Source organism: Peromyscus eremicus, chromosome 16_21 (assembly GCF_949786415.1).
Source record: "Peromyscus eremicus chromosome 16_21, PerEre_H2_v1, whole genome shotgun sequence".
NCBI classification, from domain to species: Eukaryota; Metazoa; Chordata; class Mammalia; order Rodentia; family Cricetidae; genus Peromyscus; species Peromyscus eremicus.
In genome coordinates this window covers 2,764,760-2,825,707 of record NC_081432.1, presented here as the reverse complement: position 1 = coordinate 2,825,707, position 60,948 = coordinate 2,764,760, and the positions used below count along the sequence as shown (strand labels likewise).

Genomic DNA, 60,948 nt, shown 5'->3' with positions numbered 1-60,948 from the left:
TGTTTTGACGATATTAATTCTTCTAAACAACGAACGTAGAAAGTGTTTTCATTTCTGTATCTTCTTTGGTTTCTTTTTCTTTTCATTTAATTTATTTTGCTTTTAATACTAGGGATTAAATTTGGGGCCTCATCTCATGCCATGGAGGTGCTCCTCCAGCAAACTATAACCCCAGCATGAAGTCGTAGTATATATACTGCTAAGACAGGGTCTCGGCTAGCTGGCCTAGGACTTGCTCTGCACCCCTGGTCAACTTTGAACTTACAGTTTTCATCATGCTGAAGCAGGGTTACAGGATGTCGGCAAGCCTGGCTTCTTCAGTTTTTCTCTCAGTATTTTTTCTAAGTTTGCAGAGAACTGTGACGATTGAGGTTGAACGCCTTTCACAAGTTCTTTTTAGAAAATCTGTTGCTGATGTGGTTTTGTCTGTTGGTTTTGGGTCTGACCACATTACTGAACTGATCAGTTATGGGGGTCTTTAGGTGGAATCATCAGGCTTTCCTATTTGCATTTTGAAATTAGACCCAGATGGGGTTTGTTAAATCCACGAGTATTCATGAAACTTAACAGCTGCAATTGTTTCCCATTCCAGTGGTACGAACTAAGTAAGGGGATTACAGCCTCTAGAGACGTAATTTTCATTTCTCCCTGTTGACTACTAAGTTTTCTATGTATTTACAAGTAACTTTCACCCTAATACTGAAAATAGAGCATCCCTAATACTTCAACCTCCTTCCCTTACAGCCCTAAGTGAACTATGAGCCACCCCAGTCTTCCAGCCCAGCGCAGTCCTTTCTGACGATGCTCTTGACTCCTCCAAAGCCTTTGAACTGCTGGAGTACTCATGCCTGAGTTAACTCTTAGAATTTCAGTTGACTCTGAGAGAAGTGGTGATCATTTTTGAGGTGCCAGGCAAGGAAACACGGCAGCAACTTTGAAGCTGATAAAGCAACCTCACTCCAGCTCCATCTTCCCCACCCCCCAACAAAGCTTTGGTCCTGGAACGCCTTTGGGGTCCTTAGGAGACCTGACCATAGTTGGTGACAGCAGCTCATTACTTTTACTCCCGCCCTCATTCCCCAGGCCCTGAATTGAGTCTGCTATGAAATCACACACACACACACACACACACACACACACACACACACACACACACACACACACACACACACACACTTAGATACAATGATGGGTTGAAAGCATTTGTGAGTCTTCCGGGCACAGCTCTTCAGACCTTAGCCAAACTATGCGGGTCTCTTTGGCCACCTTGAAAGACTAGCATCTTGTCTTGGACAAATCCGCCACCTACTGGTCACAAGTGGAACTGTCATCATTGGGGCGCAATTCACGGAGTTGGAGCCGTGAAGCCACATGAATCAAGACAGCAACCAAGGGAAAGGAACCAAAAAGAATGGGGTGGGTTTCGGGGGTGCAAATGCTAGAGTGCTAGTATCCAATAAGCTTTACTTTCAATTTTTTTCTCAACTAGGATGCTCCTCTTATCGCCAGTGTGACATGAGCCTGAGTGTCCGAAATGTTGAAGGCCACACTTGTCCAGCTGTTCCTCTGGAAAGCATCTCCTCCAGACAGAGCAGCCTTGAGCCAACTGTGAGAGAGGGCGAGAGGGGGCCGGCTGACTCATTAGACAATATTTCACCCTGAAGCTCTAGGTTCAGGCTGGACGTTCCAGGGTCGGTGAGGGGAGCTGTGAACCCAAGAGGGACAAATGGCCTGACTGAGCCTAACCAGGCAAGTGAAGAGCTCTGAGCTCCTGGAGGCTCTTACCTCGCAGGGTGGCGTGCGCCAAAGTGGCCAGTGGACGGGCACGCCCATAGTTGTAGGAACAGGAGTTAAGCATCCGGCTGGGGTCTGGGTCTCTGTGGTCCTGCGGAGTTTAAAGGATTGGGGAGCACTCCGTGGTCCTCCCAGTCCCCCACAGGCACCTTGCTTGTTTCAGCAGCAAAATCAATTTTGTCATTTTCAGAAAACAATAATTGGTGAGTTGAAAACAATAATTTCATACTTGTAAAATCTCTTAAAGTCAACTTGAAAGTAAGTTAAAATTTTAAGTGGAAAATTAAACATTCAGAGGAACTGGTTTGTCAGAACATTTTTGGATTTTCAGGCCCTGATGGACCCAACAGTGCAAAGAGCTCTGCAGCTGACAAGTGAGGGATGCCAGGGCTGAGACCTAAATGCCTGGGCGTCAAGTACCACTTACCTCCTCCCTCCCTGTGTTCCTCTCTCCCTTCCCTCTCTCTTTCCCTCCCTCTCTCCTTCCCTCTCTCTTTCCCTCTCTCTCCTTCCTTCCCTTGCTCTTGCCCCACTCCGACCCCTGCTTTCTTTAGTTTCTTCATTCTCTTTAGTTCTGCAGGACTTCAAGTGGTAAATCTCTTCTGAAAGGTTTTCCTAAGAAAGCCAGATTGGCTGCAGATCCCTGTGATGTCATGGCTGTTCTGCTCCTGTGATGTCATAGATGCTCTGCTCCTGTGATGTCATGGCTGTTCTGCTCCTGTGATGTCATAGATGCTCTGCTCCGGTGATGTCACAGCTGCTCTGCTCCTGTGATGTCAATAGATGCTTCTGCTCCTGTGATGTCACGGCTGCTCTGCTCCTGTGATGTCATAGATGCTCTGCTCCTGTGATGTCATGGCTGCTCTGTTCCTGTGATGTCATGAATGCTTCTGCTCCTGTGATGTCATAGATGCTCTGCTCCTGTGATGTCATGGCTGTTCTGCTCCTGTGATGTCATAGATGCTCTGCTCCTGTGATGTCACAGCTGTTCTGCTCCTGTGATGTCATGAGTGCTTCTGCTCCTGTGATGTCATAGATGCTCTGCTCCTGTGATGTCATGGCTGTTCTGCTCCTGTGATGTCATAGATGCTCTGCTCCTGTGATGTCACAGCTGCTCTGCTCCTGTGATGTCATGAATGCTCTGCTCCTGTGATGTCATAGATGCTCTGCTCCTGTGATGTCACGGCTGCTCTGCTCCTGTGATGTCACAGCTTCTCTGCTCCTGTGATGTCATAGATGCTTCTGCTCCTGTGATATCACGGCTGCTCTGCTCTTGTGATGTCATAGATGTTCTGCTCCTGTGATGTCATGAATGCTTCTGCTCCTGTGATGTCATGGATGCTCTGCTCCTGGATGTCATGGCTGCTCTGCTCCTGTGATGTCATAGATGCTCTGCTCCTGGATGTCATGGCTGCTCTGCTCCTGTCATGTCATAGATGCTCTGCTCCTGGATGTCATGGATGCTCTGCTCCTGTGATGTCATGGATGCTCTGCCCCTGTGATGTCATGGATGCTCTGCTCCTGTGATGTCACGGCTGCTCTGCTCCTGTGATATCATAGATGCTCTGCTCCTGGATGTCATGGATGCTCTGGTCCTGTGATGTCATGGATGCTCTGCCCCTGTGATGTCATGGATGCTCTGGTCCTGTGATGTCACAGCTGTTCTGCTCTTGTAAATGTCTGCTCAGCTTACCTTGCCTCTTCACTCTCGTGCAGCTTAGGATTCAGTCCATGAAAGGGTGCCTTCAGCATTCAGGGCTGAGTCTTTCCACCTCTACTAACCCGACTAAGATATTCCCTCACAGACTCGCCCACAGACCAACCCCATTGATGCAATCCTTCATGGAGAGTCCCTTCACGGGAGAGTCTACATTGGATCAGCTGACAATTAAAACTAACCACTGCAAAGTCAGGCAGTGGTGACGCACACCTTTAATCCCAGCACTTGGGAGGCAGAGACAGGCAGATCTCTGAGTTCCAGGCCAGGCTGGTCTACAGAATGAGTTTTGGGACATCCAAGACTGTACAGAGAAACCCTGTATAAAAAAAGAACACACACAAAACTTTTTTTTCCAGAAAAAGAAAGGAAGGAAGGAAGGAAGGAAGGAAGAAATAAAGAGAGAGAGAGAGAGAGAGAGAGAGAGAGAGAGAGAGAGAGAGAGAAAGAAAGAAAGAAAGAAAGAAAGAAAGAAAGAAAGAAAGAAAGAAAGAAAGAAAAAAGCAAAGATAAATTGGCTCACAGGACACCTTGGCCTGATGCTCTGGTCTCAGGGAAGGAACATCCCTGCCTTAGTTTTCTCCTCAGCAGAGTTAAGATCAGGTATAGATAGACAGTCATGCTCCCAACTCTGCAGGACCACAGACTCCATGTTCTGAGGTGAGCTTGGTCCTACATGGGGAATTATAGATGTTCAGCAAGCTGGCGGGCAGGACAAAGGTAGCCATGACGTGGGGTGCTATCAGATGGTAGGTCCTGCCTGCTGAACAGGATGTGGAGCAGGGTCCAGCCTGAGTGCTGGCGTTCTGACGAGGTTAAGTGTCAATTTAATAGCTGTGCCTAGAAGTCTAGCGAAATCAGAGCGGAGCCCAGTCAAAGTCCACCCGTCCTTTGGGTTTCACTTTTGAGCGAGCGCAATGGGCCAGAGGTGAGTGTGCTGTTCTGACTGGAGTCTCGTTTTAGAGTGAACCTCGGGGACCTGGCTCTGCCTCCAGGCTGGCAACATTCAAATCTCCCTTCACCCAACCCAAAGATGCCTCCACTTCCCCCGACGGCTCCACAGCTGCCTCTCCAGCCAGCGTGTCCTGGGCTCAGCCGTCTTTAGACACCTGCTGTGTGGATGAGGGACACACCTGTAGTTGAGTGAGACAACACAACTCAACAGCCTCGATTTCACCCCAAAAGAGAGAGAAACAGGTGAGTGGCTTGGAGAGTCTCTAGTAAAGGATGGACATGGGACTTGGGGGAAGTCTACTAACATGACAGCCAGCATCCTGTCAGGAAATGGCCACCGGGGACAGTAGCTCTCACTTCCTGTTGATCTCCACTGCACATTTCTAGAGAGTGGTGTTCTGAGGCAGGCTCTCACTCTATAGCCCATGCTGACTTCCAACTCATGGCAATCCTCCTGCCTCAGCCTTCTGAGTACTGGGCTTTTAGTGAGCCACCAGGCTGAGTCTCTTTTTATTGTTACTGTCTCCTTAGCTCAGGACTGCTCTTCATTCCAATCAGAAAATTTCCTTCAGCTCAGGTTGGCCTCAAATTAGACATCCTCCTGCCTCATCCTCTTCAGTGTTTGCCTCCCGGTGTATGGAATTTCAAACTCAGCACTCACAAGAGGTAGAGGGAGGAGTTCAAGTTCGTCCTTGGCTACACAGCAAGGTAGAAGCCAGCCTGGGCTATGTGAGGTGTGAGAGGGGTGGAGCCTAAGGAGTAACTTCCTGTGGAACCCCATCGGGAGAGGTCAGCTGTGAGGCAGGGAGTCAGCTGTGATCAGTAACTACAAAGAACAAAGACAGACCGTGGCGGTGAGGGTTTGGTGATGTTTATTAAGACGGCACAGCCATCGGACACTATCCTGGCTTGCTTTTTATTACGGAGACAAACGTCAAGACCAAAATCAACCTGGGGAGGGAAGGGTTAATTTCGTCTTACAGCTTACCATCTACTCTGAAGGGAGTCAGGGCAGGGACTCAAGCAGGAACTGGAGGCAGGCACTGAAGCAGAGACCACAGGGCAACACTGCCTACTGGCTTGCCCCCTGTGGCTTGCTCGGCTGGCATTCTTATATCGTGCAGGCCCACCTGTCCAGGGGTGGCACCGCCCACAGTGGGCTGGACCCTCCTCCATCAATCATTAATCAAGAAAACGCTTTGTAGACTTGCCCACCGGCCAATCTGATGGAGGCAGTTCCTCCACTGAGGGTCCCTCTTCTAGCTCAGCATTCCTCAACCTGTGGGTGGTGACTCCTTTGAGGGTCAAATGAACCTTTCACAGGAGCTGCCTAAGACCATTGGAAAACACAGATATTTACATTATGATTTATAACAGTAACAAAATTACAGTTACGAAGTAGCAACTGGAAAAATAGTTTTATGGTTGGGGGTCACCACAACATGAGGAACTGTATTTAAGGGTCACAGCATTAGAAAGGTTGAGAACCAGTGCTCTGGCTTGTGTCAAGCTGACACACACACACGCACACACACACACACACGCACACACACACATACACACACGCACACACACGCGCGCATGCACACACACACGCACACACACACACACACACACACACACACACCAAACAGGGCAGAAGCTGCAGGGCGTACTGGGTATGTCACAGCGGCACTTCCTCCTGTGTTTGCTCCAGGGAGGATGGTGGATTGTCCAGGGTACAGTCTGTCTGGTGTGGCTGCCTCCTTGCTCTTCATCCTGTTGACTGTGAAGCACCCAGGTAGGCTCCCTTCCGCCCTTGCTGGAATGCCCTGAGGATCTAAGATGCACATCCCAACCAGCAGTGCAATAACCCAGGGTGTCGAGGTCCAGGGCTCACGCTGGGCTTCACACCCCCAGCTTCAGAAAGCTCTTGCCTTAGTTGCTCATCTCTTGGACGTGAGTAACAACTTCAGGCAGCAATGAAAGTCACCTGGAAAGCATGATTGAGTCTGTAGCTGGAGCATGCGCAGTTTTTACTCAATACTCAACACTGTGGGTAAGGCGTGACACGTAAATCCCACCAACGGAAGACACAAGATCTCTGTTTAGGTTCTGGAGAGAATTTTTGAGCAGTATCATTTTATTTCATCTTAAATCTGAATTAAATAAATTTATTCTTATGACTACTTTATTGTATTAGCTTTTAACATTACGTGGGGTGGGGGTGGGGCTCATGTGCATGCCGAGGCTCGTGTGTGGAAGTCAGAAGACAACTTGCCAGAGCTGGTTCTATTCTTCCACCACGTGGACCCTGGGACTTGAACTCAGTTCTTCATGCTTGGCTGCAAGTGTCTGCTAAACTTCCGAGTCCCTCCCTCTCCCTGGACAGGGTTTCACGAAGCCCAGGCTGGCCTCTAACTCACATGGTAGCCTAGATGACCTTGAACTCCTGGTCCTTTCTGCTGAAACTGCGGAGGAAGACCATAGTATACATGCTTGAAATTCTTAGGCATAGCAACAGTTTGGCTGGTTTTGTGCGTCAAGCTGACACAAGCTAGAGTCATCAGAGGAAGGAGCCTCAGTTGAGGAAATGCCTCAGTGAGATCCAGGTGTAAGGCATTTTCTCACTTAGTGATAAATGGACAAGGGCCCAGTTCATGGTGAGTGGTGTCATCCCTGGGTTGGTGGTCCTGGGTTCTGTAAGAAAACAGGCTGAGCAAGCCATGAGGATCGAGCCAGTAAGCAGCGCCCCTCCATGGCCTCTGCATCAGCTCCTGCCTCCAGGTTCCTGCCCTGTTTGAGTTCCTGTCCTGACCTCCTTTGGTGATGCACAGCAATGCTGAAGTGTAAACCTAATAAACCCTTTCCTCCCCAACTCGCTCTTTGGTCATAATGTTTCATTACAGCAATAGAAACCCTAAGACAGCAACAAACGGGATTATCAGACATCTCTCTGATTTTCAGACATCAAGGGAGATGACTTAAAATTTGACCAGAAGACTCAAACTTTCTAAGCAAGCCATGCCTCTAGCCCTCGGTGAGGCCCGCATTTGCCACCTCCTGGACTTCTCCAGAAGGAAGGAGAAAACCAAGTCAGCTCCCTCGATGGCATGAGTGACCCCGGAAGGCTGCAGCACCTAGTGGCATTGTTGATTTGTCTAAACTCAAAATGGCTATAGAACCAAGATAAAGTTCCCCATGGAAACATCAACTCACACATTAATTTATTCGGGAATGAAACCCTGAGGTGTTGTCACTGTTAGTGTCTTCGAGATGGGCGTTCAAGAGTGCAAATCTCAGGGCAGAAGCGGTGGCTCCGTTGTTGAGAGTGCTGAATGTTCCTCCCGAGGCCTGAGTTCAGTCCCCAGCACCTACGGCAGATGGCTCACAACTACTTGTAACCCCAGCTCCCAGGGAACCGACGTTCTCATCTGGTCTGCACACACATGTGTGTACCCACACAAAGGTGCAAAATTAAAAATAAAATGCTTTAAAAAAATCCCCGATCTCAAAGGCTCCTTAACCGTGGAATTGCCTCCCAGTCACAAGGCTGGTGACACAGTCACACTCAAATCTTTAAACTTTAGGATGCATACAGTTTCTTTTTTAACCAGAAAATGTACAGATTTCCATGCTTGAATTCTCTGAATTGTTGACACTGAATCCCTCCTGCCTGCTGGTACCACATTCCAGCACCTTGGCTACTGGAAACAAGCATCTGGGTCCGTCAGCTTGTTTCCCTTTTCACTGTTTTGTAGATGAATTCAGGGTCGTCGGTCCTGCTCACCCTGTCCTCGCCAGAGTCGGGGAAGATGCCCTGCTGACATGTCAGCTCCTCCCCAAGAGGACAACGGCGCACATGGAGGTGAGGTGGTACCGCTCCGACCCCGACACACCTGTGATTGTGCACCGGGATGGAGCCGAGGTGTCGGGGCTACAGATGGAGGGGTACAGAGGCCGGGCAGAGTGGACAGAGGACAGTACTGACGAGGGGAGTGTGGCTCTGAAGATTCGCCAGGTCCAGCCGGGTGATGATGGGCAATACTGGTGCCGCTTCCAGGAGGGGGACTACTGGAGGGAGGCAAGCGTGCTGCTCCAAGTGGCAGGTATGTGCACAGGGGCCCAGGGGGCACCAGGGGCATCCACTCACCTGTGGCAACCTTAGTGCCTTAAAAAAATCCTCTTTCAACCACATATATAAATATATATATATGTGGTTTTACTCATTTTTTACTCATTCTTTAAAAAAGAACTATTTGTTTTTATTTTACGTGTAAGGGTGTTTTGCCTATGTGTGTCTGTGTACCCTGTGTGTACTCAGTGCCCATGGAGGCCAGAAGAAGGTCAGATCCCCCAGAACTGGAGTTACAGATGGTTGTGAGCCACTATGTGGGTGCTGGGAATCAAACCCAGGTCCTTCTGAAGAGCAGCCGGTGCTCTTAACTACTGAGCCATCTCCCCAGCCCCTCTTCTGCATTTTTATTAATTCTTTGAGAACTTCATACAATGTATTTTGACCACATTCTTCCCCTCCCCAACTCCTCCCAGATTCCACCCCCTTCCCTACCCATACGACTGTGTCTCCTCCTCTGTGTGCTGTCAATACATTCGAGTGTGTGGCCATCTACTGATCTTGGGCAGCCTGCCAGGAGCAGCACCCCTGAAGGAAAACTGGCCCTCCTCCCAGCAGCTATCAGTTGCCGACAGCTTCTCCGCTAGTGATGGGATTCGTGCCCATCTCCCCCTCTATGCTTGGGTTTTGTCTGGTTTGAGCTTACACAGGTCATCTGCACACTGTCATAACCACCGCACATGCTGAAGGGGAAGGCAGGCAAACCCAGCTGCTTCACCAGGGAAAGGACTCTCTGGAGACACTGGCCTCTCAGGCCAGTACAGCTCTTTCTTTGCTACTACCACCATTAAAAAATCCATTGGCATGTATTTCTTGTGCAAAGTGATGGGTCTCATGATGCTTTCATTCAAGTGTATCATGGACTTTGACCATATTTACCCATTGCCGTCTCCTGTCTCCTGCCCCCCCACATCCCACAATCACCTTCTGCTTAATATGACGGTCTCCAGTGTTATCCATTTCCCACAAATGACTTAGTTTAATCCATTTTGAGTGAATAAACAGCATTGTGGGAGCTGGAGCGACTGCTCAGCCTTTAGGAGTGTTTGTTGCTCTTCCAAGGACCCAGCTTAATTCCCGGCACCCATAGAGCAGCACACAACCTCCTGTAACTCCAGTTCCAGGGCATCCAATACCTCCTCTGGTCTCCACAGGCACCAGGCACACATGTGGTGCACAGATGCACGTGCAGGCAAAACACCCATATGCATAAACTAAAATTTAAGAAAACACCATTGTGCATTCACACCCTGTTTTCTTTGTCCACTCATTTGTGGACGGACATCCAGGCTGACCTTACAATTGGGCTTTGGCTGGACTTTGGGAAGGGTTCTGCCATGAATGAGGGTGGGCTTAAACTCCCTCGGGTGTCTTCTCAGAAGTGGGACAGTGGGGTTACACATCAGTTCTGCTTTTGGGATTTTTGTTGTTGTGTTGTTTGGTTTTTTGAGACACTTCCACACTTGCCAATTTTTTTCCTTGACTCTCACAGCCGATTCCCAATGTTCCATTGATTTGAAATGGATGTGAGAATCTGTATGTTTTGGAGATGCAAACAGAGCTGGACACTGACTATTGCCACACTCAGGGACATTTAGAATTAAGTCAGGGGTTTTCTCTGGGTGTGAGCAAAAGGCTCACTCATTCATTCTCTCAGCCCGTGATATAAACAGCTGTGATGTTAAAGAAAGCACTTCGGGGTTTATACAAATTAGTTAGATTTCCCCCACTGAAAAAATGTTAAGGTACAGTAATTTCTCATGCATTTTACTGTGTGCCAAAACTGCAACTGCCCACTGAAGAAATGAAAATAGCCCATGAGCGTGATGTCTGAGTTTAATAATAAATGTCTCATTTAAATTAGAGTCCAGATATCATCCAAAATGGCAGACAAGGCAGCTAGCACAGAGAACATTGAGAGAGGAAAAAGCAAAGCTGGGAGCACAGAAGCTGTCGTGAATGAGTCACACCACATCTTCACACCACATCTTCTCACCACATCTTCACACCACATCTTCTCAACACATCATCTTCTCACATGTTCACACCACATCTTCACACCACATCTTCACACCACATTTTCACACCACATCCTCACATCACATCCCCACACCACATCCTCACACCACATCCCCACACCACATCCTCACACCACATCTTCACACCACATCCTCACATCACATCCCCACACCACATCCTCACACCACATCTTCACACCACATCCTCACATCACATCCCCACACCACATCCTCACACCACATCTTCACACCACATCCTCACACCACATCCTCACACCACATCCCCACACCACATCCTCACACCACATCTTCACACCACATCCTCATACCACATCCTCACACCACATCCCCAGACCACATCCTCACACCACATCTTCACACCACATCCTCACACCACATCCCCACACCACATCCTCACACCACATCTTCACACCACATCTTCACACCATATCTTCTCACCACATCTTCACACCACATCTTCACACCACATCCTCACACCACATCCCCACACCACATCCTCACACCACATCTTCTCAACACCACATCTTCACACCACATCCTCACACCACATCCTCACACCACATCTTCACACCACATCCTCACACCACATCCTCTCACCACATCTTCACACCACATCCTCACACCATATCTTCACACCACATCTTCTCACCACATCTTCACACCACATTCTCACACCACATCCTCTCACCACATCTTCACACCACATCTTCTCACCACATCTTTACACCACATCCTCACACCACATCTTCACACCACAGCTTCACACCACATCTTCATACCTCATTTTCACACCATTCTTCTCACCATATCTTCACACCACATCTTCTCACCACATCTTCACACATCTTCACATCACAGCTTCACACCACATCTTCTCACCACATCTTCACACCACATCTCACCACATCATCTTCACAGCACCTGAGACACAAAACAAATTCTGTCAAGTTTCCCTCCTCTCCCTCTTCACCATCTGAGTCCGAAGAAAAATGTGGTCAGATGCTAAAGTTTAAAGACACAGACTGAGGAACAAACAAAAAACCAGAACTCAGTGGGAAGAAATCCTAGTAACGCTGCCTGCTTCCAGGCCCTGGGCTCCCACCTCCTCCCTGTGAAGGGCTTGGGGGCTCGGCTCCCTCTGTGGTCTCTGAGCTTCAAGGATGTTCTCTCTCTCTCCAGCTCTAGGATCTTCCCCAAACATCCACATGAAGGGACCTAGAGATGGAGGAGTCCAGCTTGTGTGCACATCCCAGGGCTGGTTCCCTGCGCCTGAGGTCTACTGGGAGGGCACCTGGGAAGAAAAGCTGTTGAGTTTCTCTGAGAATCACGTGCTGGGTGAAGATGGGCTGTTCTACGTGGAAGACACACTGGTGGTCAGGAATGACACTTCAGAGACCATTTCCTGCCTCATCTACAACCATGGCCTCAAGGAGGCCAAGGAGGCCACCATTGCCCTGCCAGGTCAGGCACCCTGAAAGGTTGGGGGGGCTGCTCAGCAGTAACTCATGTTTTATTTGATTGTATTTAAATAATATGCTAAAATTCATAAACATTTATGTGAGAAAAGCATATAGTGAGTGCATTTTAATTCATTGTTGATTTTTCCTCACGGATGTTTAATACATTGGAAATATAATAAAAATATTCCTCCAGCTGAGACATTCATTGTCCTGTGCTATGCCGGTTACCTCCAGGAACCAATCACGTGCTTAGTCAGAATGGGATGGTTCCTTTGACAGCTTCTTAATTATAAATAGTAACAAAATAGTCAATAAATAGTAACAAAAACAATAATCAAAACACACAACACAGTAGGGATGAGGTATGTTTCGTGTGTTGTTAGAAGTTAGAGCTGGGATGGAGAGAAGCCCTGAATGATTTTGAGAGCCCAGAAAATCCTCATACTCAATGATAAAGATCTACTTACCATCTAGCATCATCTATCACCTATCTATCTTATCTACCTATTAATCTATCAATAATCTATCATATATCCATCTGCCAACTATTTATTAATTAGCCATCATTTATCTATCATTCATATATCTAATCCACCACCTAGATATCACATGTCTACCAATCACCATCATCTATTAATCATCATTGACCTATCATCTATCTATAATATCATCATCTATCAATCACCTATCTTTCTAAATATCATCTACCTGTCTGTCATCTATCTATCTATCTATCTATCTATCTATCTATCTATCTATCTATCTATCTATCTATCATCTATCTGTCTGTCTATTTCTATCTGAAATAGGCATTAGTTTTTCTTTTGAGACAGTCTCACTCTGTACTCCAGGCTGGCTTCAAACCCCACAGCAATCCTCTTGGCCGAGCCTCCCAGGGGTTGTTACTATGTTACTATAGGCATGAGCTGACTGCCAACCTAGACACTGCTATTACATGATGAGTATCGTCTGTAAATACCTTAAATTGAAGTGAGATTTTAGGACACTCTGTTTGGACGTGTTGCTGATGTAAGCCCAGTAAATGTGGTGTCAATCAGTGTCATATAGTCCCAGTGTGGAATTCTAAGTGATACTTGTTTGTGACCATATATTTCATACTTAGCACTCATTTATAAAAATAATATGTATTTTTTACTAGCACTTAATATCAGCCGAAGCAAACTGAATTGATGGTGATAGAATTGACAGCTTTTTGTTGTGAAAAAAGTAAAATCTGTATTACCAGATGATCCGTGGGGAAGAATTATTTTTCTGCTTTTCGTATTTTTCAAGTAAATTGAGTTCTTAAATAAAATGTAAAGCTTACCTTTATTTCTGGAGATAGTTTCTTTCCTTTCCTTTAGACTAAATTTTTTAAAGTGTTTTTCTTTTTCTTTCTCCAGAGAAACTCCAGACAGAGCTGGGTGAGTGAGATTCTCATGCATACCCCTCCCTGGAGGAGGCAGATCATGGAAAACAGCGGGGGGACACCTCATGATCCCCAGGAAAAGGGGAGACAGGGCTCTCCCCGGTGCTGGTTAAGTTAGCGTGGGAAGGGAATGGCAGGGCACAGAACTCCACAGCCTCCTTCAGATACTGGTATAGGGAAGGGCTTCTTCGATTTCTGTTGCTACACACCCTCCTGGCACTCACTTTTAGCCGCTGACCAGAGGGTGGTGTGGGCTCCTGCACCCTTACATCTCCAAATCTAACCTCTGCTGTCACTGCATGGTCACCAAAGAGCCTCTGTTTAGTCCCACAACTATCTTAGGATTTGAGTAGCAGTAGGTATATTTTACAGTTTAAAACTCTGAGACATGGACTGATTCAGTATGTAAAGTCAGCCAGATTTGAAGTGACCGAATATTCATCTTATTCTGAGAGTTTTAGCAGTAAAATCGTTCCATTAGTGGTGTGTAGCCTGGGCTTTAGCTAGTGTTCTCTTCAGACTAGCAAGGCTCTTCCTTAAACAAGGACCACTGGCATCCTAAGACCATGAGTCCCACCCTCCTTCAAGAGTGACCCTGAGCCTCATACCTCCCCTGGGGTATTTGCAGGTTCTGAACCTCACATAAGAAGTTCGTGTTGGTAGAGTTACTTCTCCATGTTGGTTCATTTCTTATTCTCTGTCTGGTATATTTAACAGCTTCCTCAAGGGTGATTGGACCTTCCCAGCCCATCCTTGTCCAAGTCGGGGAAAACATAGAATTAACTTGTCACCTGTCACCTCAAACTGATGCTCAGAGCATGGAGGTGAGGTGGATCCGATCCCACTATTACCCCGCAGTCTACGTGTATGTGGACGGGGCCCACTCGGCTGAGGAGCAGATGATGGGATACAGAGGGAGAACCATGGTGATGAGTGACGCCATCCATGAGGGAAATCTGACCCTGAGGATACACAATGCCAGACCTTCAGATGATGGGCAGTACCGGTGCCTTTTTGGAAAAGATGGTGTCTACCAGGAGGCCCGTGCGGATGTACAGGTGATGGGTAAGAATTCCAGGTTAACACTGTGATGTATGCTGGTTCCTGGGAGATTTCTTTGGCTCCCAAAGTATTCCCTGTGCTCATTCATTTTCAGTTTATGTTGAACTTTTAGTGCAGCAACCACCACAGATTCTTCAAGATCACAACTTGAAGTTTTCAAATAAATATTTTTACTAGTTCTCTGAGATTTTCAAACCATGTGTGTTGGTCATATTCACCCTCCAACATCCCCCCCACACTTAACTCTTCCAAGATCTACCCTCCCTTCTCTACCCCCCAACTTCCTATCCTCTTTTTTTTTTTTTAAATTTAATAACCCATCGACTCCAGTTTGTGCTCATGGGTGTGGAACCATCCACTAGAGCATGGTGAGCCTACCAGGAGCCACACCCTTTAAGAGAACCGATTCTCCCCTTCCCTGAAGCTATCAACTGTCCACAGCACCTCAGCTCGGGGTGCGGCTCATGATCCCCTCACTTCCCTCCTGAAATGCTGACTGGCTTGATCTTATGAGGTCTGGCATAGGCAACCATGGCACAGCTATGAATTCCTGAATACAGTGGTCCTGTCAGGTTCAGTCACTGTTTCAGTACTGTGTCCACCTCGAACCTCTGACCCTCACAATCCTTCTGCTTCACTCTTCTGTGATGGCCGCTCAGCCATGGGGGGTGGGGGGATACAGATATCCCATTTGTGGATATCTGAGCACCCCCTGACACTTCCCTGCACTTTGACAGTTGTGAGTTTCTGTCTTAACCACCATCCACTGCACAAAGACGCTTCTCTGATGAGGTCTGAGAGCTGTGCTAATCTATGGGGTCAGAGATCAAGAATCTGGAAGGCGGTTTGACACTATTTAACAAAATGATAGCAGGAGGGTCTCCTTTGGGGCTACAAGCTTCGCCACTGTGAGTTCTTGGCCAGTCTGGAGTACCAGGCATTTCCTGTGGCTTAAAATTTTAAGTATAGAACAATCAGGAAAGTAGAACTCTCAAGCACCTCTATAAAGTGGCCATAGGTTCTGGACAATCTGAGACTATTCCCCATAATTTTATGTAAGACTCATTATTTCCCAGTGCTGCTGAGATTCTGGGAACTATGTAGTTTCCAGGAAGTGTAGTAGTTTGAAGACTCAGCTGGATCTGCCACGTGCACAGAATTTGTGAAGACTGGCAGTTTGGGTGCACTCAGAGGACGGCACACAGAAATCACCCCTAGAACAGCTCTCCAAGGTCAGCAAATGTCGTCAAGGACACAGGCCCAAACCATGGCTATCCTTCATATTTCTCTCTCCAAGTCCCAGTCTAAATTAATGAGCAGGTGCGTGAAATGCATGCAGGATTTCTACATCGCTTTCTGCCTCTGCTTTGAGAAACTTCTACCCAGTTTCTTCCACGCTGTCCATGTGTCTCATGTCTGATCAAAGCAACTTTGTTGTCAGGGCCGGAGGAAAGAGATAGGGAGTCAAGGTTAAAAAAAAAACAAACCCTCCTAATCTGTCTCAGAAGACTTTGGAATAGAAAATAGCAAAACAGAACAAGAAACCCTGTAGCCAGCCCCAGTTCCCAGAGGAGGCCTCGGCTGCGAGCTCTGCTGTCCTCCCCAAGCCGCTCTTACCTCCCCCTCCCCCGGGGAAGTTGCTGAACACACACACACACACACACACACACACACACACACACACACACACGTGCGAAGGCTTCATCTCTGCTTCCTTGGTCTCTGTCCCCAGCGGTGGGTTCCACCCCACGGATCACCCAGGAGATCCTGAAGGATGGAGGCATGCAGCTGAGGTGCGCATCGGATGGGTGGTTCCCACGGCCCCACGTGCAGTGGAGGGGCAGAGACGGAAAGGCAATAGCATCGTTTTCCGAGGCCTTTCATCAAGAGAGCGAGGGGCTGTTCCAGGTGGAGACGCTCCTGCTGGTCACAAACAGCTCCGTGGTGAATGTGACCTGCTCCATCAGCCTCACTGGGGGCGAGGAGAAAGCTGCACGGTTTCCTCTCTCAGGTTGGTGACTGCATGCTTTCCTCTGGCGTGGGAAATAAGAGACTGATTCACAGGGACCTGCGGTTTTTCTTGGAGAGGTTTCATGTGCTCAGGCTGGCCTGGGACTTCTGATCCTCCTGCCTCCACATCACAAGTGCTGGGATTACGGGTGCGAACCCGACACTCAGCCCGCTACTGCTGCTGCTCATCCTCCTCCTCCCCCTTCTCCTCTTTTCTTCTTCTTTTCTTCTTCTCCTCCTACTTTATTTTTTTCTCTCTGGTGGGGTATTTTTTTTTCAAATAAATCTTTAAAAAATAAATCTATGTCACTTGCAAAGTTTGTCCTCAGGTCACTTAAGAACAACATTCCTCTGTCTCTCTGTCTCTCTCTGTCTCTCTCTGTCTCTCTCTGTCTCTCTGTCTCTCTCTGTCTCTCTGTCTCTCTCTCTGTCTCTCTGTCTCTCTCTCTTTCAAATAAATTCAACAATAGTGAATTTATTTCACCACTAGAAATTAATTTTCCTCAAAACCCTGGTGGTTATAGCCTGGGAGACTTTTACCACAACTGTCGCTCCAGTGACTCTGTGACGCAGTGATGTAACTGGAAAGAGAAGGAAAATGGGGGGGGGGGGCACCAAAGCCAAACTTGCCTGCTTCCCTTGGCTTCTGTGCAGCAGGCACTGAACCAGCAGGTTCCTGGAGGGACCCGGTCCTCAGGCTGCTCCTGGGAATCTAGATATTTTCCTAGTCTCATGACTTACTGGGGTTTGCGTTTCAGACTCCAAGATAGCTTTGCTGTGGATGACCCTGCCTGTTCTGGTGCTGCCTCTTGCCATGGCTGTTGACCTGCTCAAGGTGAAGCGCCATAGGAAAGGTACGTGGGTGAACAGGACTGGACAGGCACTGGGTCACTCTTCAGCAACCGATGAGTCAAGAGAGTCCTGGCTCACGTTCCTGCCGTCAAGGCTCAGCGATGAGTGAGCTTGGAATTCACAGATACAACAGCAATGGGGTTGGACACAACAATTTGGGGGCTGAGCTTGGCTCAGGGCTCGAAACCCGAGGATCCGTTGGATCTGGGTTTGCATCCCTACTCTGGTACTTGGATCATGGTGACTGAACTCTCTCAGCCTCAGCTGGCCTCATGATGACAATGATGTCATGATACCTCAGCATAGGGGGAGAAGAGGAACCAGAAAGAGGTTAGGAGAGAGCTAACGAGATGGCTAGGAGTTAGGAACACCTGCTGCTCTTGCAGAGGACCTAAGTTCAGTTCCCAGGACCCACATGGCAGCTCACAACCATCTGTAACTCCAGTTTCAGGGGATTAACACTTTCTTCTGGCTTCTGCAAGCACCAGACATGACATGGTTCACAGACATACATGCAGGCAAATAGTTATAGACAGAAAAAATAAAAATAAATATTTTTTTTTTTTTTTTTGGTTTTTCGAGACAGGGTTTCTCTGTGTAGCTTTTGCGCCTTTCCTGGGACTCACTTGGTAGCCCAGGCTGGCCTCGAACTCACAGAGATCCGCCTGGCTCTGCCTCCCGAGTGCTGGGATTAAAGGTGTGCGCCACCACTGCCCGGCAAAATAAATAATTTTTAAAGGAAGTTGGAAGAGGAGACAAAGATGGGCAATGGGAAAAAAGAAAGAATAACAGCAAAGTATAGTGACATCTGTGTAAGAAAATGCCACACTGGAACCTATCGCTGTGTGCTAACTACTTGGGGCTGGAGAGCTGCCCTAGGGGTTAAGAGCTCTGACTGCTCTTGCAGAGGGCCCGGCACCCACTGGGCAGCTCACAGCTGTCTGTAACTCCAATTCCAGGAGAGTTGCTCAGCCTCAGGCTTCTTGTACTGCCTTACCAATGCCCAACCACGATCCCCTGCTCTCACCCATATCCCACCCCACTGCCAAGCAGGAAAGCCCCGATCTGGTAATGCCTTCCGTCAAGTGAACAAAACCCTATCTGACCCCCAACTTCTGGGGCTCCAACTCTCTGTCGGCCTACAAATAACTCAAACCAGTCACATACTTTCTTGGAAACCAGGGGGCATCTCAGCTTCCAGTTACCGCAGAGCCGCCTCCTGAAGCTCTTGTGGGTCCCTGGGCCCCCAAGTGCCACCCTGTGTTCCTGCATGTCCAGCCCTTAGACTCACACCCCAGGCCATGAGTGCAGGTGACTAATAATGTGTCCACTACTGGTGTCAAGCATTTGGTCTTATTTAGCTAGCTTGGATGGAGAACCCCTCTCACCGAAAAATAAACAGGAGGAGATTAAGGCAGAGCCGTGACGACGGTGAGCCCAGCCATGGTGTTAGATAAGAGGGGGGACACCTTGTTGATACAATGTCTTCCTTTGCACTGAAAAGGGAGAAGAGCCTGTAAGACTCCAAGCACAGCATGGGCAAGAATGCCTCTTCCACCATAAGGGCAGAGCGGGGAGAGCTCCCCAGTTCTTTCTCCACTGTTTCTATAGTGGCAAAGCCAGACTTAAAGATCATTTTTCAGGGCAGGAGTCTAGCGTTTATTTCTAGTTTATATTATTTATTATTCACAGATGTGACTTGCCTCTTCTATTACCAAGATCCAGAAATGTATCTTAACTGAAAATTGTTGTTTTCCCACACCCAGTGACTTTTTTTTTTCTCTGCTGATTCCTGCCGTGTGCTTTCCTGTAGAGGTTCTGGGCTCCATTTGGTTGACATTTCATCCCAGTCCTACACACAACCAGAAGACCTCGAACACCGCTCTGTCTGACTCCAGCACGTCCTCTCCATTTTTTCTCTTCACCCTTGACGTTCTGTAATCTCCTTCTCTTCTGTGTTTCCTTCCAGACCAAAAAACACCACAGCAATCAGCAAAATCTCAAGAATGATGAAAGCCACACGAGGGCTTCCCTCTGACAAGAAGCTCTGGTTAAAAATATATATGTGCACGATGCAAGCCCGGTGCACCCCATTCCTGAGTATGCACCATGCAAGCCCTGTGCACCCCACTTCCTGAGTATGTACCGTGCAAGCCCGGTGCACCCCATTCCTGAGTATGCACCTTGCAAGCCCTGTGCACCCCACTTCCTGAGTATGCACCATGCGAGCCCGGTGCACCCCACTTCCTGAGTATGCACCATGCAAGCCCTGTGCACCCCACTTCCTGAGTATGTACCGTGCAAGCCCGGTGCACCCCATTCCTGAGTATGCACCTTGCAAGCCCTGTGCACCCCAATTCCTGAGTATGCACCATGCGAGCCCGGTGCACCCCACTTCCTGAGTATGCACCATGCGAGCCCGGTGCACCCCACTTCCTGAGCACCCCATTCTTCCTTTCATCTTTCCCCTCAATGAGCAGCGCTGCCCTGACATAGGAATGGCCTCACCTGCTGCTGTCCAAAAGGGTTCTTCGTGGGGCAGCACCCATTCCTGTTGTTCACAGTGAGGGACACCTCTACCGGAGGCAGCCCATCGCCCATCATCACCTTGGTGTCACACAGTGATGACATCTTCTCTCCTTCTGCATCTTTCTGCTGTCCCTCAGCCTGGGGACCCTCCCTCGCCTATGCACAGCAGCCTTACCCCACCATCTTCTGGAGCCATCATGAGGATGTAAGAAGGGGAGCCTAGATCTGGAGAGAAGTGTCACTCATCTGAGACCTGCATGGGTTTTTCGAGAAACATCCGATGCAGAAGCTCCAGGGGGATGAAGCACCCCGCCTGTAGGTGGGAGGAGAGGGCTTCTTTTCTTTCTCCACAGAGAAAGGACTAACTGTGAGTCACAGTTCCAGAAGACCCAGCACCTACACTATGAATCAGAGCAGGGGCTGGGGAAGTGGCTCAGCGGTTAAGAGCACTGGCTGTTCTTGCAGAGGACCTGAGTTCTACTCCCGGCACCCACATGGCAGCTCACAACCATCTCTAACTCCAGTGCCAGGGGCTCTGACATCCTCTTCTAACCTCTGAGGGCACCAGGCACACACCTGGTGCACAGGCATACATGCAGGAAAAACATCCAAATAAAATAAAAATAATTTTTTTAAAAAACAAAAGATTAGGCCAAAGCCAGCTTTGTGGTCTCTATCCAAGTGTGTTTGCAGCTGGGTCATGGAAGGGTAACAGAAAGATGACAGGAAAAAATTGTTAATATTCTATTGCTGGGACAAAACACCGTGACCAAGGTAATTTATAAAGGAACGCATTTAATCTAGGGCTCATGGTTCCAGAGGGTTAGAGTCCATGATCATCATGGTGGGAGCATGGTAGCAGGCAGGCTGGCACCGGGGCAGTAGCTGAGAGCTCACGTCTGAGCCACAAGGATGATGAAGAGAGCTAACTAGGAGAGGCATGGACTTTTGACTCCTCAAGGCCCAACCAGGCCAGCGACAGTTGTTCCCACAAGGCCACACCTCCTAATCCTTCCAAACAGTTCCTCCAGCTTGGGACCAAGCACCCAAGCATGCAAGCTGTGGCATTCTCATCCAAAAGGCCACACTCTGTAATTCTTCCCTAAATTCGCTTTTTTAATCCCCTAGTGGAGATTGCGTGAACAATAAAAGCAGCTGTGTGAGTCCACAAGGAGTCCTAGTGGCTTTCATTTTTATCTGCAATCTATTCCTTTTCTCTTCCCATCATGTCTCATCTTCATGTCCTTACAAGTGGGACCCATGTAACCAGCACCCACATAAAAACAGCAATGCTAGAACACAGGAAGGACTCAGTATCCCCAAATGACGGACATGCTCATTTTAAGGGTGCATGTGAGTTTGCCTTTAAATCTCATATAAGCTCTCCTGGGTTCACTCTCCTATTTCTTGGATGGAGGAAACATCATGAAATTTGACTGCATCATTTTTTAACTAAAAAATATAATCCCTCCAGTAATATTTGCCACCACACCATGGCCAGTTAAGGAGGACAAAGTTCTGGCCAGCAGCAAACACTCTGCGGCACAATCGTCTTCCCAGAGTTGTCTGAGGGACACTGCCACACGCTCTTAGGAAAATGGAAACAAGCATGTGTGTGAACTTGGTCCTAAGACCGAGCAGAAGAAGCAAGAACCAGCTCTAAGTAGACTTCAACCTCCTGAAAGAACATAGCCATGGGAGTCCAAAGTAGAAACGAGAAAGCCCGGGCTAGCCATAGAAAAGAACAACAAAGGATGCTCAGGGAGCAGATGGGAGATGCGTGTAAATACATAATTAACCAACCAGGTTAAGTGAGCAGAAGATAAGCACGTTATACAACCAACCAACTGCTTCTAAAGGTCAGACTTGGCCGTGTACTCTGATCTCAATCACCTGATAAAGATAATGGCAAGTGCTGTGATAATCTTGAGATCAGTTCTGAGACTGCGGGAGACCTCTGATCCCTTCCTAAGATGGTATATTCCTTCACCACATGTGAGAAACAAGGGTATCTACAACACAGCCTTTTAGCCAAGTGCTAGCAAGTTCTCTCACAGTGTCTGCTCCAGGCCCATGAATTTATCTGATGCTTTCACACATTGTCACCTCCTGGTCAGTTCTCTCATTCACTAAAACAAAAGACGTGAACGGTTCAACTTTCTGATTCTCATTCACCCAGGCCCTCCATGGACATTGATTAAATCTGCCTCATCCAGTATACACAGCATGGACAGTCCTCAGCTGGGCCCTTCCATCTCACTCCCATGTCGTGAGCAAGGAGAGAAAAGCTTCCTGTCCTTCAAGTGGGTGAATTCCGGAAAAATTAACGTTCCTGCTCAGAATGACAATTGGAGAGATAGCTCAATGGCTAAACGCACACACTACTCAGGGGACCTGAGTTTGATTCCCAGCACCCACGTCAGGAAGCTCACAACTGCCTGTACCTCCAGCTCCATGGGATCTGATGGCCTCTTCTGGACTCCAAAGACACTTGTGCTTATGTGCACAAACACACAATCACACACACACACACACACACACACACACACACACACACACACACTGAGAGAGAGAGAGAGAGAGAGAGAGAGAGAGAGAGATGCACAACACACACACATAATTAAAAAGAAAATAATTCTTTAAAAGAGAAGAAAGAAAACACTAATTTATACCCTTGAAATTCTGGATCTAAGGCTGAACATCCACAAGCAGGTCATAAGAGACTTACAAGATGAAGCAAGTACAGACAGACATTTTCTAACAAAATTTTATGTATCACATGCTAACTTAAAAATGAAAAATAAGCTTTCAGGAGAAACCATTTGAAGAAAATGATTCCCTTTTAAATGGAGATATTCACTAAGACCATGTGATTTCCAGCAGTTGCCAAGGGGTGAAAATGCAAAATTGGGGGGCTGGAGAGATGTCTAGGTAGTTAGGAGCACTGGCTTCTCTTGCAGAGGACCCAGGTCTAGTCACAACTGCCTGTAACGCTGGTGCTGGGCCTCTGACATCCCCTTCTGTCCTCCATGCACTCTGCACACATGTGGTGCACACACATGCATGCGGACAACACACCCATACACACGAAATACATTTTTTAAAATGCAAGTCTATTGAGAGTTGGCAGATCCCTCCGGTCTGCTGTCATTCTGTTTTTGTTTGAGACGTGGTCTTGTTCACGTAACCGAGGCTCTACACACACTGTCAGAAGTCAGTCATGGAGTAGGGGAAGCATGTTCGACTTTGGTCTCTAAATCAATTAACCATGCTAGTGACCCTCAGATCTGAACATCAGACCTGATTGCCTCTCCCTGGTAATGTAGGAGGCAGCTTACGGTGAGAAGTCTCCAAAGTGGTTCACAGGATCATTCTACGGCTCAGCCCAGTGCAAAGTCCCCTGTGCTTTTATTTCCACTCTTGAAGTAACTGAAGGGCTGGAGATGGCTGCGGCTTCCTCCTAGACTCCTCTAGGAGAAACTCCAAAGCCAGAGCCTGGGGAAAACCCTGTGCCCTCCTTGTGAAGAATGTGTCTGAAAATCCGACACCCTGGCCCCAGCAGCCACACCCTTGAGTGCTGATCACAGTAACACAGGCGCAGACGGTCTCCAGGACCAGACTTTAGATCACTCACTGAGGATCCTAGGAGCTTCCGGGGACCCACAGCACTGTCTAGACGGTGAGTGGGGAGTTCGTGCCTGTGAGCGGTCTGTCCAAGGGAGGTGTGGGCCTGAAGAAAGGGGGATTGAAGTCATGAGGATGTAGTGAGAAATGGCCCCTTTATTGGGAAATAAGTAAATGAACAAATAAAAGAATAAATAAATAAATGAAAGAAGTAATGATAGACTGGATGTGGGAGTGGTCTTCTTCCTATGTAACTCCGCTGCCCTACTCTGAACTCAGGGAATTCAGCTCCGAGATCCCCTGTGAGACCATGGACCCACAGAAAGGCAAGAAAGTCCCCCTCCCCCCAGCACAGAAAATGCTTGGCAGTTTCCCATGCCTTCAGAATAAAGAGAGGATGTGAAGGGCCTTGGGAAGGAGTGGGGTTGGTGGGTTTTGTCTTAAGGTTTTTGTGGGAGACACTATTAGAAACCTGTGCATAACGTTAAGCCTTTGAACTGGGGATTTTTCCTGAGAACCTCCACCTGCTGCCTTCCTACAGGTGAACTTGGCCTTGACCTTCCCCTCTGGAGATGAAGGGCTCCCTGGTTCTCCCTCTAGCTCGCTGTCTCCTCCCTCTGCTCCTCCTGGTGTCCACCGGCGTCTCAGGAGGTTAGTGTTCTGCCTCCTGCTCTGTGTTTTATTGTGTTTTTAATGGCTTCTCTCAAGTAAATGCAATCACTCAGCCAAGAAAAAGTCCTTTCAGATCCTTTGGGTAGTTTTTGTAAAACTCAGAACTGTGATATTTACCTAAACCTTCACTAAGTGTGGGTGAGTTTAGCCTGTTAACGCCTCCAGTATCTGTTTGTTGAGATATCGTTCGTGAGGTTTTGTCCTTGCTGGGGCCAGCTACCAGACAAGAAGTAGTTTAAAGGGGAATTGCTTAGCTTGGCTTATGGTTCCAGGGTTTGAGACACTGGCAGGGAAGGCATGCATTAGGGGTTCTGTGTGCATGTGGTTAGTTTGGTTTATGGTTTGAGGGTTTGGGCCACTGTGCGGGGGGGGGGGGGGGGGGGGCGGGGGCAGTGTCTGTGGACATAGGAGAATAAAGAGTTTGGATTCAGAATTCTTGGTTGTGACCTTGAATAAGTCATTTATTCTCTTTGGGACACTGGCCCTTCCTTCATAAAGCAAAAACGAACTCTGGATGAAGTTCCCAGACTCTAGAGAGAACTCAGAGAGATCATGTGGCTGGCATAGTCAGGAATTATCTCCTGAATCTGATGTCAGGTGGTAAATATAAAAATCCAAATGAAGCCCAGGGCACTTTACATCCTAGACAACTGGTCCACCAGAAAACACTAATATCCATAAATGCTGATTCAAAATTCTGTAAATTTTTGTGTAAAAACACTTGTATGTGTGTGTGGGGTCCTGTGTATGTATGGATGTATGTATTCATATGTGCATGCATATGTTTGTATCTGCACAGACGTGTTTGCATGTGTGTGAAGTTTATTGCAGGATTGTTTATAGTAATGAATATCACCCATTCGGAGAAGCTTGACCATAATGGTATGGATTGTTAAAAGTAAATAAATAGGGCACAGCTAACCATGTACTGAACAGCTGGAAGTCCTCCGTTGCCAAAACTGATGCATAATGGTTGCGTTCATGTGAAACCATGATGTCCCACCACACTGTGGCTTCACAGAAATCAGACAGTCTTTCCAAACCGTACATATACGACCTATATGTACACTGACACCCATTGTTAGGTAGGTGAGAACACACACCCTCTGAGGCACAGAGGCACCCCACGTTTGGAAGCAATGTGGAACTGAAAAGAGCCTGGTCCTTGGCTAGCAATGGCCACTGTGATGCTCCTGACACGGAGCATCACTCTGTCTGGGGTGATGACCAGGGCTGCCAACTCGAAGATCACACAGAATTCCCCAGCACAGCTGTCCCTGCCTGACCTCTCCTCAACCCAGAGCCTCCCCTGCACCCCCTCTCTCTCCTGCAGCTTTTGTGATCTTGGCTATGTTGACCTATCTGAAGAATGTCCATTTCCTAAACTGTACAATGAGATAAGGCCGTGTACGTCAGTAGATTATAAATACTGAAGAAGCTGACATTTCTGAACAAGTGTTGGTGTTGTAAAAGTCCCAAGATCACACACGTATACACACATATACACACACACATACACACACATATACATATATACACAGAGACCAAGGTATTTATATGCATTTATATAACTATTAAAATTTTATCTATTAAATTTTAAGACTTTGTTTTTCAAGACAGAGTTTCTCTGTGTAGCCCTGGCTGTCCTGGAACTCACTCTGTAGACCAGGCTGGCCTTGAACTCACAGAAATCCACCTGCCTTTGCCTCTCAAGTGTTGGGATTAAAGGCATGCACCACCACCACCCGGCTTAAAAGTTAATACGTTTTAAAAGTAGTACAAAGAGAAATACATTTAGTTCCCTAACTATGAAAATACGGGATTGAAGTCTCATGTCTCTAACTCGCTTTCACAATCTGTCTCCGGTCCCCAGAAGTGTCTCAGTTTTCTGTGAGGGGGCCAGCTGAGCCCATCATGGTCCTGCTGGGGACTGATGCCACCCTGCCCTGCCAGCTGTCACCTGTACAGAGTGCATCCCGCATGCACGTCCGCTGGTATCGTGCCCAGCTCACCCCGGCTGTGCTGGTGTTCCACGACGGACAGGAGCAAGAGGATGTGCAGATGCCGGAGTACCAAGGCAGGGCCCAGCTGGCGAGAGACGCCATCGCCACAGGAAGTGTGGCTCTGCAGATACAGCAGGTCCAGGCCTCTGACGATGGCCTCTATCACTGTCTAGTCACATATGGCTTCACCTCCCAAGAGGCCACCGTGGAGCTGCATGTCATAGGTATGTGAGCTTGGCACAGGGTGTTGGTTGTGAAGTAAGTCAAAGACCCAACTGCCCGTAACTCTCCTTACGCCCAACCTGGAGCTGGCTGTGATCCTGGATGTGTTGATATATCTGTGATATATCCATTCCCGGTAACATCCAGTGAGAGTGAGACTGTCTACCATCAGAGGTTAACATCACAGGCTTCACATTTCTGAACCAAAGGGGGGGGGGCTGCACATATGTGTATATTTGTGTATGTGGAAGGCAGAGGTCAGCCTCAGGTCACTGTCCACCATGTTTTCTGAGACAAGACTCTCAACTCAGCTAGGCTGGGTGGTCAGGGATCCCCAGGGACCCACCTGTCTCTGGTCCCCAAGCTTGTGCCTCCACGACCAGGTTTTCATGTGGGTTTGGGGAGGTAAACTTGGGTCATCGTTGGTTACACAACAAACACTCTGCTGGCTGATGTACTTGACCAACCTTCTGAGCCTGTTTTGATATCTTAAGAGACCCCAGAAATTATATTCACTAGGAACACGGACACCTCTGACATTAACTTCCAGTAAATCAAGACAGAAAATACAATTAGACCCATTTTCAAGTTTTAACTTTTCCTAGAACGACCCTTAACTTCTCCAAGTCCAAGCACATGCAAAGCCAGTGAGCTAAGACCAAACTGAGTCTCAGGATAGCCTCAGCTGACCTCTGAGTTCCAGGCTGCTCTGCAGTACTGTGAAGGTCAGCTTCCCTCGCGCACTCTGCTCTCCAGGAACCACGGGCCTCAAGGAGGTGTCTTCTCTCCTCAGGGTTAGGCTCTGCCCCTCTTGTTCGAATGACAGGGATTGAGAACAATGGGATCCGAGTGTCCTGTTCCTCAAGTGGCTGGTTCCCAAAACCCACCGTCCAATGGAGAGACCCTTCAGGGAACACCTGGAGAGACCCTTCAGGGAACACCCTACCATCCTTCTCTGAATCACAGGCCCAAGACAGAGACGGCCTCTTCCACGTGGAAACATCTCTTTTGGTCACAGACAGAGCTGTGGGTGACGTGATCTGCTCCATCCAAAATCCCCTCCATGACCAGGAAAAAGCAAAGACCATCTCCCTCCCAGGTCAGTGAGGGCCAAACTCCTGGGCTGGGGAAGGGGAAGGGGGAAGAGGAGAGAAGGGGAGAGCTGAAGGGAGCTGCCGCAGGCCACTTTCTGACCGACTGCATGCACTCCGTCAGAACCCTTCTTCCCCAGGAACTCTCCATGGAGAACAGCTCTGGCTTGCTTCCTCCCCATACTATTGATCCTGCTCAGTGGGACCAGCCTTGCTGGCTGGAAGGAACATCAAGCCAAAAGGCGAGAGGTGGAGAAAAAGTCAGAAGAATTGCACAAAACGGATCAGATGAGGCAGGAAATGAAAACCGCCCTGAAGACAGAGGTAAAAATGGGGAAAGCAGAGTAAGTCGGAGGTTCGCAGAAAGGCTGGGGGATCGAGGGAGCTAGGGAGCAGATAGTCATTGCAGAGGACTAGAGGGCCAAGGGGAGTGGACATCAGGCCTCTGAAGTGTGGGCCTCAACCAGAGCCCGTGCCTTCACACCCTGCTCTTCACAGTCCCACCCTCCCACACCCCACCCCTCCCACGCCCACAGTCTACCCTTCTTCCAGAGGGCGCCACTGTTTCTCTGGTGCCTGGTTCTCTTCCTATGAATCTGCTTGAGAAGGAAGCCCTAAGACACCTCAAACTCCCTTGGCACCTTAGGAGTATACAGTGGCCATGTGCACATGCTCATCTCCTTGATTATGGGGCCCCTAAGGGAAAGCCCACCCTAATTCATTTAGCTACTCTCCAGACTCAGGGGGGCTGAGACCCAGTTTGACGGACCTTACACACACAGTCTTTCCTCTCTTTCAGATGAGCTCCAGGCCGACCTGGGTGAGTGTGGCTTCTCCTCCCCTCGGTAGCATTTGCTTCTCTTTCCCGCCACTCCGGCTGCTCATCGACTGTTGTTTCTTTCAGATCGGCGGAAGGCGCTGTACAAAGAAGGTGAGAGACCAGGCGTCCTGCATCCAGTTGCCCCGATGCCAACTCCCCCTCGTACCCTCTGTGGGTGCACAGGGGGACTAAAAGGTTTAATGGTGACTGGTGTGGAAAACAGAGAGGGAAAGGGGGTCGTGTGAGGCCACAGGTCCAGTACTCAGCTGTCTTGGGTCTGTTCTGTTGCAGATTGGAAGAAAGCCCTGCTGTACCCTGGTAAGTGACGAGTGGGCATTGAATCTTGCCAGCAACTCTAAAACAATGGGCATAATACCAGGAAACTTAAACACACGTGCGCTTACATACTAACACATGCACAGTTTAATGGCTGTCAATTTGCAAATTGAAAAAAAAAAAACAACTTTTTTTGAGGCAGGACCTCGCACAACTGGGGCTGGATCACGTGCTGTGAGCTAAGGTTGGGTTTGAGCTCCTAGGCCTTCCTGCCTCCGCCTCCCAAATGCCAGGATTTCAGGTGTGCAAACGTGCCCCAGCAAGCTGTGGTCATTTGTGCTGGGGTTCAGCTATTTTCTGTAGCTAGGAAAAAGGAGAGAGAACTATTTACTTATTGTGTGTGTTTATGTGATATGTGTATGAGTGTGTGTATATGCATGTGTGTGATGTGTGTGTGAGAATGTGTGATGTGTGTGCATATGTGTGAGTGTGTGTGCACATGAAGTATGTGTGTGTGTATATGTGTGTGTGTGCTGTGTGCATGAGTGTGTATGATGTGTGTGTGACTGTATGTGATATGTGTGTGATGTGTGCATGAGTGTGTGTAAGTGACGATGTATGTGTGTGCATGTATGTGAGTGTGTAATGTGTATGTGAGTGTGGTATGTGTGTGCAAGTATGCATGTGATGTGTGCCTGAGTGTTTACGATGTGTGTATAGACTAAATGTATATGTGATGTGTCGGTGAGTATATGTGTAATGTGTGTGTGTAATGTGACGTTCACAAACACATTAGGTCACTCCTTGATCTCATCTGTGCAATTTCCATACATCCGACATTGTGCCACACGTAGGTGGCGCTGTCATCTCTGACCCTGTGGAGGTTGAAAGTCCCCAAGGAACATAAGCTAGAAACCAAGCTGTTCCAGGCAGCCTGAGTGCCCTGAGGAGGAGAGGAGTGGGCCCTCCAGGGTGACGGACAGCTCAGTAAGCGGTGGGCCCTCCAGAGTGATGGACAGGTGGGCCCTCCAGAGTGACAGACAGGTGGGCCCTCCAGGGTGACAGACAGGTGGGCCCTCCAGAGTGACGCACAGGTGGGCCCTCCAGGGTGACGGACAGGTGGGCCCTCCAGGGTGACGGACAGGTGGGCCCTCCAGGGTGACGGACAGGTAGGCCCTCCAGAGTGACAGACAGGTAGGCCCTCCAGAGTGACGCACAGGTGGGCCCTCCAGGGTGACGGACAGGTGGGCCCTCCAGGGTGACGGACAGGTGGGCCCTCCAGGGTGACGGACAGCTCAGTAAGCGGTGGGCCCTCCAGGGTGACGGACAGGTGGGCCCTCCAGGGTGACGGACAGCTCAGTAAGCAGCTTCTGGTGAGACTTTAATGATTTGCTCTGAAATGTTCCAGCTGGGGCTGGGGAGACGACTCAGTAGCAATGGCTACTCTTACAGCGAACCTGAGTTCGGTTCCCATGGCCCATGTATGGCGGCTCGCAACCATCTGGTCCCAGGGGATCCAAGGCCCTCTTCTGGCCCCTGCCAGCACTGCACTCATGTAGTGCACATACATACATGTAGGCGAACACTCAGACACATAAAATAAAATTAAAAAACAAATCTTTTTTTAAAACTTCTTGTGGTTCTGACGAAGGAAGCTAAACGCTGAGGATGGGGCACAGGAGCTCAGGCAGCCCGGGCTCCGCCATTCTCCTCCACCACAGGACACAGAGGAGGAGCTGCATTTGCAGCTGCTCTTCTTGACGCCTGTCCTCATGGCTCCACACATTAGATGGAGGGAGGTTCAGCGAGAGACCACGGTGCTGTGTCTGTTAAGAAGTGAAAGTCCTTGTCTGTCCTCCTCCCAAGGCTATGCATGTATCTAACTTCTGAATAAAACCTGAGGCCCAACAGCATCTGAGCAAGAGGAACTTAGCACCCACCCCCACCCTCACCCCTACCCCCATCCCATCCCCACCCCCCACCCCCACCCTCACTCCACTCCCCATGCCCAGCACTGAGTCTCTAGGGATCAGTCCCTGAGTCAGCACAGAGAGCCGCCTGCCTGTGGGAGTTTCTGGACACTAGAAAGTCTGAGGGACTCAGTGACCAAGTGAGTGGGAGGAGAATGCACCGGGGACGTGAGTCTCTTATTCATTCCTTGGGTGCGGCTCCCCATCTGTCTGCTCTGCTCTCTTCCAGACTGGAGGAAGGAGCTGTTCCAGCTGGGTGAGTCCATCTGCTCTCATCTGCCTCGAGCCCTGAGGTTGCTCCTGTTGTTTTCAGCTGAGCATGTCAGCCCCCCACTCTCCCCTCTGGTGTCTTGTGTGTTGGTGTTGGTGACTTCCTTGTTGAGACTGAGAGTGAGGAGGGGAGGAAGGGACCCTGCTGTGTGGTTCTGTGCTTCAGGCCACTGCCAGGCTCAACCACACTGGTTCTGTTCCCTTCTCCACACACTGGCCAAGCATTCTTGTCTGTGGGATCCACTGGGCTTGGATGACAGAACCATGGCTCCTTACTGAGGAGGCGCCTAACTGCGCCAAGGGGCAAGAACACTCAGCCTCATTTTGTGGTCGGCTTGTGACCAGCACTTCCACAAGAGAGCAGCAAGGCTCCGATTTACCAAGTCCTGGCTCACTCCACACTCTCCCAAGACCTTACAGTAGCATAGACAAGATAGAATGGGGCGCAGAGCTCAGAATGCACTGTGAGGGCACATGGCCCAACACCTCAGGAGCGTTGTCGCACCAGCTCTCCACACCCAGTTTCCTTAAAACGTCACCTACCCAGTAGCCTCCTACACACAACGCTAACTTTGAACACGTAGTTATTGGTATACAGACATTGCAATTTTGGTTTAGTCTCCTCCTCCACCCCTCCTCCTCCACCCCTCCTCCTCCACCCCTCCTCCACCCCTCCTCCTCCACTCCTCCTCCTCCACCCCTCCTCCACCCCTCCTCCTCCGCCCCTCCTCCTCCACCCCTCCCCCTCCACCCCTCCTCCTCCACCCCTCCCCCTCCGCCCCTCCCCCTCCGCCCCTCCTCCTCCGCCCCTCCTCCTCCGCCCCTCCTCCTCCGCCCCTCCTCCTCCGCCCCTCCTCCTCCGCCCCTCCTCCACCCCTCCTCCTCCACCCCTCCTCCACCCCTCCTCCTCCACCCCTCCTCCTCCACCCCTCCTCCTCCGCCCCTCCTCCTCCACCCCTCCTCCGCCGCCCCTCCTCCTCCACCCCTCCTCCACCCCTCCTCCTCCACCCCTCCTCCGCCCCTCCTTCTCCACCCCTCCTTCTCCGCCCCTCCTCCTCCACTCTCCTCCTTTTCCTCCCAGCTCCTGTGATGATAAATCATGAAGTACCTCACCAGGACAAATCTGGCCCAAAGACAGAAGAGAGCAGCAGAGAGGAGACAGCAGATCCATCCCTCAGCAACCCGCAAGTAGACCACAACATCATCACACTGTACCAGGAAGGCTTCATGTTGGGGAGATACTACTGGGAGGTGGATATTGGGGACACTGAGGAATGGACACTAGGCGTTTATGAGCTGTACACTCAGGATGCACCACCCAGAGACTCAGTGAAGAAATTCAGAGTCTTGGAGAAGAAGGGAGACGAATACAGGGCTCTTACCTTCTGTTCCCAAAACGTTTCTCTGGAAGAGGCTCTGCTGCTGGACACTCGTCCACTGAAGATTGCAATCTTCTTGGATCACGAGGACAATGACCTTTCTTTCTACAACATGACTGATGAGACCCACATCTTCTCCTTCGCCCAGGCCAGTTTCCAGGGATCACTCTATCCTTACTTCAAACGTAATCACATGGACCTCTCTCCATCACACAGTCCCAAGTGATGTGAACAAAGAACTCAATGGGCAGGTACTGCAGCCCAGGACTCTGGTCCTCCTGGGCAGGCACAGGGACCTCTGGCTGGGAGGCCTCTTACCTGAGACTCTGTGAGCCTCTGTGGCCAGTTTCTAGACATCAAGATTCTCAGACTATTGGCAAAGAAGACAGTTTGTGTTGTGCATGGTGTTATGATTGTTAATAGTCTTCCTTTCTTTTTTTGATATAAATCTGTTTAAATATTCCTAAGATAAATTAATCCATGGCTTCTTGAATCTGATGGCACATTTGCTCCCTGCTTATACACCAGTGGCACCACCACCATCATCATCATCATCATCACCATCACCACCACCACCATCACCATCACCACCATCACCATCATCATCATCATCATCACCATCATCACCACCACCACCATCACCATCATCATCATCATCACCACCATGACCACCACCACCACCATCATCATCATCATCACCGCCATCACCATCACCACCATCACCATCATCATCATCATCATCATCATCATCATCATCACCACCACCATTAGCAGCAGCAGCAGCAGCATCACCACCACCACCACCACCATCATCATCACCATCATCACCACCACCACCACCACCACCACCACCACCACCACCACCACCATCATCATTTAGGGCCATTCTCGTGCAAGTGTATAATGTGCTCTGGGCACAGTCCCCCAGTATTATTCTTTGTTTGTATCTGATGTGCTATCGGCCAGCAATGTGCTGGTTAGGTGTTTGTCAATTTGGCTCGGCTAGAGTCGTCTGAAAGGAGGGATCCTCAGTTGAGGAATTCCCTCTGTCTGACTGACCTGTAGGCCAGGCAGTGGGAAATTTTCTTGATTGATGATCAGTGTGGGAAGACCCGGCCCGCTGTAGATGGTTCCACCTTTGGGAAGGTGGTCCTGCAAACCAAGCAAGCCTTGGGGAGCAAGCTGGTAAGCAGCGTTCCTTGGTGGCCTGCCTCCAGGCTCCTGTCCTGAGTTCCAGCCCTGCCTTCCCTTGTTAACAGAGTGAGATCTGGGAGTTGTGAGATGAAGTAATAATCCCTTTCCTTTCCAAAACGCTCTTGGCCATTGTCTTAGTCACTGTCGTGTTGCTGTGAAGAGACACTATGACCAACCAGCTCTTGTAAAAGGAAGCATTTAATTGGGGGCTTGCTTACAGTTTCAGAGGCTTAGTCCATCATCCTCACGGCAGAGAGCATGGCGGCAGGCGTGCCGCTGGAGCAGTGCTGAGCGCTACATCCTGGTCTGCAGGCCTCGAGGGAGACCTTGGGCTTGAAAGCTCAAAACCCACCCCCCACTGACACTGTTCCTCCAACAAGGCCACACCTTTAATCCTTCTAATCCTTTCAAACAATGCCATTCCCTGGTGACATATGAGCCTATGGAGGCCATTCTTATTCCAACCACCACAGTCGTGGTCATCGCCACAGTAACAGAGACCCAAACCAGGACAACCAACTCTCTTAACTGAATTACTATGAAATGACCCCACAAAGGCAAACCTTGCCATTGTAAAATTATAGCAACTATAATATTAGACTTAACATAAGTAAAATTATTCCGTGAACTTGCTCCACACTTTTTTTTAACACTGCACGTGTTTCATAAATAACTGGCAATAAACAACTTCTGAATGGGTGCTATTGAGCACAGCGTTAAAGCAATATTCAAAGGGATTAAAAATCAAACAAACCTCATGATTCTCAAAATGAAAACAGCACATCTGTATTAAAATATCAAGAATGGTCTTTCAAATATTGATAGAGAAACAAACTCTAACTTGATAGCAATCTAAGCTACATCTTAAATGCTGTGGTGATTTGAGCAGAAAATAACTGTCAGTCAAAATTCAGTTCCAATAAACATGGTGACATCAACGCCATGAGCATCTGGGGATCCGAATGAGTGAGAAATATTGAGGTATTTCTCTTGTTGAAGGTGGAGAGAGAAATTTATCGTGTTACCTAAGCTGTTAATAAGGGAAATAGGGGCGGGAGGAAGGGCTTGGTGGCCAAGAGCAAGAGCTGTTCTTGCAGAGGACCTGAGATAATTCCCAGCCCCCAGGCCAGGAGGCTCACAACTGCCTGTAATTCCAGCTCCAGGAGATCTGACACTCTTTTCTGGCCTTCACAGACAACTGCACTCCCATGCATATTCACACACACACACACACACACACACACACACACACACTCTCACACACACACACTCACATACACATGCATAGTCAAAATAATAAAAAAAATAGAGAAATGAATACTTTCAATTCTTGGTAAGTGTGTCAGCAGAGGTAGAGGGCGGCTCATTTTCTTCCAGTCCAGTCAAAGCTGTGGACAACAACGGTAAGAAACACCAGAAGAAACAGTGTCTCAAATGTGCACCGCTGCTATTGGCTAGACCAGAAAACCTTGAGCATTCTTCGGACACTGGGTCCAAAGGCACGGGGACCTTGGATAAAATATCTTAGTTTCACTCCAGAACGAAGTTTAACAAGATAAAATTCATGGTGCCTGATACTAAATAAAAAATGACCAGGCAAAGAGCAGGAAAATATCCCTCTCAGGATGAAGAGATGGTCGACAAGCCACGGTTGGGTAGAACTGTTACGTCGGAATCAGTATCAACCCCGTAGAAGTCATAGTGACTGAATGTTGAATAATGTTTTTGCAGGCATGATTTGCTTTTTCTAAAGATCCAAATTAACATCTATAAATGAAAACCATGGTGAGATGGTGGTCACGTTAGACACTGCTGAGAACCCAGGAGGAGAGACGTTCTCAGCCAGTAGTCACCACTCAGTCCGCTTCTGACACAGAGGGGGTCCCACACCTGGGTGTCCTCCAGTCCAGTTTGGATCTGCCGCCACCTGCCAGTCAGGGGTCTCAGCTGACCTGGCTCGGCTCCACAGGCCTGCCCCTCTGCTTCTGTTTCACTTACGCTCCAAGGGAGCAGCTATAAAGTGGGGCTCCCAGGGGCCCCTTTCAGTTACTTTGCTTGTCACATGGAACCTGGAGATAAGGAGGATCGTTAAAGGTGTTTGAAACTCACACTGCCTGTTCTCATGAATGGAATCAAAGCATGATACATGTTAATAAAAATTCCTGAGGACTCAACAAAAGGAGTCGATTTGAGCACCTGCCAAACATACCGTGAATACACCCCATAAGCTGAGACATAGTTAATATACTTCCTATTCTACTTATCATTTTAAAATTTTTATGTCCTTTTTTTAAAAAAATCTATTTGTTTTATGTGTATGAGTGTTTTGCCTACATGCATGTCTGTGCACCATACGAGTACAGTGTCCACGGAGGCCAGAAGGGGGGGTCAGAGTCCCAGAACCGGAGTTACAGATGGTTGTGCGCTGCTATGTGGGTGCTGGGAATGAACCCTGGTCCTCTGGAAGAGCAGCCAGTGCTCTTAACCGCTGAGCCAGCCCCAAATTTTAGTATCTTATTCTGTAATTTGGAAAAGAATACAGTCTTTGAACCACATAAGCTGCTGCTAAAACAGAACTAGAATAAGATTCAACTGGAACAAACTAATTTGTCTGGTAGACTTTGTGTTGCTTTGGTCTGATTTACTTAGCGGTATACTAAAGCGGCTGCTGGCTACAGTAAGTACTCAGGCAGCAGACTCTGCCCAGCTATTTGTGGGCTGAGGTTTCGTAACAGTGACTGAGTAAGCCCGTGAACCTTGCAACAGAGATTTTTATGACCCGTTTTGTGCAGAGTCCAGAGTGGCCTCTTGTTTGTGGGGTTATTTCCCACTACACGTTGCTACAGCTCTCAGGAGCAAAAGGCTGATTTGTGAGTCTTAAGCTTCCTTCTAGCTCGGTGATAAATGCTGCCCCAGGTGTGGAGACACCCTAGGATTTATGTTGGGAACACAAAGCCGTTTCAGTCTCCTGCCAATACAGAACTTAGCTGGGGATTTCCTGAAACCACCAACGACTCACCCAGGGCAAGATGGGGATGGGAGGGGACGCTGTTCATGAAACAGGAAAGACGCAGAGGTGAGGTGAGGTGAGGCGTTCCTTCCTGGTCCACTGGCTGCAGTCTCATCGGCCCTTTCATTGGTGAACTCTAACTTTTGGACACCACCCCGTTTCTCCTCTTTGCATCCTCCATTTCCCTGGGTAGTATGCTTCCTGCGCATCTGAAGTTTGTTCTTTCCTCTGCTCCCGCTTCACAGTTCCAGAAGGATCTTGCTTCGTCCTTTTCCACGTATCACTAGGTCATATATTAATGGAACTGGAGGGATTGCTCAGCAGTGATGACCACTGGCTCTTCTTCCAGAGGACCCCGGTTCAATTTCCAGTGACTCGCAGCCATCTGCAACTTCTTCCGACATCCTCAGGCATCAAGACGCACATGGTACACAGATGTACAAGCACGTGAAACCCTCATACACATAAAATGTGTTTTTTTTTTAATTTAAAATCATATATTTTAAATAAAAACCCAGGCACTTGAGAAATAGGATATTAACTCTAACGGCAATAAAAATGGCCTTGCAGCACTGAAAACAGACCTTCTCAGGCTGGCTGGGTAGTGTTTGCAGCTAACCCTGATCCCCCAAGTTTGATCCTTGGAGCTCACATTGTGGAAGGTGGGGACAGACTCCTGAAGGTTATCCTCTAACCTCCACAGGCACGTGCAGATTTGTCTTTGTATTTGAGAATCCAGGAAAGATCCAGCAGCAGTTTTACCCATTCATATGAACCCTGGTCCTCTGCAAAAGCAACAAGTGCTCTTGACCGCTGAGCCCTCTCTCCAGCCCCAGCAGCTTTATTCGCTCTGTATTTGTCTGAATAATAACAGTGCTCTGAAAAAGGCCTCTAGAATTTTGAGAAACGTTCTGGGAAGTTAAGCCAAAACTTACATGGCTCCCCAAATTTGAAAACAAGTATTCAGATACATACCGTGCAAGAACTCCAAAATCAACACTATCCACAATAGCTAAGGGGAGGGACCAATGTCTGCCTATAGAGAAACGGCCAAAGTGTGATATCCCCACCCTGTTACAGTGTTGACCCGGATGCCCAAAGGAGGGGCTGTGGACACAGGTTGGCTCTCACACAGATCCCCAAAACTTCACAGAATGGAGGGCTGGTTGGTGGTTGTCAGGGGCTAGGCCAGGGGGACGAGGAAGTATTCTTAATTAACACTGGGTTTCTTCCAAATAGCACTTTCCAAAAGTGCTTTGGGAGTGAGAGCTGTCAACATGCCCATGTGCTAAGGCTGCTTGAGCTGTCCAAAGTGATAATTCAGTGTTTGATGGGTCTTACCTCATTACAAGTAAAAAAAAAAAAAATCAATAGAACCCCCCTAGAAAGGAAAGGACAGAGAACCACATCACTGAGTCCCGTCGGGGGTGAAACTTGACTCAACAAAGCTGAGACATGTGTGGCACTGTGAGAGTCAAGGTCGACACTAACTGCTTTGTATTTGTGAGAAGATAAAACACCTACCCAATGTTGCCTCATAGTCCTTCCATTTCTCTGGAAAAAAGAAATCTGAGGAAACACCCTTGGACAATTTGGAAAAAGAAACAGGAAATATTCTCGAGTATTAAACGGCAGCAGACTGCGTGGAGTGGTGAGGTCCGCGCGGCCTGGGTGCGGGTGTGTTTCTCTCCGTGTCTTAGCTTTTTCAGAACATCACACACAAACCCCGCATCGCCGTCACCACCCCCAACTCCTTCCACATCCTCCTCCCATAGTCAGGGCCTCTTCTTTAATTATCATTGTTTGTGTTTGCATACGTGTGTGTGTGTGTGTGTGTGTGTGTGTGTGTGTGTGTATTTATATATGCACACCTGTATGTACAGCCTACGGCATCTCTTCAGCATTGCTTAATCAGGAAATGTGTTTTGTTTTATTTTTGTTGTTTAAGACAGGGTCTCACTATGTAGTCCTAGCTGTCCTGGAACTTGCTATGTAGACCAGGCTGGCCTCGAACTCACAGAGATCCATCTGCCTCTGTCTCCCGGGAGCTGGGGTTACAGGTGTGGCTACCACACCCAGCAGGTTTTGTTCTTGAGAAGCACTTTCAGGAGAGTAGCAGCTTGGCCAATGCACCAGGCTGAGCTCAGAGCTCAGAGCGTCTTCGTGGCTATCAATTTGCCTCCAGGCCCCAGCCTAACGTATCTCCTGCCAGATGAGCAGAAGCCCAGTGCAGGGACAGTCCGTGACCTGGGGTCAAGGACTCCGACAATGACTCCCAAATCCTCCTCCAGCCCTTGTGCAGAAGGCCAGGCTGACTGTGGGCTGTCGTCCCTGTGGGAGTGCAGCGTACGGGCTGAGATCCTCTGCTTTGTAGCTGTGGGTGGACACCCTTTACTGACTCGAGGGACAAAGCTGTGACCATTTCACATGCACTTCCTGAGCACCCCTGCGCTCACGCTCCATGTAAAAATGTTCCCCACTTTCTCTTAGCTTAGTCCCTTCCCTGTGCTCCCTAACTCCATGTTTCTCTCCTCCCCGGCTCCCTCTGTCTGTCTTTCCTTCCGTCCATCTTTCCATTCCTTCCTCTTTCATCCTCACTTCTCAAGCTGTCTGTATTTCTATCATTCCTTTACTTTCCCTTCCTTCCTTCCTTCCTTCCTTCCTTCCTTCCTTCCTTCCTTGATTTTAGACTGATTTTTCTTTCATCTTTACATTTTTCTGGTCACATATATTCATATTCAGGTTTAGGAAAAGAATGTCCAATCACGTGCACATGAGAGAGACTAGACCTGTCATATAAATATTTAACTGGGGGCTCTGAGAACACCATGGATGAAAAGAGGAAAACACAGTTAAAACAAATTTAATGACATTGCATTGTTTTGACCCTGTGCAGGCTGGAGGAACACATTCTTATACCCTGGTGAGTGATCGTCTTAGGGTTTCTATTGCTGTGACAAAATACTATGACCATAAAACAAGTTGGGGAGGAAAGGGTTTATTTGGCTTACACTTCAGCATTGCTGTTCATTGATGAAGGAGGTCAGGACAGGAACTCAAACAGGGCAGGAACCTGGAGGCAGGAGCTGATGCAGAGGCCATGGAGGGGTGCTACTTACTGGCTTGCTTCCCATGGCTTGCTCAGCCTGCTTTCTTATAGAACCCAGGACAAGCAGCCCAGGGATGGCACCACCCACCATGAGCTGGGCCCTCCCTCATTGATCACTAAATGAGAAAATGCCCTACAGCTGCATCTCATCCAGGCATTTCCTCAGCTGAGGCTCCTTCCTCGGAGGACGCTAGCTTGTGTCAAGTTGACACACAAAACCACCCAGTGCAGTGTTGCTGGCATGGTTACGATTCCCCTTGCACAAAGCTCCTAATTCTGCAAAGCCTTGTACCACTCGCTGCTTGACCACCGAGAAAAATGGCACATAACTTCTGTTCCCTGAGACCTTTAGAAAGTATGACAACTTTCAAAACAGTGTCTTCTTCATCTCGTCGCCTGTGTCAATATACTTTAAAAGTTAATTAGAATGGGTTTTAAAAGATGAAGACTAGCCGGGCATGGGGACATGCACCTGAAGTTCCAGTATTTGAGAGGTGGACACAGTAGATCCGGAGTTCAGGATCATCTTCAGCTACATAGCAGGTTGGAGGCCAGCCTGGGCTACATGAGACCCTGCCTCAGAGAGAAAGTATGAAAGGTAGGGAATGAGGGAGGAAGGGAGGGGGGAGGCATTCGTTCATCATCTCCCTGTTCAGTTTAGTGAATTTGCCTTTTCTGCAAATCCAGTCATTTGTTGTTATGTCCTATTGTTTCATTATTGCTGTTGCCAAATACCTGACCAAAAACAACATGGAGAATAAAGGGTTTACTTCACTTCCTCTTCGTTATTACAGTCTGTCTTACACTGTGGATATCGATTGCTCTGTATGCTGTGAATGTGTTGCTCTGATTTGGTTGATAAATAAAATGCTGATTGGCCAGTAGCCTGGCAGGAAGTATAGGCAGGACAAAGAAAGAGGAGAATTCTGGGAAGTGGGAGGCTGAGTCAGGAGATGCTGCCAGCCACCTCCATGAGAAGCAACATGTAAAGTAACTGGTAAGCCATGAGCCACATGACAAGGTATAGATTTATAGAAATGGGTTAATTTAATATGTAAGATCTAGCTAGCAAGAAGCCTGCCACGGCCATACAGTTTATAAGTAATATAAATCTCTGTGTGTTTACTTGGGTCTGAGGGGGACTGGAGATAACTCCAGCTACAAATGGCGCCCAACGGCAAGAGTTTCCATTTAAAACCCAAGGTCCATATTCCTTCAAACCAAAGCATGGTCAGGCCTATCACAGCAATACCCCAGTCCTTGGTACCAACTTCTGTTTTAGTCAGGGCTTTTATTGCTGTGAAGATACACCATGACCACAGCAACTCTTATAAAGAAAAAACATTTCATTGGGGTGGCCTATATTTTTAGAGGTTTATGTAGCACAAATCTTAAAAGGTCTTATTAATAAAACAAACCCGGAGCCAGGTATTTGGGTGACGCTGAAAGATCAGAGAGACAGAACCAGTCACAGCTGACCTCACCTCACCAACTCCTCAGCTGATCTTGTTTCCTCAAACTGGAAGCCTCTCTGTCCTCATCTGAATGGATCTCAGCTGAACTGCTGCTAAAAGCCTAAAAGCTTAACAATGCTCTAGTTCCTGGTACTCACTCCTTATATACCTTTCTGCTTTCTGCCATCATTTCCTGGGATTAAAGGCGTGTGGCTTTGAACTCACAGAGATCCTTATGGATCTCTGCCTCCAGAATGCTAGGATTAAAGGTGTGAGTGCCACCATTTTCTGGCCTCTATGTCTATCTAGCGGCTGTTCTGTTCTCTGACCCCAGAAAAGTTTATTAGGGTGCACAATATATTGGGGGACACAATATCACCACAGGTTTGGTCTATTATCATGGTGGGACATGGTGGGGTGCAGGCAGATATAGTAATGGAGAAGGAGCTGAAAGTCCTAAATCTTGACCTGCAGGCAACAGAAAGTGAACTGAGTGTGTGGCTTGAGCATATATGAGACCTCAAAGCCCACCTCCACAAAGACACACTTCCTCCAGCAAGGCCATACCTACTCCAACAAGGCCACACCTCCTAGTGGTGCCACTCCCTATGAGCTTGTGGGGACCAATTACATTCAAACTACCACACAGTTCATTATCGAAGGAAGTCAGGACAGGAACTCCTGCAGGGCAGGAACCTGGAAGCAGGAGCTGATGCAGAGGCCATGGAGGAGTGCTGCTTACTGGCCTGCTCCTTATGGCTTGCTCAGCTGGCTTTCTTACAGAATCCAGAACCACCCAACCCTCAACCATCAATCACTAATTAAGAAAATGTCCTACAGGCTTGCCTATAGCTCAGTCTTATAGAGGCATTTTCTCAGTTGAGGTTCCCTCCTCTCTGATGACTATCCAGGACAGCAGGCACTGTGACAGCAGATGGATTCAGATGCACCAGGCAAAGGGCAGGTTGGGGGGGGGGGGCTTCTGTCTTAGGGATTGCCAGGCTGGGGCTAGGGGCTGAACAGGGAGCACAGGTCTGCAGGGTCCAGGGTCAGGAGGAGCCACATTCCTGGGAAAGCACTGCTAATGGAAGAATGCGAACCAGACAGGACACGTTTTCATGCCATGGAGACAGGGAAGCTCCTTCCTCCAGCCTTGTCACCTCTTCTCAGCTCAGGAGTCCTGCAGAGCACAGGGGACAGTGGCCTTTCCAGACCTGACCCTGCAGTGGCTTCTCTCACCACCCCAGGCCTCTCCTGACAGCATGATGTGAGCAGAGGAACTTCTCAAGCCCCAAGTCAACGCTGCTTCAGAGCACAGGCCTTCAGTAAGTGCAGGAACAAGGCTCAGTGCGAACCACCTGGCCGGACCCTGGGATCTACATCTTCCCCAGTGTTTCTGTCTGGGCTCCATCACACCCCAGCCCACACTGTAGGGGAAGCAGATCTGTCTCTGAGGGAAGACTGAAGGGTGTTACCTGTCGGCTGAAGTCCAGACTGTCCTAGAAAAGAGAATAAAATAGACCCGTAAGTGCATGGAGACAGATCTGTCTCCAGACGCATGTCCCCAGACTCTGAGCTGCTACCCGAGATTCCTCTGGCACCACAGCCCACAGCAGCCAGAGCAGAGGGGAGTGTGGACAGAGAGAGGGGCTCAGGGAGCCTCAGTCACACACCAGCCCAGTGGCTCTTCTTCATTTTTGCTCTGCTCCCAGTTCTCAAGTCAGAATCACCCTAACTTCCCCATCTCCATATGTTGTCACTACTTAGGGTTCAATCCAGTAACTACAGACTGTTGTGTTCAGAGTCCACTGAAACCTGAGGTCACAGGGCCAGTGACATCCCGAGAACAGAGCCATGGCTCTTCCCTGAAATGCTGTGGAATCTTGGCCCCCACCAGGCTCCTTACCTTTCTGATTCCTGAAGTAGACGAACAGCCCCAGCCCGAGGAAGAGCAGGCCCAGCACGAAGCCCCCGACTCCACTCAGCATCTTGCTCTGTGCAGATGTAGACTGCGCCCCTGAGAAAGGAAGCCATGTTTAGAGGTTTTCATCCCAAATCCCGTTTCCACTTGGGACCCTGACATTCAGAGCTTTGAGAATGGGGAAGAAGCCTGTTCTAGAAGAGCAGGAATTGAACACTCCTGGTGATGTTTGACAGCAATCAAACATCAGAGGTTCACACCATGAAGAGACTTAATATGGCCACCTGAGCTGACAGGAAGCCTCTGAGCTCTGAGACCCCACAGTCCTGAGGGTGACAGACCTAAGCAAAGGCAGAGCTGAGACTGGACGTCCCTGAAGTCAGCCATGACCCTGGGCTGCTGCTTGTCACCATGAGCAACAGCAGAAACAACCCAGCCAGAGGCAGAGGCTGCAGCCCCGGCCAACCAGGTCCCTGGACCTGTGAAGTCACTGGAAGGCTCAGAAGAGTGTGTGGTGGGGTAAGTGCTTCCCAGGGGGCAAAGGTGCTTGTAGAAGCATCACACACCTGCCCCTGTGAGCTGTGCTTAAGGAGAGAACAGCACAGAACCAGTGGAAATAGTGTGTGGGCAGAGAAAGCAGACAGGCAGGGTAAGCCACACTCCCTTCCTGGTGGGCGGGGATTCTCAGGGTCAGAGGGCTGACAGGCTTGGGTAAGCCAGGACACCCAACTCCTGTGGGCAGGATTCACAAGTCAGGAGCTTCCCACTCACTCCACTCCTCTGTGGCAGGGCGGCTCAGGCTGGGGTGCTCCACCTGGCAGGTGTAAACCTCTCCACTCTGAGGAACCGTCTCCAGCATCACCAGGGTCTGGAAGGTCCAGTCTCCATTCCGGATCAGGCCGGTGGACACAACCCCAGTCTTCTCCTCCTGGCCGTTCCGGAACCATCTGACTTCAATGTGTCCGGGGTAGAAGCCGCTCACAGAGCAGACCAGGAGGTTGTGGTGGTCCAGGGGCCGCGTCTTTGTCGGGTACACAGTCACCTGGGGCTCAACTAGAGGAGAAAGGGAGGTGAAAATAAGTCATGAGGGCGGAGTGTCCTCCCAGGTTGTCTGTCTGTCTGTCTTCCTCCATCCACCTAGATGAAGTCCAGGCAGGCTTCCCAAACCTTCCCGTGACGTTAATCCTGATCGCAGGGGCCCGTTAGATCTGAGGAACTCTAAGGTTTTATTTTATACCTCAAATAACTTTTCATTATTGATTTTAAGTATTTTCAATTTTTACAAAACATTGTATTAATTAAAACCAGGGAAGAAGAGCAATCCTCCTCGGTTGCGTGCTTCTCACAGACTGAAGGCCGTAACTGACAGGACAGGAAGGGAAATTCCACAATGCCATCCTGGTCTGGGAAGCACTCCCCAGAACTGCAGAATATTAACACACACTTCCTGTTAGATGCTCCAGTTTCTGCAGAGATCAGGCTCCAGAGCTGACAGGCCCCTGTGGTGATGTCAGAGCTGGAGGCAGGAGCAAGCCCAGCCCTTCCCGCCTCTGCAGCTTCATGGCACTGTTGACGGTCCTGTCTAGACCATCCATTGCAGGAGTCATGGATGCTAAGCCAGGCTAAATCACACACTGTGAAACTGCCCGCCTGTGCTGGCCAGCTCACCTCAACTTGGCAAGCTATATGTGAGAGGAGGGAGCTTCAGTTGAGAAAATGCCTCTGTAAAATCAGGCTATGGGGCATTTTCTTGATTAGTGATTGATGTGGGCGGGTCCAACCCGCTGTGGGTGGGCCATCCCTGGGCTGGTGGTCCTGGGTTCTATAAGAAAGCAGGCTGAGCAAGCCATGGGAGCAAGCCAGTAAGCAGCACCCCTCCATGGCCTCTGCATCAGCTCCTGCCTCCAGGTTCCTGCCCTGTGTGAGTTCCTGCCCTGACCTCCTTCCATGATGAACAGTGATGATGAAGTATAAGCCACATAGACCCTTTCCTCCCCAGGGTGTTCTGGTCATGGAGTTTCATTGTACAAACAGTGACCCTGACTGGGAAGCTGCTTCTCCCTGGAAATCTATAAAAGTCAGAAATCCCCTTTAGGGACATGAAGGCTTTTCCTTCAGGCTCCCATCACACATGGCCACTGATGCTGTTCCACCTCAAGGCCTGGCCATGGCGCTCCGCACACCCTGATGATGCTCTTCTGTCTGAGGGGTAATTCTGCACTGGCTCTCTCTTGAGCCTGCAGACAATTCCCAGCACTCCTCACTCTGTTTCCTCCAGACTCCCACAGCTCCATCCCAGGCAGTGTCCAGATAAGATTTCAACCCTGTCGGAAGGCCCTCTGCTTCCCTCAAGTGCCCCAGAGAGGCAGAGCTGATATTCCACCAAAGGCACCCAAGTATCGTTCTGTTTCCTGGCACTCCATGGAAGCCCCGAGAGCTAACAGTAGGTGGCGCCAGTGCACAGCCTCTGCTGAGCCTGGAGCAGCCGAAGTTCCAATGAGCTTCCCAGGAGAAGTCTGTGGACCTGTCAGGGATGCTGTGTGGCAGCTTCCCTTGATTGAAGGGCAGGACAGGGAGACGGTGAAGGCTGTGAGACTCAGGAGGTAGACAATCTGAGAATGCTGAAGTTGTAGAAACCATAAACGGTGGTGCGAGGCAAGGACTCTGGCCAGCAAAGCTGCTGAGAGGAGATTCTCAGTCTTGCTGGGCGCCTGCACGAACTGCAGAGCTCCAGGAATGGAGCTTTCAACACCCCTGCCCTCCCCCCCACCGCCCCCCGGCCCTGGTGAGGTGGGCTTTTCACTGGGGTAGCTACATTTCAGTCACCCCTCTTCCTGTGAGTGACCCCAGAAAAAACTCAACCGGCTTCACCAAGTTGGATTTCAGTTCAATCATTACTTTGGTCTGTGGTGGGTTCCCTGTCTACGATAAGTAGATGTGCTAATGATGTGTTTTCCCAGGAAAAGTCTGTCACACCATGCAGAGAATGTGGAGAGACAGCCGTGATTGGGAGAACAGAAAGGCAAGAGGTCTCCCCATCTGGGACTTCCACAAGCCTCTTCCAGAAAGTGTCCCCTACAGAGAATCGAGGCTTCGGATCCCTCTCCACCACTTTGGGCAGCAGCCTCCCTCTCCCTTGGTGACGTCAGCCTGCAAGTCTGCAGCCAAATCTGTCAGGTCCCAAAGAAACCCGGGACAAACGGCCAGTGGTGGTGCCTATTAGCATACCCAAGTGCCTGCTTGGCCTCTGGGCTCACTCAGTACCTGTGGCTCCTCTCAGCCCTCCTCACCCTGCCCCCTGCCTCTCCAGCCCCTGAGCTTCACTTTCCTCCCCCCAGCTTCTCTTTCCTATAAAAACATGCCTTTTGGTGGTGGCGCACACCTTTAATCCCAGCACTCGGGAGGCAGAGGCAGGTGGATCTCTGTGAGTTCGAGGCCAGTCTGGTCTACAGAGCGAGATCCAGGACAGGCTCCAGAGCTACACAGAGAAACCCTGTCTCAACAATGCAAAAAAAAAAAAAGAAAGAAAGAAAGAAAAGAAAAAAAAAAGAAAGAAAAGAAAAAAAGAAAAGAAAGAAAAAGAAAAAAGAAAGAAAGCAAAAAAAAAAAAAAAAAAAAAACCCTGTCTTTTCATGCTCTCTCCGGGCTCCACTCCTGGTCTCCTTGCCCTTCTCTTCTCTTCCTCTCTCACCCCGCCCCCATGGCCCAGTTCAGTCTGGATTCTTCCAGATGCTTCTGGTGTTCTCTCCCTCACGTCTACAATAAAACTCTTCTCCCCAACCACACCTTGGAGTGCCATGTCCTTACTTCATTCATCTGAAATGTGGGAGCCGCTCCCAAGGGTCCCAGCCTCTCCTAACTGAACCAGGCTGCTGATCTGACTCTCCTAAGGTATGTCTGTTTCTTTCTACTGGCCTCTGCCACCCACCAAATTTGACTCCGAGTTCTAGACTCCAACTCCTCAGCTGCTTTTCCCTCCCCTCACCCTCTCAGTGTCTCTCTGGCTCCTGGAACCTACTATACCCTCCACGTGGACATCTCTCCACTGAGACACTTGCCCCTCTCCTCTACTGGCTATGCCTTCCTGGGCCTACAGTTACGGCCCTGTTCCTCCTCAGCTCTCTCCTGAGCTTCTACAATATTGGTGTTATTTATTAAGTGGCCCTGTTTACCATGCGAGAAAAGCCACAAGGCACAACAAAACCCACTATAAGAGTTTATTAGGGGAAGGAGAACAGAAGGGGGTGCTTAGGCCTGTGGGAACGATCTTGCAGGAAGAATCTCCCCCTCCTCACACATGCGCATATGAGCCTATGTAGCTACACTACGCATGCGCATAGATTACGCGATTACACTGAGCACAAGTTACATGACCACGCAGCTCATGGATTACATAAGACATAAGGCCCTGGGATGACTAAGCATCTTGCTGGCACATGCTCAGTCATGGGGGAGTGGCTAGGAATTCTGTCGATTGGGATCTTCCCTCGGGTGGAGTTTCTGCTTGCGACCCTGTTCTCTGTCTCTCGGCTCCCTTTGGAGTTTATCCAGACCCTCCCTCCAGTGGAGTTCATTTTGCGACGCTTTCTCCTTTCCTCCTTGAACTCAGAGATTTCATTAAAGCCCGCTGTCTTCCTGAAAACAGCTTGGCCTCAGTATAGCTCAATGGTCAATGACGGCAGACTCCATTTCTAAACTCTCACAAATCGTAACAACTGCCACTGCACAAACGAATGACCCCAAATCTCTTATGTCTGAACTTTCTCTGCTCTACACTTCCAAATGTCTCTTAACTCTAAGATTTTCCCACTTTCCACTCTTGAAAATCTTTTATCTTCATGATTTCTTTGTTTCTGCTCAAAAACAAGACAAAAAAAAATCTCTAAAACCTATTGTGTGAACTCTAGGATTTGTGAGTTTATTGGGTGTGGTTAAAATTCCACAGAATCTGTAACAAAAAGCTTAAAACTTGTAACAAAAGGTTGATACTTTAAAAAAAAACTATATATATGCAATCTTATTTACTACATGTAACTTGGATTCAACTCTTGTTTAGGAAAATGGGTATTTTTAAATAGCTACCGTGTGGCTCGCCTCCATCTTAGTTGATGACATCATCAGGAACCACGTGGCTGGCAGCCAACTATTCTCAGGTTAAAAACAGTACATGCCATGTGACTTCACCACCATCTTGCTTAAAATAAGCAGGTGATATAAACCAACTAAGGCAACAGCCATAAAACTTCTTAGTCCTACTGAGTTAGGATTCTGCCACTCCTCCAGCTGTATGACCACACATGTGCAGTTCAGTAGCTAAGCAAGGGGTCTTACATCTTACATCATCAGTGCGCTGTGTAATTGCGCAAATGCACACAGAGTGATCATGCAATCAGCGCATGCATGGCGTAGCTCCATAAACCCACCTGCTCGTGTGCAGGGAAATCCTTAAAAAGCTGGACACAGACTCCTCCCCTCACTTCTGCGCCCCCACCCCACTCTCTCTCTTTCTGCACGTCTCTTCCCAGGCCTGGTTACCTTTTTCTGTCCTGCCCCCTCCTACTAAATAAAGCTCTGATACTGGGTTTGGTTGTGCCTCGTGCCTCGTGACCTTTCTGGCACAGTAACCAGTGCCGCTTATTATTTTTAAAACCAATCCTGAGCCCTCTGCTCATCATTTTGTCTCCCTTTACACTAAGGAAGCAACAGCAGGTCTCCAAAAATATTTTGGAGTGGGATAGTATTTTTTAGGTTGATAAATTCCTAAAATATACAGGTTTACTCAGGTTAACAGAAACTGCCTTCGAGATATGTCTAACCACTTATGTCTTTACTAATTGTGTTCAAAACTAGGCTTCTGGAGAATTTTAAAAAGGAATAACCTATGTTTGATAAATAAGATTTATAAATTCCTAAGGTCTATTCAGGTTAACAGAAACTGGCTTGGAGATATATGTCTAGCCTCTTTGTCTTTGCTAATTTTGTTAAGCTTTAGCTATTTGGATAAACTGAGTCATACAATGTGGTGGTTTGAAAGAAAATGGCCCATGAAGGGAGTGGCACTATTAGGAGGTATGGCTTTATTGAAGTAGATGTAGCCTTGTTGGAGGAAGTGTGTCACTGTGGAGGCAGACTCATATATGCTCAAGATATCATCCAGTGTCACAGGCTACTTCCTGTTGCCTGCAAGGCAAGATGTCGGACATTCAGCTCCTTCTCCAGCACGCTGCCACACTCCCAGCCACCATGTTCCACCATGAAAATAATGGACTAAACCTCTGAGATTGTAAGCCCACCCAATTAAACGTTTTCCTAGTACGAGTTGCCGTGGTCTTGGTGTCTCTTCACAGCAACAGAAACCCTAAGACATACAAGAAACACGCAGTCTGCGAAGAGACTCTTCTCCTCCATTCCTTCTGCCTTGCTAAAAACCATTAGATTCTATTCCTGAAGCTAGCCACCAAGGTCTATTCCCTTATTTGACCACTTCCTCCTCCTGAGGCTACCAAGGTCCAGCTACCCAAGTATTGAAGTCCAGAACTCAAAAGCCCCCTTTGGCTCACCTAATCAACACGCCCAATTAAAATTACCCACCTCACGCTAACACGGGGTTTCCCTTACCTTTATAAACTGCCATGTTCCTATGTGCCATGTCTGTCTCCTCTCCATCTAGAGGCCGTCCTCTGTCCCCCCCCCCCACAGGACAAACATCCTTTTTCCCCTCACCCTTGTTCCCTTCCCCTTCTCCCTCATCCTCTGTCTCCTGCCTTTGTCTTTTATTTTCTGCCTTCTGTCCCTCTGGGGCAAATAAATCTCCTTTGTGCTGAGAACTTGGTTTTGGGGGTTCTCAGCTGACACTTTCCTTACATTCTATAATGGTGCACTACAAAAGGATCAGGAAAGGAGGTTCTCAGTCTCTATGTGAACTGTATTTATGATCTTGTAAAGCTCCCAGTTTCTATACTTATGATTTAAAGTCTTATTTTGATACTAAAAGATCTTCAATTAAATCTTCATTTTTTTGTTTTGTTTGTTTGTTGGTTGGTTTTTCAAGACAGAGTTTCTCTGTATAGCCCTGGCCACCCTACAATTCACTCTGTAAATCAGACTCACCTCAAACTCAGAGACTCACCTGCCTCTGCCTCCCGAGTGCTGAGAATAAGAGCATGCACCACCACTATCCAGCTTCAAGACAATTTTTTAAGGCCCAGACTTAACAGGGATAAAAATATAAAATCCTAATCTTATAAAAGCTATTAACTTCTTGTAAACTGTTGAAGATAATTAAGACATGCAAGTTAATGGTCAGTAACCTTATAAATGATCAGATTCTTTAATGTGCTCAGAACTATGCTCATAGTCATGCTAAGTACAAATATAATTCGTTTACAGGGACAAGCTTTATTCAGCCTCCTGAATATGCTTTCAAGGTTAATCCTAAAGCAAGTAACTAAAAACAGTTAGTTTGTTTAAAATCAGGTATACTTATTATGTATACAGTATTCTGTCTGCATACACGTGTGCACACCAGAAGAGGGCACTAGATCTCACTACGGATGGTTATGAGCCACCATGTGGTTGCTGGGAATTGAACTCAGGACCTCTAGAAGATCAGCCAGTGCCCTTAACCACTGAGCCATCTCTCCATCTCAAAATCAGGTATATTTAATATATGGTCTTCAAACTCCTCAGAGATCTGCTAAATGTGGCATTTAAAATGTTTAATTAAAAAGCTTCCCATGACAGACAGAAATGACAGCTCCTAGAGGCAACCCTAAGTTCTCCAAAGAAATCCACGGGGCATAGGCACCTCCTCCTGGATTGTGGTAACACTAACCACTGGGCCAAGAACTTTATCAGTTTGGCAGCAGCTCCACCCAGCCCCTCCGCCCAAGGCTGCAGCTGCCTGCTCAGCTCATTTCACATGTAAACTCCGCCCTCACTTGTCCAGGGCCATTAGGTTTCCCACTGAGAAAGGCAGACACAAAACAGTTTTCCTTGCTGACTAACTTCCCACTGAAAGATAAACTCACAAAACAGGTTTCAATGTAACGTTTTACTCTTCCTTTATTTAAAGGACCTTGCTTTGCAATGACCGATCTCAGGAACCATGGCATAAAAATGAAAGATTTGAAGTTTAAGTGTGAGGATCTAAGAAAGTAATTTAAGGTGTGTAAATACAAGTTGCAAAGGTCTAAGGAAGTGATTCAAGGTATGTGAAAAATAAGAAGTGTTTCAGATTTCTTTCCCTCTCTATGCTAGTGTTATATTAAGACTTCAAAAGTTTAGAGTTTTTGGCAGTGGTGGCACACACCTCTAATCTCAGCACTCTGAAAGCAGAGGCAGGCAGATCTCTGAGTTTGAGGTCAGCAGGTCTACAGAGAGAATTCCAGGACAGCCAAGGCTACATAGAGAAACACTGTCTCAAAAATAAATAAATAAATAAATAAATAAATAAATAAATAAATAAATAAATAAATAAATAAATAAATAAATAAGGAAGAAAAAGAAGTTCAGAGTTTTAACATTAATCAGTGGAGTTCTGATAAGCCATTAATCTAGCTCTACAAATTATTACTAATGTCATCATAGTCACAAGCTCAATATTTTAAATTTCCTTGGTTGTTTTCTAAGCATAGACTTAAAAGTGCTTCTCATCGCGCTGAAAATATCTCTGTTCTATCTATCTATCTATCTATCTATCTATCTATCTATCTATCTATCTCTATATCTACATCTACATCTACATCTATATCTATATCTACATCTATATCTATATCTGTCTATATATATATATATCTCCAGCCCTCTGGACAGAGGAAAGAGTGCTCAAGCTTTTAACCCAAAGCCATAGCTGTTGCTATGACTCGAAGACGTGAGTCTACTCCAGCTGTCTTACAGACTCCCGTTAGCTGCCTTTTCTACAGGAGCATTTTCAGTACAAATTACAAACAGTGGTAATGCTAATATGTCTATAACTTTTATCACTTTTTGTAAACTTAAAAAATTAATGCAAGCCTCGGGGAGTCACAACTTGGATCCACCTGTCACAGGTCAGATGGATTCCAGATAAGTACTCCTGTCAATCAACAGCCTCACAACTCCACACTCCCTCTGGGTGCTCCTCACGTGTGTGACCTCTTTTCCCCCTCCTTCCCCCCTTCCTCACCTCTCTGCTTCACAGTTAATATCTCTACAATGGCAGAGTTGAATCTGCAGAACGTGTCCACCTTGGCCCGCTTCTGCTCCAGGAAGCCCTTCTGGCTGTTCCAGTACTCGGCTTGGATCCGTCCCAGCTCGGTCACCGCTTGGTACCTGCCCACATTGCTGTCAAATCGCAAGTGTTCCTCCTGGTTATAGATGTGTCTCTGCAGGTACCGCACCTGCTCCATCCCACTGGAGAAATGGCATTCACTTTTCACTTGTTGCAAGAAACGTGCTGTGGAGACAAGAGTGTCAGCCGCCCAGGTGGTTCTCTCAGGGACCAGACCCCTCAGATCCATAAGTCCCTCTCCAGATGCCCAAACCAGCTGGGCATGAATGCCATGGACCACCTCTGCCTACACTGCTCTCTCTCTCTCTCCCTCTCTCCCTCTCCCTCTCTCTCTCTCTTTCCTTCTCCCCTTCTCTCCCTCCCTCTCCCTCTCCCTCCCTCTCTCTCCCCCCCCCCTAAAAGACAAAAGAACCCAAATTCTGGGAAAAATCTACCTTCACTGCCAGAAAAAGCATAAACACCCCACCCTTTTATTAGCCCACCCTTCCCCTCATTCCTTTGGTCCTCGCCTATGACCTCCACATCGCAGCGGGTGGAGAAGTTGCTCTGACATTCCATCCCCCACTTCTCCAAGTCTGAGCCAAGAGAACAAATCTCTGCTGAGGCTGTGGAGATGGCTCAAGGGTAAAGCACTTGCCTTTCGAGCGTTGAGAATCTGAGTTTGATTCCCAGAGTTCACACCTGTAACCCCATGATGGGGAGACAGAGGAGGATCCAGGAGTCTCACAGGCTGCTAGCCTAGCCTTCTCTGCTTGGTGATCTCCAGACCCATCAAAGAGCGTGTCCCAAAAATAAAACAAAAACCACCTGAAGAATGGCGGGATGTCTCGCTCTGTCTCCCACATACAGTCTCTGCTGCTCAGGGAGACTGGAAGAACAGCCCAGGCGGGTTAAAACAAGACAGAACAACCCTGCTATGGCCACCAGAAGGGGCTGGTAGTGACATCAGCACCCAGAGGGTGCATCCCTGTTATTCCAGAGACAGAGGGGCTGTGGACCAGGGACACCTTCTGATCTCACACCGATAATGACCTGCTCAGCCTGAGGGCTACAATGGAGACCACACACAGTGACTGCTCCAGCCTGTGCCTGACAGCCGCCTCCCACCTTCCCACTCAACCCTCCTCACCCTTTCCTTGAACTGCACCTTTCTAGAATATTTTGCTAAGTGCTCCTCTTAGAGCTGGCTGTGACCCAGGTCTTTGCTCCTCTGGGAATCTAGAGAGGAGAAAGTAATGACCGCCCCTCACATCCGCAGCTTAAAATTCTGAAAGCAGAAACCAAAGGGAACTGGTCAAGAAACTATCACAGAATGAGAAATGTCAGGAGAGGGGGGTGGAGTGGGAGGCTGGAGTGATGGAGGAACCAGAGCAGCTCTCTGGGGAGGGACGGTTAAGTTGATCTCAGACAGGGGAAGGGTGCTGACTGCAAGTGTTTAGGGAGGGGCACATGTGAGCCGAGGTGACGCCATGCGTAAAAACTTGAGTTCATGAACTTACTCAAGAACACAGAGGACAATGGAGCGTGGAATGTGAGGGCACAGGTGAGAAATGAGCTGTAGGAATCATGCGGAGCCAAGCACCTCAGAGCCTTGTGGTTGACTTAGACTTTTGGATTTTCTCCTAAGTAACAGGAAACTACTGGAGAAGTTTCCAGAAATTAAAACCATGATCCTAACCCTGACCCACAGTCTCTTATCTGAATTACAGTTCCAGAGAATTCACAAACCAGATCTTTTAAAATTCAATGACAAATTCATTTGTCAAATCTGACCTGAGGGGAGGGGTGATGGGATTCAATCCTCTTCCATGGTCCCAGACAGAGAATGTAGGAGAAAAATTAAAGTACAGGCACGTGTAAACAAAACCAAAATGGGCTCTACCCCCCCAGGCTCTCAGAAGAGCCTCACACACTTGGAAACAGCTCACACAGCCCATTCTCTCTGAGGCTGCCTCAGCTGCTGTGTGCTCTCAAGGAGAAGGGGAGCTCACCACCACCCCTCAGAGCTCCCACACCTGAACAGGCTGCACAGACACTGGAGTCAGGGAGAGAGAAAGACAGAGCCCTGGGGTCAGCCTCCCAGGTGCCCAGGCAGGGGCCTCACAGCCTGCAGAGGACTCACATGGATTGTCCCTGGGATGCCCTCCCTGTTCCCGTGACTTCATGATGCTTTCAGAGAAACCTTTTGATTACTTCAATATTTGACTGTTTTTGTAGTTAAAATAACAGAAACACACATACAAAATAGAATAAAATACACACGTGCAGTTCTGTTTTTAAAGAGAAACCTCGTTGTCTGGCATAGTTCAACACAATGAAGACAAGGCCTGTACAAGAGGTTAATTTAACATCACAATTATCAATCCTCTGGAGGCCCTGGGGGAATATGTCACAAGGCTGGAGATGACTGGAAGAAACTGAAAAGCAATGGCTGACATCGGGGGCCTCTCACACAGATCTCAGAGCACAGGCAGCCAGGTTCCTATTTGGGGAAACTGCTTGGATTTCATGTGAAGACTGTAGGTGGTCACAGAAAATATCAGCAGATTAAGTGACTTAACCTGGACAGTGAGAAGTCGGCCCCTTCCTCCCCGACCCCAGCAGCTCAGCACCTGAGGTGTGCACTTACGTCGGGGGTCCCTGACCAAAGCCACGGGAGGACTCAGCACCATCAGTGTCAGGACCACAGCTGCCACACAGGGGCCTCTGGGGAGCCACAGTCGCATCATGCTGGAGGAGACACCCTGAAACTATCTCCTCTCTCCATCTACACCCCAGGTCAGAAAAAACAGGGGATTCACTTCTTTGGTGCTGTGTTGAGTAAGGTCAGTGCTGAGGAGCCAATCAACATCAGATGTAAACAGCATCATCAGTTGCTAGTTAGAAATTCAGTATGAGGGTCCTCTTTGAAACCAGCAGTTTCTTTTTTATTTAGTATTTTAAATGCTTGATCCAGTTGCAGCTGAAACACTTTCATCCGGCCGCAGTGCTGAGCCAGCTCTGAGATGGTGTCATTCATTCACCAGTCTGAGCACCGGGGGAGCGTTCACCTCTCCTACACAGGGCTGATGAGACAACTGTGTGTTTGAAGCTTGTGAGAGTAAAGGAAGTGAAGGAAGATGACCTTTAACCTGGTGCTTTCTGCCCCACAGCCTCCCCTGGTAACTGATGATGTGGCAGAACGCCAGCTCTTGATTGGACAGTGGAATCTGCACTTCTTCAGCTAGGGAAATCTCTGACAAGCTGAAAGGAACTGAAGGTGAGTCATGGTCTAGTCCTGATGCAAGGGGCATTTACAGTTCAGTCCCTGAACCATTTCTGATTCAGTGGAGCCTCCAGAAGTTTAGGTGAGGGTCCCTGTGGTTATCCACAGCCCAGTCCTCAAGGAAGAACCTCAAAATGGAGGCTGGGTGTAGGCGGAGGTTTTGTTGGGACCATTGGCTCCCCAATAACCAACATGGAGACTTATTCATTATAAACACTCAGCCGATAGCTTAGGCTTATTACTACCTCTTACAACTTAAATTAATCCATATTTCTTATCTATGTACTACCACATGGCTTTGTATGTTTTCTTAGTACAACAAGTTCATCTTGCTTCTCTCTAAGTCTCCTGGCAACTCTGCCCTTCATCATCCCACCCCACCCCATGCTCTCCTTTTCCCTGTCCACATGTCCTGCCTAGCTATTGGTTGTTAGTTAGCTCTTTATTAAACCAATGAGAGCAACACATCTTCACAGTGTACAAAAAGACGATTCCATAATATCTGGACATCCTGGGAAGATGAAGGTGGGATCCTGCCAGGTTTCAGTTAAAGTCCTGAGAGCAAGAGTCCGGGGAGTGTGGAGTGTGCCGCAGAGCTGGATCCAGACTGAAGCGGTTCTCTGACTTGGTGTGCAGCCATAGAAGATGTGCTCATCTCTGCGGGTGTCAGCTGGAGGCGAGGCTCCTCTTCCTGGTGTTGTTGACTCAACTTACCTGGTTTTATATCCTTTAGCACAACACACTGAAGTCAGGTCCAGAATTGCTGTGGATGCACAGGGAGGGAACTGGAATTCTCACATCCTTGAAGATTAATACTGTTCAGGAAAAAGTGTGGCAGGCTTTCTTTTGGACCACTAACCAGCTCCCAAATCGTGACATGGAGACTTATTATTAGTTATGAATGCTCGGCCTTACATTAGATCTTATTTTCATCTGTTTCTCTTCATCTATGTTTTGCCTCAGGGCTTCTTACCTTTCTTTCCTTCTGTATGTCCTACTTTCCTGCTTCTCATGTCTGTCTGTCTGTCTGGTGGCTGCTTAGCTTCTGGCTCTAGGGCGTATCCCTCTCTTTCTCCTTCGTTCTCTTCTACTTCTCTAGCCTAAATTTCTCCTCCCACTTATTCTCTCCGCCTGCAGCCCCACCTATCCCCTCCTGCCTAGCTATTGGCCGTTCAGCTTCTTATTAAACCAGTCAGGTGTCTTAGGTGGGCAAGGTGAAACAAATGTAACACGTGTTTACATAATTAAACAAATTCCACACAAACAAATGTAACACATCTTTACATCATTAACAAAAGCAGCAGAAACAAATGTAACACACCTTCATGTAGTTAAAGTAATAATCTGCAGCATAGACACATGTAACACATCTTTGCCCAGTTAAAATAATATTCCACAATGGAAAAGTTTACATTTTCTTTCCCCATCTAAATCTCCATGGCAAAGCATCAACCTCCTTAAAGTTTAGACTAACACCGGCAGATTAAAGTACTAGCAAGTTAACCAACGACCTCACGCATGCTGGGCAAGCGCTTGCCACTGAGTTACAGCCACAGACCCCACTTGCACTTTGAGACAGGAGTCACTGTTTCACAGATAACCTTGAACTTGTGGTCCTCCCATCCTAACCTCTAGACTAGCTAAGATCACCGACCTGGGATCTAAAAGGTCCAAGGAGGAAGTTTTTTTTTCTTCTTCAGATTCATTTCAGTGTTCCAGGACTTACCATCCTGCAGCTGCATGTGGTGTGGACAGTGAGGAAACTGATCAGCCTGGGGCTGAGGTCAGGAAAGTGCTTACCACACAAGCCTGATGGCCTCAGCTTGATCCCCAGCACCTACGTAAAAAGCTAGACGCACGACTGTGATCCCAGCACTGGGGAGGCTGAGGCAGATGGATCCCTATGGCCTGTTGGCCAGGCAGCCCAGCCTAGTTAGCAAGACTCAGGTCCCAGTAAAAGACCCTGTCTCAAACAAGGTGCATGGCTTCTGATCCTAATTGACCTCTGGCTGTGATATGCACAGGCACATATGCATACACACCTTCACACACACACACACACACACACACACACACACACACACACACACACACACACACACACGAATGCATCCCCATGCACATAATAGAAATCAGCCTGCTCAATCATTATCTTTACAATCCATTCTGTAAATCCTGTGGCTAGAATGTTGTTTACTAAAAATCAACAATAGTCTTTTATTCACCTCATTAAAAACCCATCCCAGCTGATGAATAAGTTTCTAACTAAAGCATAAAATAAGTAGTATTTATTCACAGTAACATTTTATATAAGTAAAATCAGCTTAAGCATCTAACCAGCAAGCCTCAGAATGTGTAGGGTGGGTGAGCTCCTCCAGTTGAAATGCCATTCTTGACATCTTATGCCAGTAAATCCAGTACAGTCCAACATTGAGGAGCTGGACTCTGACAGAGTTCTCAGACACCACAAGCAACTGAGTCACCATGCTCTGACAACCATGAAAAGAAACAGTCCTCAAACCCAAAGGCAGTTTTGTGTCCATTAGCAGCTTTGTGGCTACAAGAAGCCTGCTGCGTGCACACCTCACCCCTACACACTGTCTGATGGAAAGTGAATATCCCCTGGTGGAGACCTGTGGGTAACTCATCAGTTTTCCTTTTAGCAAAAGCTGAAGCTGCACAGCAGAGGCCATTGAGGAATCCCACACTCCCCCAGGAAGCACAGTGGGGGGAGGGGCGGGCTATCTACAGTTGGAGTAACTGCCGCCTTCTCAAAGAAGCCAGGGGCCTGCTGCCTGGACTCTTCACCCTTTCTCTTCAGAGAGAGGTGTTTGGTTCCTGGAGAAGCCCCACGAAAGATCACCATCCACATATGCAATCAGCAAGAGTGTTTATTTTTCCAGCATGCTGTGGTCTGCCATCCCACACAAAGGCAAGATGGCAGTGACCCCGAGAGGGGTGTGTGGGCTCCTTTTAAGCACAGCCAGGGGGAGGTCCTAAGGAGTCAGGTCACTTTGGATATGTTTGGCTCAAGCAAGTGGCAATCATATTGTGCATTCTAATTGGCCTGGGCTAGCCAGGGGCTGGTGAGGGCTACAGTTTTCCACTCTTTGGCAGGCCTGGAGAAGTGCCAGGCTTTGTCCTTATTTGGTTATCACCTTGAGCTGTTTGTGGCTCAGGCCTGGACTGTATGTACCAGGCCTCCTCATCCTTGCTGATGGGGGTGTTGGAGATTGATTGTCCTCTGTTCATGGCTCTTTTAGAAACTGTTTATTCAGTCTCAGGAAACTGAAATTGAGGCCTGATCTCTGAGGGGAGACTAAGCAGCCTCTTATAGGGTCTACGCGGTCCTCTCATTCCCCCCTTGAGTAAGTTCATCATCTCAAATCTTGGAGATGTTTCTAATTGGTAAAAAGACTTTATCATCAGGGTAGTAGACTATTAAGGGGTCTAACTAGACCAGGACACAAGAATTTTTTTTGTTTGGTTCAAAACCTGAGTGTTAACATAGGGGGTCAAGCCAGAGGCATATGCACATCACCAGGTCTCCTCCAGCGGTATCAGGAAGCCAATTCCCATTGGATTCTGAGTGAGACTGCAGAGGTGGGAATGGCCATATGGAGGTTGTTCCAAACACAGACCATTTCTGTCACCAATGGCAAAGTGAGCCTCCCCTTATTTGTTTGTTGCCATTTGCAAGTGTGTGTGAGTCTGGTCCAGGGACTGATATTGGGATTCTAGCATCCTCAGTTCAGTGGCACCCAGAGAGGAATCATCATTTAGTTAAGGCATCAGTGACACAAGAGCCAACATCAGTTAGCAGAAGCAGAAGGGCCAAAGGTCCCGTGATGGCTGACAGAGTTCCTTATCCTGAAGGAACTTGAAAATGAGAATGGGGACCAGTTATTATTTTATCCCAGGTTCCCTATGGCAAGAAATTCTCTTTTGATCTAACATTCCAGGGGGGAACAGGAGGCGATCTATTTGCTTCTGTAATCACTTCCTGCTGACATTAGGATACTGTTGTCAGGGCCCTGGAAGTCTAGAATGTTAGTAAAAGGCAAGGAGGGAATTTAGAAACATCTGATTCATTGACCAGCTGAAGAGACAGCATTAACATTGGTTGGATTGGTCCACACCAGCTCTCAGCAAGTTCAGGGTTCACAGTCATTTGGAGTAGGTTGTCATCAGCAAATGGTGCTTGGATGTGTCTGTCAGCCAAGTGGAAACCTGTTGAGACAGATACAAACTAGGAACAGAAGTTAAAATTTATGGACTTATTTGGAACTTTTAGGCCCATAGTCTCAGTAATTGAGGAAGGGGAGGAGTCCCAAGGCCAGGAGTGAGAGAAATACCATCCTCAGGAGTAGACAGATAGGGAAACCTAGTCTGTATTTATCTGGAATCCTTTTGATCTGCAAGACGCGTAGATCCAAGTTTTATGATGTCTTTAATTCTTTGAAGTTTATGTGAACTTACATTTTATGAAAAGACATTAAAAGTTTCAGATACATCAGTATTAACAATTTGTATTGAAATCCATATTGTAGAAAAAGCAGGTAGCAGGTACCTGTAAAACAGCAAAAGTAGATTCTTATCTTTGAGTCCTGGCAAAAGCTCCAGATTTGGATTAAAAAAATGTACATTTTCCTTCTGTCTAGAAGGTCAGGTATAGATTGGACTAAAATGTCTTTGGCCCAATGAAAAGCATCTGTAAGTCTATATTCAGAAGACAACCAAAAGAAATCTAAAATCACACTTACTTGTGACCCAAACAGTAAGGAGTCATTGCTCTATTAGCTTGTAAGAACTCTATTAATATTCAACTCTGAATTTTTGAAATTTCAATGCAATGACAGTATGTTGATGGAAAGGAATCTTGTGATAATTTTCATACATCTTAAGCCATTTTTTATCCTCATAAATTGTATCCTATTTCTCAAAACATTTTCTCAGACCCTTATACCCTAAGCCTTTATGTTTTCAGACCTTTATACCTCTAAGAGCCTTTGAATTTATATAGACTTTTATATCTTTTTTATTCAATCATTTCTCAGAGATATAAGCAGTTATCATTAAGAACAGTCATTTTAAATCATGTTTGAAATTTATGTGTCCCTTAATATGAAGCTTGTGAGTAAGGCAAACCTGTTTGCCTTTTCTTTTCAAGAGACCTAATAGTTTAATTAATCAGTGTATTGATCAATGAACTAACAAGGTGGCTACAGCCTTGGGGAAGACCCTGGGTGTCTGATGCTGCTAAGCTGACAAAGTTACAGTGAGCCTAGATGTCAATACCATCAGAGATCTAAGAGGGATAAATCCTATCTGAGTGAGCAGAAGTGCAGATCAAGCAGCTTCCAAATCTATCAAAAAAAATTAGAGAGACCATCCCTACCCAGTTAGCCATCCCAGGCCACTGTGGTCTTCATAGCAT

At 48.0% G+C, this 60,948-nt stretch overlaps 4 protein-coding genes across 43 annotated transcripts in view; 3 read left to right on the top strand and 1 right to left on the bottom strand.

Moving 5' to 3' along the window:
* The first annotated feature begins 6,166 nt into the window (after nucleotides 1-6,166).
* On the top strand, nucleotides 6,167-20,560 carry Btnl2 (butyrophilin like 2). 2 transcript variants are annotated; one of them, XM_059282151.1, is made up of 8 exons: nucleotides 6,167-6,245; nucleotides 8,206-8,553; nucleotides 11,798-12,079; nucleotides 13,482-13,502; nucleotides 14,225-14,572; nucleotides 16,302-16,580; nucleotides 17,338-17,433; nucleotides 19,401-20,560. In XM_059282151.1, exons 1-8 carry the CDS (start codon nucleotides 6,167-6,169, stop codon nucleotides 19,439-19,441), a joined length of 1,494 nt encoding a protein of 497 aa, XP_059138134.1. In that variant the 3' UTR covers nucleotides 19,442-20,560. The 2 variants fall into 2 exon arrangements, with proteins under 2 accessions (XP_059138134.1, XP_059138133.1); XM_059282150.1 differs by having other exon boundaries at nucleotides 17,338-17,441.
* Nucleotides 20,561-24,156: 3,596 nt separating this feature from the next.
* LOC131926730 (butyrophilin-like protein 1) lies at nucleotides 24,157-32,892 on the top strand. Its single transcript, XM_059282289.1, has 9 exons — nucleotides 24,157-24,235; nucleotides 26,130-26,483; nucleotides 27,275-27,580; nucleotides 27,697-27,872; nucleotides 28,347-28,392; nucleotides 28,477-28,503; nucleotides 28,684-28,710; nucleotides 30,868-30,894; nucleotides 31,990-32,892. The coding sequence occupies exons 1-9, from the start codon at nucleotides 24,157-24,159 to the stop codon at nucleotides 32,511-32,513; spliced, it is 1,566 nt and encodes a 521-aa protein (XP_059138272.1). The 3' UTR covers nucleotides 32,514-32,892.
* Nucleotides 32,893-42,128: 9,236 nt separating this feature from the next.
* LOC131926407 (H-2 class II histocompatibility antigen, I-E beta chain-like) lies at nucleotides 42,129-54,975 on the bottom strand. The gene is made up of 6 exons (XM_059281806.1): nucleotides 54,876-54,975; nucleotides 52,142-52,411; nucleotides 43,747-44,028; nucleotides 42,961-43,071; nucleotides 42,530-42,553; nucleotides 42,129-42,234 (listed from the first exon to the last, which is right to left on the bottom strand). The coding sequence occupies exons 1-6, from the start codon at nucleotides 54,973-54,975 to the stop codon at nucleotides 42,221-42,223; spliced, it is 801 nt and encodes a 266-aa protein (XP_059137789.1). The 3' UTR covers nucleotides 42,129-42,220.
* Nucleotides 54,976-58,247: 3,272 nt separating this feature from the next.
* Nucleotides 58,248-60,948, top strand: part of Tsbp1 (testis expressed basic protein 1) — a 74,949-nt gene continuing 72,248 nt past the window's right edge. For 20 of the 39 annotated variants that reach the window (XM_059281368.1, XM_059281364.1, XM_059281362.1 and 17 more), the window contains exon 1: nucleotides 58,249-58,443. In XM_059281368.1, the coding sequence (XP_059137351.1) occupies nucleotides 58,416-58,443 (28 nt within the window). In that variant the 5' untranslated portion in view covers nucleotides 58,249-58,415. Of the gene's footprint in view, nucleotides 58,444-60,948 lie in introns of all 39 variants that reach the window. The other 19 variants (XM_059281369.1, XM_059281366.1, XM_059281365.1 and 16 more) reach the window with 1 other exon arrangement.

Excerpts from the sequence above, each read along its gene's own strand:
- LOC131926730 (XM_059282289.1), top strand. The coding sequence starts at position 24,157 with ATGAAGGGCTCCCTGGTTCTCCCTCTAGCTCGCTGTCTCCTCCCTCTG. Across the intron at positions 28,711-30,867 it reads GAAAGCCCTGCTGTACCCTG|ACTGGAGGAAGGAGCTGTTC; the intron begins GTAAGTGACGAG and ends GCTCTCTTCCAG. Across the intron at positions 30,895-31,989 it reads GAAGGAGCTGTTCCAGCTGG|CTCCTGTGATGATAAATCAT; the intron begins GTGAGTCCATCT and ends TTTTCCTCCCAG.
- Btnl2 (XM_059282150.1), top strand. The coding sequence starts at position 6,167 with ATGGTGGATTGTCCAGGGTACAGTCTGTCTGGTGTGGCTGCCTCCTTG. Across the intron at positions 12,080-13,481 it reads GGCCACCATTGCCCTGCCAG|AGAAACTCCAGACAGAGCTG; the intron begins GTCAGGCACCCT and ends TTCTTTCTCCAG. Across the intron at positions 13,503-14,224 it reads GAAACTCCAGACAGAGCTGG|CTTCCTCAAGGGTGATTGGA; the intron begins GTGAGTGAGATT and ends TATATTTAACAG.
- LOC131926407 (XM_059281806.1), bottom strand. The coding sequence starts at position 54,975 with ATGATGCGACTGTGGCTCCCCAGAGGCCCCTGTGTGGCAGCTGTGGTC. Across the intron at positions 43,072-43,746 it reads CCCTGCCACAGAGGAGTGGA|GGGCGCAGTCTACATCTGCA; the intron begins GTGAGTGGGAAG and ends TTCCTTTCTCAG. Across the intron at positions 42,554-42,960 it reads CTACTTCAGGAATCAGAAAG|GACAGTCTGGACTTCAGCCG; the intron begins GTAAGGAGCCTG and ends TCTCTTTTCTAG.